At 42.3% G+C, this 60,948-nt stretch overlaps 2 protein-coding genes across 5 annotated transcripts; both read left to right on the top strand.

Moving 5' to 3' along the window:
- Positions 1-16,889: 16,889 nt before the first annotated feature.
- Positions 16,890-31,107, top strand: LOC147856827 (secretory carrier-associated membrane protein-like). Of its 4 annotated transcripts, none has more exons than XM_087328498.1 (13): positions 16,890-17,044; positions 18,314-18,364; positions 21,014-21,118; positions 21,190-21,252; positions 22,021-22,054; positions 22,132-22,254; positions 23,842-23,910; positions 24,119-24,185; positions 24,297-24,342; positions 24,431-24,498; positions 24,813-24,861; positions 24,941-25,006; positions 30,606-31,107. In XM_087328498.1, the coding sequence occupies exons 1-13, from the start codon at positions 16,955-16,957 to the stop codon at positions 30,678-30,680; spliced, it is 906 nt and encodes a 301-aa protein (XP_087184624.1). In that variant the 5' UTR covers positions 16,890-16,954; the 3' UTR covers positions 30,681-31,107. The 4 variants fall into 4 exon arrangements, with proteins under 4 accessions (XP_087184624.1, XP_087184625.1, XP_087184623.1 ...); XM_087328497.1 differs by having other exon boundaries at positions 16,892-17,044; positions 24,119-24,212; XM_087328499.1 differs by lacking the exon at positions 23,842-23,910 and having other exon boundaries at positions 16,891-17,044; positions 24,119-24,212.
- A 1,911-nt stretch (positions 31,108-33,018) lies between these two features.
- Positions 33,019-36,417, top strand: LOC147856826 (pentatricopeptide repeat-containing protein At3g09040, mitochondrial-like). The gene has a single exon (XM_087328757.1). The coding sequence runs from the start codon at positions 33,030-33,032 to the stop codon at positions 35,676-35,678; it is 2,649 nt and encodes an 882-aa protein (XP_087184883.1). The 5' UTR covers positions 33,019-33,029; the 3' UTR covers positions 35,679-36,417.
- Positions 36,418-60,948: the final 24,531 nt, after the last annotated feature.

Here is a 60,948-nt window from a genome sequence, read left to right as displayed (position 1 = left end):
CGTCCTCCGGCCTCCGCTCGAGTTGCCGAATCCACGCCGCCAACAACTCCTCCTGGCTCATTTCGTCCTTCCAATCTACTGCCGCCCATGAAGAAACCATCCGTTCCACCGGCATGATCGGCTTCTGTCCGTACATCAGCTCTACCGGCATAAACCCTGTCACCGAACTGTGCGTAGTTTGGTCCGCCCATAGTGCGTAAGGAAGGAGTCGCGGCCAATTCCCGACCTGTCCTCCGCATGCACGCACCAACGCCTTTACGATAGGCCTGTGCCCCCGTTCTACCTTTCTGTTCGCCTCCGGATTGTACGTTGTAGTGAGGGAGAGTTTGACGCCTAGCCGGTCGAACAACTCCTCAACTTCCCGCGCATCCAGCTCTCCCCGGTCCGCCACGATCCTCCCGACGCACCCGTACCGACACACTACTTCTTCGATCAGGAACCGGCATACCGCCGCGGTTGTCTTGCCTTGCAGTGCACGGCCTTCCACCTGGTTCGTTAAGTCTTCTCGTGCAAGCACCAGGTATCGCATCTGTCCTACCCCCATCGGCATCGTCACCAAGTCTACCATCCACTTGAAATGTACCGTAGGCGGGTAAGTCGGGTATAGCTCATCCCGGTGTCGGATACGGAGTGCATCTGACAGCTTTCGCAAGTTGTTGTCGTGAAAATCCGTCACTATGTGCGGATCGTGAGATGGAACCGCTGGGGTTCTGGACTAGAAGGATTTAGTGCAACACGTACAACACAAGCAAGTTTTAAGCATAAGACAAGTGGGAGAGACAAATCATTCCTTTATTGCAAAAGAAAATCGATTCTTTATAATTTCAGAATCGTGTTATAATGGGTTGGGTATGGAAATGAGAGATTAATTTTTCAAAGAAAGGAGCCAACAACCATGCAAGGAGTGGTCCGATATGAATACGAGAGATAATTTTTGACAAGAAAGATCAGGTAAACAAAGCTAGGAGTTTGATATCAATATGTGAGATAAATTGTTTCTCGAATCCGAGAGGGAAGACGAAAGAAGGGCCCAAGAAAAAACTAGGAGGGAAAAAATGGGACATATATCCAACTCCTCGTTGATCCTCCTCCCCAATGTTACTTTGCATGCCCACTTTTAGTTGGATGACCTCTATTTTTAGTTGCATGCTTCCATTTTTAGATGCATGCCTTTTACTTTTAGTTGCATGGCCTTGGCTTTTGGTTGCATGCGATTGTCCGTATAATTCGGCCAAATGACACAATCATCCATAAAGTTTAGCCCGTGCGTATCCGTACGTGCATTGCAACCAAACCGTACACGCGTCCGCGCGCAAAAGTCCTGACCGCGTAGTAGTGTACGCATCCACGCATGCGCGCGTCCCGACCGCGCCGTAGTGTACGCATCCGCGCGCGCACGCGTCCAACATGCACCATGTACGCATCCGCGTGCAAAAGTCTCAACCGCACCGTGTATGTGTCCGCGTGCGCACACACGCGTCCGCACATACACGTCCGTCTGAAACGTCCACGCGTACGCCGAAAACTTGCACACGCACGTACATCCAAAGACATCCATGCGCGCGTACGTCCAAAAACATCCACGCGGCCATGCACACACGCATACACTCGAAGCATTTCGTGCATACATGCATATGCTAGAAGCGTGCACACCACATAGTGTAGCCCAAGTCACCTTGAACACTCTATGATCCACACATTGATAGAATGAATATGTTTTGGTTTCCCTTATATATTCTGGGTCCAATGTTGTCCTATCTATGTGGGACATCCCACAGTTTTGTCTTGTCTTTTCTTTTCTTCAAACTTCACACTCACATAACTTGGTACTTGTTTATCCGTTTTATGCGTAATAAAGTACGCTATGAAACTCTTCAAACTTCATACTCACATAGCTTAATACTTGTTTATCCGTTTCATGCGTAGTAAAATACGCTATGAAACTCTTGAAGACGCCTATCTATATGAATACATTAAGCTAATCTTAAATAATTATTTTACTAGTTTTCATATTATGTGTGAAAAACCACACAACATCGTTACGAACCGATGCACATCCTGGTACAGCCCCGGCCATCGGTACTTCTCCTTTAGCTTCTCGAATGTGGCCCACGTTCCGCGGTGTCCAGCCCAGGGGCTCTCGTGAAATGCCGCCAGTAGTCCCCCCTGTTCTTCTTTCTTTGCCACTACTTGGAGTGGGATGTCGCTTCTCTTCTTAGGGTGCCTCCATATGCACCTGTCCCGCAGGAAGAATCGGTACGCCTTCTTCCGTATCCGGCTCGCCTCCTCTCTCGCCCATGTTGCGTCCGGCGCCATCGTCCGTAGGAACCTCCCGATTTGGAGCCACTCCCCGTCGTACTTGCTTTCATTAAATTCGTTAAGCGTCGGAGTGTTCCCTTCCCTCGTCGTTATGTTAGCCAACCCGAAGAAGTCCTCGCCGACTTCTTCGTCATCCAAAACCATGTCGTCTTCGTTGTTGAACCTTGCCCTCGAAAGCATGTCGGCCATGGCGTTGTCCTTTCCGGAGATGTGTCGTATCTTCGGGTTCAGGGACTTAATGTACGTTATCCATTGGAGCATTGCTAGGTCCGGCGTCGCGCATCCGGAAACCATGCCGAGTATCGGCAGGCAGTCTGTCTCGATGATCACCTCTGTCCCGATCAAATAATCCTTGTCGGCCTTGATTGCCGAAACGACGCCCCAAAGTTCGCGCTTAACTTGGGCGTATCATCGTTGCCGCTTGCTCAATACCTTCGCCCCGAACCGGATCGAGAATCGTACGTCGTCCTTGTCCTCTTGACTGATTACCCATCCAATCCTGGTCGGGCTGGTGTCCACTGTCACACAGATGGGAACATCCTTGCCGTAAACTGCTTTACGGAGAGCCAATGCTACCGTAATTGCCTCCTTTAGTCTCCGTACGGACTCCGTGTGCTCCGTTCTCCACTCAAAGCTACACCCCTTTATCAATAGTCCATAGAGGGGTTTCGCGACATGTGCGTAGTGCGGGATCCAGATGTGGTAGAACGCGCATGCTCCCAAAAATCTGCGGACCTCCGTGACCGAATTGCAGTCATGCTTCATCGCGGAGATGGCTTCTACCTTGGCCGGAGACGGTTTCCAACCGTATGGTCCGCACAGGTGCCCGACGACCATGATCTCTGATTGCCCGAAGGCTGACTTTTCCCCGGAGAAGGTGAGCCTCGCGCCTTCTAGTCTCTGCAGCACCTTCTCGTAGTCATCGATGTGGGACGCCACGAAATTCCGACATCCGTCCGACCCAATTGCCTCGTCCTTTTTCTCCACCGGGCATCCCTTGATCGGGATGTCGTCTAAGAATGGCATGGTGATGTCCGGGATTCAATCCCCGAGCACCTTGTTCATCGCGTTCACCATGTGAGCCACTGAGTTCGTCCCTCCTTGTGGCAAGGTACACATCCACACTAGGCCGAGAGGAGTCCGCATCGTCGTAATGTCTCTGCTCTCCACGGCTAGTTGGAACTGATCGTACCCCGAGTACAGATCACCGACAGAATAGATCGACCTTCCAGCAAAGGCCTCCGCGAACTCGTCTATGGTCGGTCCGATTCCTGCATTACGAATGGTCACCTTGTTGACCGGTTGCAGGTCCTGAATGAAGTGTAGCGTGCCGTTCTTCTTCGGCACCGTAAACCACCGATTCAAATACGGGGCACTCGACGATTCGAGGATGCCCATCTCCACCTTTTGCTTCAGGAGCTCCATCAACTTCGGGATGTGAGCTCTCGGCACCGGAATCAGCTTGAGGTTCCATGGTACATGCGGTTCCGTGAAGATCACCATCGGTTCGACAATTGTCGGGTCTACGCACCCGATCTGCTCCGGTGAGAATGCAAAAGCCTTCCCGTGCCTCCCGAGCATTCTCCGAAACCGGTCCTCCTCCGCCGGCAGTAGAAAGCCGCCCCCACCGATCTTGAGCTCCCGTAGCGTTATGTCGGTGAACCGGTGCCCTATGTCGGCCGAATTCCGTAAACTTGGGTCTGATGCGACCCCTTTTATCTGCTTCTCGCTGCCCTCCGGCAAGGGTGCCGCGACTGGCCTCACCTTCCGGTCCATAGTCTTGTACTTTGTATCCACGTGGGCCATCCGATCCGACCTGATCCTTTCCCTGAAGTCCGCGATGACTTCGTACATTCCTTTTGCAGTTCGCCCAAGGTTTCGTCAAAAGAGACCGCCTCCACGGCGCCGCTGATGTCTTCGTCGGGGAAGAGGACTCCGCAACCCCTGAGCCGCTCCTCCGCTCGCTTCCTCTCCCGGCCGCCGATGTCGGTCATAGTACAACCTCTGTTGTCGGAGAACCAAAATTTCCTACCTATGGTACAGGTCTTCTTCCGTACTGTACATTTGTGGGGTTCTTCCCGGGTGTCCGGACTATCGTGGCCCCACGCCTTGATAGCCCTCTCTAAAAATCCTCTCGGGTTTCTCCACCGAGGGCCTCACAGTTACACTCATGGTTTGGTCGCACCGTTAGGAACTAGACCGAGTGATGCCCGTCCTGGCTCTTGACTCTTGCATACGCTGAACCGTTGTCCAACACCTTGGTCTCCATCCGTGCCGCCGTGATATATGGCTCTCCTAGTATAACCGGATGCGAGGACGTCTCTTGCACGAAGAAGTGTTGGTCGATCTCGACATCGCCGATTTTCACTCGTACGTTCGGACATGCCCCATGTAGTTCTTCCGTGGCGCGCGTCGCTGCCCATATCTTCCAGCCGTGCTTGGTGTTGATCGGCCATTTACCCTTCTTGTAGAAATCCATGGACATCAGGTTGATTTCGGATCCATGGTCTACCAACGCCACCACCGGTTCCAGAACGTTGCCGATCCGTACAAGGGTTTCCGTCGTTGCCCTGGCCTAATGTGGCTTCGTGTGGTGGCTTCCCACCAGCTCATCTTCTAGGGCTTCGTCTTCCAGGTGCGTGGTCCGCACCTCCACCGGCTTCTCCGGTTTTGGCTCCATCGAGAGCCTTTTCCGCTTCACCAAGTCTACAATAGAGTCGTTGAACTCCCTCTTGGTGATTTCCAACACCTCCCGCAATGACAGCTCCACTTTGCTGTCGAGGATACGTTCCTCCAGGACCTTTCGCAGGTCTGTGGTTCTTTCGATCTCGGTGCTCAACTGAAACCCTGCATGCTTCTTCTCGTCCGGCGCACCTGGGTTGCCGGCACCGGTCGGTTTCGGTCCGAACCGGGTCTCATACCTTTGCGGGGGCCCGACCCCTCTAGCCTTTCCTCCCCGTTTGTCCTCCACCAGAACCTCGTAGTTCTGGCAAGCGGCTTCTACGAAGCCCGTTTTCTCTTCGACCCGATCGTCCCAACCGGTGACCTCCTAGACCTGCTGTTCCGCACGGTCCGCCTCTTCCTTCTTCAGCCGAACTCCGGAGAGGCCTTCTAGCACTAGCGGCTAGAATCCGGAGTCGTTCGCCTTCCGGGTCTCATCACCCCCGACCCGAATTCCTGCCGACACCGAGTAGTTGACGGCTTCGACGTGCCGTGCCGCGCCCTCTTCCATCAACCTCTTCATTCCGCCGCGCCCCGTATTCAGTTCTAGGGCTCTCCGGGTCTCACTCACGTGCACCCGCCCGTTCCAGAGGTACACCACGTTGGTCCTGAGCGTGTCGGCGAAATCCGCGCAATCCTTTCGAATGTGACCGATCGCGTCACACCACATGCATCGTTTCCCAGCTGGCGGCCTCCGATCACGAGGTTGTTTGTTGTTGTCTCTCTGGGCCTGTGCGATCTATAGGTCGCACACCATCTACGTCAGCTCTTCCAGAGCCGCTCCTCCGGATGGTCCTCTGACCACGTCGTTCGATGCCGCCCCCGAGTCTGGCCAGATTCTGGTCTCTTCCTTCCTACCGGCTGGCACTGATACCGGCTCCTCGAGCCTCCTCCCCGGGACCGGCACTGACCCCGACGAGCTTCCATCGCTCCAATCGCGTCGTTTGTCGATATGGCTGCAGACCCATTTTACCACGGCCCAGTCAGTCGTGAGCCCTTCATCCGTTTCCAATAGGGGACCCACCTTTTCCCTGTCGAGCGCGTCCACCGACTTGACAAACAGTAGTACTCGACTAGTTTCGAGCACCGTCCGGTCCAGCGTCGACAGCCGCGCGAACCGTTATTCGAACTCTTGGAGGAGCACTGACGTGTTCCTCCCCTTCCCGGGGCTTTCCACCCACGCCATGATGTCTCGCCTCGACAGCCGAAGCGAGTCGTCAAACCCGTACTTCTCGAGGAGCTGCAGCTCAAACTCCTCCCTAGTCTGGCATCCGGCCAGCACCTCGAGCACCTCCGCGTGGATGCCCAGCGTCACCACCCGAGGGAATCCGGACAGCCGCCTGTCCACCGGGATATCCCTCATGATCATTTCAGCCCGGTAAGCCTCCAAATAACTTGTGGCGTCTTTCCCTCCAAAGCGGCCTATAGAGCCGACGATCGATTCAATGGCTCTGTCGAGGGTACCCGTCCCTTCACAAGCGCTCACCAGCTGGTCGACGGCTACCGCCATTGCCTCTGCTAGCTCTGATCCCCTCATCTTTGGACTCCTCTGCCGCCCCGTTCACGTCGGGTTCACCAAATATGCGTGGAGAAAGGGGCGGGACCACGGGGGTCTTGAACCGAGGAGCGAGCGAGAGGGAGAGAGAGAGAGAGAGAGAGAGAGAGAGAAAGAGAGAGAGAGATTTGTAGATACGCGGAGCGAGAAGGCGAGATATGGAACATATCACTTGATTTCAGTAACAAGAGATTACAAGAACAAGAGAATACAAGAACAAGAGAATACGACTCTAACAGTTACAACCGACAAGGCGGCGATGGACCCGACACGGGGATCCTACTCACACACACAGATAACACACGCTTGACTCCCAGAAACAAAACAAAGGGGGAGAGCCTCTACTGGAAGCGCACGGGTTGTCCACGAAGCAGAGGCGGTGAACTCCCAACCCACAGAGACCGACGACCGGAGGAGAAGAGAGAGCTCGGCACTCAGATTTGCAGCAGCACTTCGTCCTCCCTAGCACGCGATACCCTTTCTCCCCTCTCTCTTCTCCTTTTTATCCCCATCCTCCTGTCAATTCGCTTTATTCCCTGTCCCCCCCCCCCCTGACAGAGATACGCACAATCCCCTAATAAATGTGTGTTGCTTAGTATTTACATCCACCGATCCGTGTACAAAATATCAAGTCACGCGTCCATCCGTGTAAGAGCCGGTTTATGCACTTTCTCTCCGATTCCGCCTATGGCCGGTTTTCTTCACGACAACAAGCAAGGTGGGAAGACATCAAGAGGAGCCGGAGGGAAGGACCGGCAAACACTGACACCACGATCCGACCTCAAGTTGAGCTTGAGGGGGAGTGTTGAGCGGACAAGGTCAACCGGATCCGGATAGATTGAATAAACTAGAACTGAAACGAAGAACCGAATTGGATTGTAACCGGTAGGCAGTTAGAAGTCTACAATCTTAGCCTAGTACGTGGGCAGATTCCTTGGAGTTAGTGTTAGTCGCTCGTATGAGCATTGAAGTACTTGTCAATACTTTTGTCAGTTCTTTTAAGGACTTGTATAAAAGGTGTTCTGTAGGACATTTGTATGTATAGAGTGTATTATTTTGGATTGAGTTTTTACTATTCTGCTCTCTCTGTCTCTCTCGTGTATTCAAGCTTTCCATTAAACCTCCGTTATGTGTTTTGCTGTTATCCGGACTAGCTGGTTTTGTCTTAGCTTCCGCACATTATCTTTTACAGGTCCATTGTCCCTTATGTTTGCATATTGCGACAAAAAAACTCATGCATTACAATATGAAAAGGAAAAGAGGTATATTATATGGCCTTGCTATGGAAAATCTAATCTATATGCAAATGAGGTTGAGACTAATGTCAAGAACCTCTACCATATTAAAGATGTGAAAACAATTTGGGAGCAATTGAAGGATGTTATTCTCAAGGTAGGATTTCAATATTTTCATGCATGGTGTACGTGGACATTGAATGTTTGGTTTGATGAAGAATGCAAGGCTCATCTCAAAATGTTCAAGCTTGCAAAAGACAAAAATGAGAAAGAGCTAACATTGTATCAATATTGAAGAAGGGTGAGGTGAAAGAAGATGCTAATGATATTGATTTATTCTCGTACAATTTTGATACTGTACAACACTTACTTGATGTATTGGACACATTTTGTCAAATTAGTGGGCTAATTGTTAATGTGGACATAACAAAAATGATGGCAATAAAGGCAATACAACCAAGACACTGCTAACATTTACATACAAGGGAGAACCAACACAAGTGGTGTAAAGCTTTAAATATCTTGGTATTAATGTCCCGTCAACGAATAGGTGGAATGTATTCTATGAGTCTCGACTTCAAGAAGGTTGGAATAGTTATTATATGTTCAAGAATCAATGCAACCAAAGTGATACTCAAGGATGGGAACTTGGAAGTGAGGTTGATGTTATAGTGAAAGCATAGGGTGGCACTATCTCGCATAGTGCATTGAGTGAAATAGAGAAAATACAAAAAATGTTCATATGTAGCCAATTAGGGGTAAAATCCTCAACATCCTATCCCATCATTCTACCAGCCCAAACAAGTGTATCACAAAAGGCAAGAATATGCTTGATCGTAGATTGTCCAAACATCGTGGAACATGGGATGCAAAGTACAAAAAACTATTAAGAGCAAAATCCTCTCATATGATTGGGGGATTGACATTATGAAATGGTTTAAGAGATGGGGAATAAATATCTTTTCGTGCTCTCATGTGGTTCTATGACGAATTTGATAATTGATGATAGATTATTAGAGGCACTAAGTATGAGTGACATTATGTTAAGATGTCAATATTGGAATTTCACATTGCAAATATTAACCCCCAATAGAAAGAAAAAATGCTCAAACATATCCAAGCACATCTCGCTACATCCATGAGACTTGGCTCTCAAGGAGCCTTAACACTTACTCGAACTCCCTCACACGAGTTAGGCATTGACGTAGCATCATGGCACTGATCCAAACATGAAGATATGCAAGGTATGTAACAAAAACCTGGTGGACGATGAATATCACTTATTTATCGCATGCTCAATGTATAAGATAATTCGTGAGAAATATGATGATTTATTAAACCACCATGATAATGTGAGTGTCATATTCAATTTTCAATTGTGAAGGGTGAGCACATATTTACGTGCATTATTTTCACATGAAGAGCTTTTACTACCGAGTAGTAACCCCCCTTCTTAGGAAGGAGTCACATACAAGATGGTGTATTGTTTTGGTCCCATAGGTCAAATTTGGCCTCATCCATGGACTATAAAGTTTCTATTCTATTCATTGATTGTGTGTTTTCACCAAAGAGAGAGAGAGAGAGAGTCCATATGGATGTAGCTTAGTTGGTAAGGTTGCCCAATGGAGATCAAGTGGTCATGGGTTCAACCCCTACATTCCATAGTGGCATCTAGTGAAATATAGATATATATGAAGTATATAATAGAGAGGTGAGAAAATTGGGTTTCGAACCCAAGACACGATGCTTGTAGTGTTATCGATTTACCACTAGGGTAAGCTAATTACGATAAAGAGACAAAGAGAGAAAATAACAAATTGTAACGATACACCTAGATATTGAGAAGGCATATGATCATGTAAGTTGGTCTTTCATTACTCAACTTATGTCTCATATGGGTTTTGGGGAAAGGATGTCTCGCATCTCATTGTTGGTGGGATTAGGTGCATTGTCACACATTATGTTAAATGGTGGAGTTACTAAGGCGATATCATTGGCAATATCACTTAGACAAGGATGCCCATTGAGTCTATTATTATTTGCAATTGCTACACACCCGACTCGCATCTCATTGTTTGTGAGATTAGGTGCATTGTCACACATTATGTTAAATGGTGGAGTTACTAAGGCGATATCATTGGAAATATCACTTAGACAAGGATGCCCATTGGGTCTATTATTATTTGCAATTGCCACACACCTGATTTTGGTGAAGATGCACGAGTTAGCAACATGTGGGGAAATAGTTGGACTAGCTCTACCGTCAAGGAAACAATTGATAGCTCAAGCATTGGCCGATGATTCGTTTTTATTTCTCAAAGCGGAGCCTGATAATATAGCAAAACCCATGGAGTGTGGAAAATGTTCGCATTGGCATCAGGATTACATATACATATGCGGAAGTTGATGCTCATTAGATGCACGAAGAGTGATCTAGTTGATCTTGGATGGTGTGGCCAAATATTGGATCAAGGGAATGTGTGTCGGCACCTAGGTTACCCTATTAGTGTTGATATCTCACTGTCTCAAAGTTTGAACTGGATATCGGGGACCATTTTAAACAAATTTATGTATTGGAAGTCTCAAGCATGGTCGTTTAGTACTCGTCTCAAAGTGGTACAAGCTATAATGGTTCCAATAATTTCTTATTTTTTGCCATTATTACCTTGGACAAAGAAATAACTTGATCCATTAGCTCATTCACTTAAATATACATTGTGGAAGAAAGAATAAAAATTTGGTATGAGTTGGGTATCATTGTTACCTAGTGAGATAGGTGGGACAAGGTGTGAAAAGAGCAAAGGGAGTCAATCACTGTGTGAAACGAGAAAAGGGAGCCAAGCACCACATACAACCGAATAAAGGCAGTCGAGTATCATAACAGGTATTGTAAAGGCTATAAAAAACCAAATGATCAAAAGCCAAAAAGGGAGAGGAGAGAGATAGTCACTAGGCCATGAATAGAGGGATAGAGAGTGAGTGTGTTATCAAATCGGTACTTGTATATGTGTGTGTGTGTACTTTAATCGAATATACTTTCTTGCGAGCAACTCAAGTGTTGTTTCTTTTAAGTCTGGTATATAAGTGTTATTTGTGTAGGAGTCGTGTTTCCGGATCAGTTGTAGCCGATCTCGTGGAATACTTTCCCTTGTTCTGTCAGTTGTACCCCATCCAAGTGGGAAGGTCTAAATAACGGTTTGTACGTGTCACAGGTACATGGAATTCCGTAAACCATGTAACGATTCAGATAACAATTTCGGCAGGTTGCCGTGACCCAACTCTTCTTTGCACCACAATGCCTTGATCCGATTACTCAGGAGGACTAATCCACGATGTTTCCTCCAGGAGGGAGTAACAATCATGGAACAATATTTGTACCCCATAAAGGTTAGGGGGAGTTGCATTACTAAATTTGGAGGATCATATGGCTTGAAGATTCAATAAGTTGAAAGGTATGTGTATAAATACCCAACCTTGGGCAGAAATAATTAGTTATTTTGTGGAAAAGGTTGGTATATACCATGGGAAAACCAGAATTACAACATCGTAATTGCATGTTGTTAATAGTACCTGGGCATTTAAATGTTCATAATTTATTATGGCTCAACAATTAGTGCTTTCTTGGTAGCGATGTTTGAAATTGTTTAATTGGAGGCCCCTTGAGTGTAGAAATGATATTAATCCCTTGGTAACAGAGGTGTTGGCAGCTTCAAGGATATTACGTTGGGATGAAAAAGAAAGTCTAAATACATAGTTCAATTGAATGGCAAGGCTGGGCTTGGTAATTGTGGAAGATGGTATCTTAGAGTCATGTAGGAAAATGATGACCTTTCAAGCAATCAGAAATAAGTTTCATATACCATGTGGATATGGGTATATTTGGCAATCAATATTGGCATTGTCTAGATTAGTTTCCTAATTCTTGAGTTGATGGTTGAGGACCCATGGAAAGATTGGTCATTTGGTATTGGACAATCAATTTTTGTGGTGCACACTAACGATGTATACCATAAGTTGGTTGAATATAGAGCTTGGTTAGTAAATGAGGTTTTGGATACATGGTACATTATTTGACATGTAAAGTGGCGGTGTAAAGTCTTAGTGTAGGATGACATTCTCACCTTCCATTCCGTGCAAAGGTCTTTCTTTGGCGTGTGATAGTTGGTGGGTTGCCTTTGGCGATGGCCTTAAAACGAAGACATATTTCGAATGTGACATGTTTTTTTTGCACGGTGGTTGATGAAGATGCCAGACATAGGTTCATTACAGGTCTGGTTGCTAAAGACATTTGGGTGGTTCTATCACAAATTTGGGAATTGATAACAGGAAATATTTTCTCACCTTTTAAGTGGGTTTTTATTGATAACGATAAAGACATGCCAACACCATCATATAACGTCGAGTTTGACTACCTTAGGTATTGGGGGATGTGGTTTAATTGGACCATGAAAAATGGGTTCTTGTTTGATGGATTTCATGGGGTAACACAACAACTCTGTAGGCGGAAAGGGAAGTTGATTTGGCAATTTTCACAATTATGTTGAGTTTCGATCAGGCAATACCATTGGATTATAGTTTAATGTAAGAATACGTTTGTTTATTGATGATTGTCATAGATCCTTGAATGATGTATGGGTATCCAAAGTCATTCTCGTGCTTATGGGATAACTGAAAATGGCACAGGACAAAAGGTCATGTGGCGTTATAGAAGCAACTAACTTGTTGCAAAAGCTTCCCGATGAGCCTTGTTTATCATCATGGATGGTTATTTTAAGATCTTGCCAACTTGATGGGAATGTTGATGTGGCAAAAGAAGCAATTGAATTTATCATCAAGTTGGCGCCAAAATAAAAATAAAAATGCTACTGGCTTTTTGTGGAGTTTGACTATGCATCTTGCTGATTTGGAGAATGGGGAAAAAAGAAAGAATATAGTCTCCTGAACAACACTGATTTCAAGTTATGCTGAAAATGAGGGTGGGAAGGATGCTCTTATGCCACTCATGCTACATTGGGAAGGTATATCTCTAAATGTTGTGGTCAATATTCGAGCAGTAGAAAAAGACAATAAGTGCACAATAATTACTGCAAACAGGGTCAATTGGTAGTCTCTTCAATACTTGGTTGACAATGATATACCTTCAAAAACAAGCATCATCAGGTGCAAGAGAAGGATCACTATTTTGGCACAGTTGGAGCTTTCGGTGAGGTGCATGAAGATGGATCAATCAACAAGGAATTTCAAGAACTTACTGAAGCAAAAACTATTACAAATGAATCAATACTTTTTCTTACAAAGAGATGCAAAAAAAGAAGGAAACTTGGCTTGTGCTAAGCAATAACCTTATTATAAAAATGGTTTGTTAACAGACATCATTATTGCAAATAAGATGATAGACAAGATAACCATACAGTTGCAAGTGGATATGACTTGAATGTCTTTGTGAGCAATGCTCTTATAGACATGTATTGCAAGTGCAAAGACACTGACAATGCAAGGAGATTATGAAGAAACGTGAGATGTCAGCTAAGATTGAAAGAACGGGGTTGCTGAATGAACATTGTTCTTGGATATGACGAACATGAATAAGATTGGCTAGAAAGATTGGCTATAGTCATTCGACATGGCTATACAATATTTGTTGTAATATTGGATTATCTTGTATATTGCCCATTTTAATTTTAATACCAATGGAGGATAGTTTTTTATGAAAATAAATATAAATAAATAAAATTCACAATTATGTTGTATGGGGATGTTATCCCAAGAGGAGATAGAGGTATAAGATCTAGTTTTGCAACACTTGAGAGGGTTTCCCTTGCACTATCACTATTTATGAAGTAGTGAAGATAGCAAGGGTTGTATTATCACCTTATTTTAATAACAAATATTGATTTACGAAAAAAGAAAAGAAAAGAAAAGAAAGAGAGGTTAACGAGCTCAAAATGTGGCACTCTACAAGAGCGATATTATAACTTAGTCTCTACCGTACATTTGTATTTTAATCTTTATGTTCAACCCAAGGATTTGTACAAATTTCCGTTTCTATAGCCTTGGTTTTCATATTGGCACCATCATTTCATATTATAGTCATATTTTCGATCTCATAAGTCATTTTGAACTTTTAGCACATGTCCACATGCTAGCATTCTCATTTCATTTCTCTCAAAATGCATATGTTTTTACATCGTCTTTTCTTTTACCCTTTCTCTAGCTCATCTTTTTGTTGTTATCCTCTTTGTACTATCTCTCTATCCTATAAAAGTAATACAAATGATGATACAAACTATCCATATTACAACAACGAAGATCTTTTGGAAAAGTACACAATCTAAGGTGTCATCAATAGATTCGAGCTCCTTATTTAGGAGTTGAGAAGTATGTAGGGGGCACTTGCCGCTCGGCTATGACCTCGTTTCTTGAGCTAGAGGGGAATTTCACAAAATGGGTCGGCAAGAGCAACTGACACAACTCGTATCACTCTCGTAATTCAGAGAAGAGAAAATGGGATTCAAACCCTCAACTTTTGCTCTTAACGATCATTATTCTACGAACCACTCTCCGAAACTAAATAGTTATTTCCTTGGAAAGTTCTAATGCGGGGTTTGGATCTACTCGAGGTGCTAAGAGCCGCATGCATACCGCGTATTCTATTTACCAATTTCTCCGGAAGTTCATGTCTAGGAACTTTGACTTGATAGTGTAGTGTAATGAGGTAAGGATTCTCGCTTTCCAAGAGAGAGTTGGTCAAACCCAACCCTAATTGCTTGGATAGTAACCGATGCACATTGTTGAGTGATAAGTTGGTTTTCCATGATTGCTTTGAAGAGGTTTGCTTTCCAGAAAAAAATAGTTGTATACAATGATTCTCAAACCATGTAGTATTGAAAGCTCTATCAAATATGCATAAGAAGACCTTGTTTGAGTCATTGGGTCATCCGCTAGTTCATACTGAGTTCTTGTTCAAGAACCTTGTGACAAAGCTATATTCTCACTATAGAACAATAGAGCCCTAGCGATACTAAAGACAACAAAGTGGTAGATGACTTTAAACTGCAATATAGTATTATTCGGAACAATAGTAGAGCTAAGGGAGTATCTTGAAAAGTAGCTAAGCTTCAAGGCCCCTAAAGAAGAGGTATATACATTGGGTGCCGCAAGAAAAGAAAAGAAAAGAAGGGGATCCTATTCCTTCATGTTGAGCACTCCTTTTTCTTGAAGAAGAGGAAAGAGTGGTTGTTCCCCATTGTAGGAGTGAAGAAAGCTAGTAATTTTCACACACGAAGGGAAATCATAGTAGATCACCACAATGTCATAGTGACATCTTTGTGTGGGTTTGTAATAGATAAGGTGTACAATAATTTCGATTACTTTAAAGAAGACATAAATCTTAAGATGAAACAACGATGCTTTCAACTTACATGTAGATGACAAAGCTATTGGAGAAGAGAAAACCATGCATTGACATAAATTAGAAATCACTATTAAAATATTTTCGTGGTCTTATCTACCATTGTCTTAGGGATCCTTCACATCGACTAGAGTTCATTATACTTTGGTCAACTATTATTTCGAGAACCAATCCAAGCAACCTATATATGTTTGCTATTAATTGTTGTAATTTATTTGATCTTAAAATTTGTTGCCAAACATAAGTGCAATACCTACGCCGAAATTTCACGCTAACTTGCATCCTGGACATATCATCATGTGGTGAGACATTAAAAGAAGAGTCAAATATTGAATCATTCGGCCCTTTCTTGTGCAATTTGTCAACTTGGCATAATGGAGGCCTTGGACATAGAATTTGAAAGTTAAGGTTGCTTATTCTGTCTTTTAAGACATCATTAGGGCATTGGAAAGGGTAGTACTTGATATACTTCAGATATGATGGTTAAAGACCTAAAAAAAACTCTAGGAGAACAAGGTGCCCAAAAAGCTCCATAGTGAAAGCTGCAAAATTAATTATCCTATGTACCTATTGTTATACTCCGTGAAGACCATCAAACAAGAACCCATTTCTCATATTCCAATCATACTATCTCTCCCTCCCTCCTTTCCCCTCCTCCTCCTCCTCCTCCTCTCTCTCTCTCTCTCTCTCTCTCTCTATATATATATATATATTTATTTATTTATATTTATATTTATATCTTTATATATGTATGTATGTACAAAAGGCAATGATGTTTATATAGTCACTTTGTTTTGTTTTTTTCCAAGGGACTATGTATGCTTTTAGATAGTTCCACTACCACAAGTATCGATAAAAAGGAGATTTGCAGAAGCTCTGTTGTGAAAATTGTCAAACTAATTTTCCTACGTAAATGTCATCATACTCCACGAAGGCAATCAAACAAGAACCCTTTTCTCATATTCCAATTGTACAATCTCTCTCTCTTTGTTTGAAAAGGCAATGACCCACTAACGAAGTTTATACAACCACATTGATGTTTTTCCTTTGTTTTTTTTTTCTTCGAGGAGCCATGCATGCTTTTGGACAAATCCACTAGTGTGGGGTATTGATAAAAAGAAGGAGATATTGAGATTTCCGTTACGCCCGATGCCCCCATACTTTTTTTGTACTTGTGTGGTTTTGTCATGACCTTTTCTTTTTCGTGGGGCACACTTTATGTAATGGCCCACACACAAAATCTCTCTCTCTCTCTCTCGGATCTCCCCCCCCCCCCAAAGTTCTTCATTATAATTTGTAATGCCATTTAAATAAGGGAAAACTACCAGGATACCCCTGGAAGTTCGTCTATTTACCAGAATGCCCCTGAAAGTTCCAAATTTACCAAACTACCCCTATGTCCAAAAAATTACACTCTATAAAGTAATTATACACTCAAATCTACAAGCCCTATTTACGAAAGATGGAAGAAATGGACCCGAACAAGCCCTATTTACCAAAGATTTGAGTGTATAATGACTTTATAAAGTGTAATTATTTGGACATAGGGGTAGTTTGGTAAATTTGGAACTTCTAGGGGCATTCTGGTAAATAGACGAACTTCCAGGGGGGGTGTCCTGGTACTTTTCCCTTTAAATAAATACCTTTGAAATTCCAGAGTAAAAACCTTTCCCATCATTTTGGCTTCTTCGTCTTTGTCTACGTCTCGCATCCATGGTTCTGCACGATCGTATCAGTCGATGCGACGACGACGATTACCACCATGACGGAGATGAAGAAGACGAATACCTGAATCCATTCTCAGTAAGTACCTTTCCTTCTTCACACTCTTTCGCTTTTCCAGCAGCACTTCATTTTCTTTCACGCTAAGGAAAAAGGTAAGCTGAAATTCAGACACCTTCTGTTCTGATCTTCCCTAAACGATGCACCGCATTTTAATCATAAATTTTTTCGATGTTTCACGTGAATCGGCGGAACGTTTTGGATATGCATTTGAATTACCACAAGTTTCTGAAAATTGAACTATCACGAGTTTTTCTGAAAAATTGATTTTATCCCTGGTATTTATGAAAGGAAATATGCATTTGAGAGGAAATGCGCACTTTTCACAAGTGTTTCTGAAAGGATATATGCATTTGAGACGGAAATTTTGAATTACCACAAGTTTCTGAAAATTGAACTATCACGAGTTCTTCTGAAAAATTGATTTATCCCAAGTATTTCTAAAAAGAAAGATTTTTTTGAAATCAAATGTGCTCTTGCGTTATGACCAGTTTGACAAGCAAGTTCTGCACTTTCCAAATATTAATTCTTGACAATGTTCATCTTTATTTTTTCAAAGATGCATATCAGCACTGCATTTTTTGTGAATTACAATTTTACATCTTGAGTTTGATTACAAAATTATGCAGTTACAGGCGTCAATACTTAGCAATTCTAGCCAATATTGCATTTTACTTGAAGTATATCAGATTACTATCTATTTTGATATTTTGAAAGATGAAAGTCAGTACTGCATTTCACTCAGCTTATACGGCAATTCTGGCAGCAACAGACCTTTACATATTTTGATATTTTCAAAGGGCATGCCAGTATTATCGCATTGCACTACAATTAGATCGAAAGTTTGACAATAATTATATAAAATTTCTGCTGGAGATCACTAATTAGATCAAAAGTTTGACAATAATTGTGGTATGTTTTAAATCTCATACTATTTCATGCATGAAAAGGTAACTCATCCAATTAACAAAATGCAACTTACCATAACAATGCATTTCATTAACTATCCAAATTTGGAGAACTAAGTCTAAGATGAAGTGTGCATTTTCAGATGTTCCTTGACAATGTAAAGGCTAGTTTCAGTGCTGACATTCTTATTGCATAATAATGTGTGAGTTGAGCTGTCTCAGCACTTTTTTCAACTATATCTCTTTTGCTTTAGTCTACTTTGAGAGAGAATTTGCTCCTTTCTATGGCCAAATTGAGTCCATTTTTTGTGTTTTAAAATTATTTTCAAATCACAGTTGAATATGTTAGTTGAAAGAATCTTCTTTATATCTTACTTGGCAGGATCCAGTTGTGCAAGCACAACTCTTTGGGCAACCATATTTCTTCAGTCCGGTATTAGTCTTTCCTTTATCACAATATCTGATCATTGGGGCTGATAAACCATTTGCTTCATATATTTCGTTGGAAAGATGAATAATCCGTCCGGGTGTGAACGTAGTCCTTCTTGTGGTACCTGGTTTCCCCTTTGATTTTACATTCTTGTCTTTTGGAAAGAGCGGCTAAATCAAGTCTCCAATTAGGTGAATGTAATATGACGGCTCTATCCATTGTTGCGGAAATGGAAGGGAAGAGAAAGCTTGTTCATCTATGTTAGGTTTTCCCAAAAGGTTGTTTGTGCACTTTTGCAGATCTGACATATTTAAAAGTTGCTACTTTACATACTATATGATTCAATTACAACCTCTTCCCAACGATGAGGCACTCAATCACCAATGCTATTTATTGTGAAGATAACAAAACACTTTGAGTTTTGTATGCATTCAGTATCTTGGAATCAAACATCATATGACTTTAAGTTGAAAAATTACACATAAAACAAAATGGGTCAAAATCAGTAGCTGAGAGCGAACCACAATTGTAAGAAAGATCTCGTATTTGGTCTTATAGGATATTTTACCCTCTTAAAGGAAGTTAATATAACTTTCTTTCTTCTTTCCTTTTGAGGGTTTTTCCTACAGAATTTCACTGAAGACAATGCTAGTGCTCCACAAGAACCACACATGATTGAGGCTAATAGAGTGACTAGGGGCAGGAGAGAGTAAGAAAAGGAAATTAATGACTGCAAAAGGAGACTTGTCCTTTTTCAGAAACATAACTTAGCTTGTAAGAATCTTAGGCTTCTGGGAATCAAGCAAGTTGTCCTTGCATTCATCTTAATGCATGGGTTGATGTAGTATGGCTTACACAAGGATATATGATCCTTCCAGGGCTTTTGGTGCTTTATGTGAACTAACACAAGTGAGGAGAATAGAGTGCTAAAGGAAAGATCTACAGAATAAGAGAACGAGGCACACTAAGCGATCTAATGATTCTATCTATTAGATGTAGCTCATATACAATCTATATGGTGATGCAATATTAGTGGAATTGTTCTAGAATTCATGTAGTTTCGTTTATGGTTTGATGTAAGAAGGAAAACTAAACTTCTACACGTTTCTATAAATTGCTGCATGGAATGAAGATCAAATGGAAGAATTGGATTTAAGATCAGAATATAATTAAAACAAACACAACGATTCTACAGAGAGAAAAGCATAGTCTAATTGGTAGTTGGAGAAAAGCTCGTCATGTGACCAATGAAAATGGATACCCATACATGAACTACTGCAGTAATAGAACTGCTTCAAGAAAGAATGCATGATTCATACTTTTTGTTTTAGATTTATATGCATATGTAAGAGATATCAAACTATCTTTTATAATAAAGAAATAGATTCCCTATTGAAGTGTATTTAATGATATGGATAAGCCTATTCCAACTCATCAACCTATCCAATCCATTTCGTGACTCACGCAAAAGTGAGAAACTCATTAGCAAATCTATCCATAAATATGATAGGTTTTTCGTTTTTCTATTGAAAAATGAGTTGAAAACATTCTAGTTTTTTTGTAAATTCTTTCGTAGCTGAGAACAGCTGAAAGTAATTTTGTACTCTTTCTCTTAAGAGTAATTGAATGAAGAGGAGTTGTACGAGGTGGGAATCTCACGTACAGTTCTGTATAATGACATTGAAACTGACTCATCTGTCAACTATTCCACAACTACTCCAAAAAAACCTAACTCTGCCCTACGTAAAGTCGCCGGAGTTCGATTATCCTCCAAGTTCGAGGTAACGGCATATATACCAGGTGTCATCTAGAGGCCTAGGGCAACTCTCTTTCACGGAGGTGGTGGGAATTCAACTTCCCCTGGGGTTAGCACTAATTTGGCAAGAACCTCACGAATCTTATCGGAGATATTTCTATAGAAGAACCCCATTCCTTTGGCTCGTGCCTAAAAAGTGATGAGTTATGAGATTCAACTTGTCAGGACGCTATGATTACCATAGAACTCCAATTCCGAAACGAAAACATTTTGTTACTCTTTGTTTTTTAAAGTGCGGGCCAATGCTCGAGTGGTTAATGGGGATGGACTGTAAATCTGCTGGCGACGCCTATGCTGGTTCGAATCCAGCTCGACCCAAATATGATTCTTTCACCATCCCTATAGGAAATATAAATAAAGGTTTCAATTTCTAGGCTTTTTTTTGTGTTTGGCTTTTCTGCATGGGAAACTATTCCTACAAAAGAATTGTTGAATACGCTATATTCTATGACTGGTCCTATTAGGACAGAAGTTCCTCCTTTCCCATAGAGTGTAACTGATCCAGGGAGGATTCTTATTTCAGTACTATTTCAGCTCTTTTCAATTCGGATGGGTTCACTTGTTTTACTAAGAATACTAGAGGCTATTTGGGTACCTTCTTCAGTAATAGTATTGTTTGTTACTGAAATGGTCATGGATTCAATTGTGGATTACTATGATGAACACCAAATATTTCAAGCGATTGCATATACTATTCATTCACATTAATATACATTTAGGAGAACCCTAAAAAAACATAAAAATTCTTGGCATATTCTGTGTGTGTGTCAAATATCATGAATGATTTTGTATTAACTTTTGGAACTTATATGACATATTGTTGTTCAATGGTATAGTGCACACAGATGCACGCAAGTAGTTTGATGTCTACACCAAGACCCAATGCTCTTTCGTCTGAACCATCATCAGATACTGATACAAAAATAAATAGAAGAACAATGGTGATTCTTTAATCTATACTCCTTTGTTTCTACTATGTTTCCGTGATGTTAACAATACTTCTCATCACCAGGACTTATCTAGAAAAGAAAGAGAACTTGATGCTAAAGAAGCTGAACTGAGACAAAGGGAGAAGGTGATTTGTTGAACTTTACAAATTTCTTTCAATTGGCAATTTAGTTCTCCATTGTGTAATTGTCTATTGCATTGATCGTGGATATTGGGCAATAATCAATTGTCTATTGACTTTCTAAATGTGAAATCTCTTTTAGCTTGTCATGGTTTCCTATCTATCTTCTGTGGAGGATATTGCAAGAAATTATAGAGCTAACATATTTTTCTGAGACCTTGGAAAATTTCCCGAAATCATCCAAAACTCAAATGGATGAAATACAGATCTACTTTCTTCTCCCTCTTCCTTTCAGAAAAGTTAAAGCACTACACTTGTTACCATTGAATTGCAATCTCTCTAAAGAGGAGATAACATGCAAAAAATAATATGTTTCTAACTTTTCACATGAGAATGGATAGGAAGGTTTAATAGCTTCTCCATACCTAACAGTGTCACCGTCAAGTATGTTGATGCTGCTTTTTATTTTGAGTAACTGGCACATTTTGAGTACTATTGGAGGTTAGATGTATAAATCACTATGGAGACAATGTCATGTTCTTAGATAAATGTCTTCTATTCACAGTCCTTTATTCAAAGCTAGACTTTGAAGGCAGTGGAATATTCACACTCTCAATGAAGGCATATGTGAATAGGAGGATTTGATACTTTTATGCAAAATGACTTATACCTAATCATAATCATTACTTAATGATAGAGGATTAGTATTCCTCGTCTTGTAGTGTCTACAATTGAGCTGCCAAATCCCAATGACCGTGTTGGTGTACATTTCAGGAATTAAAGAACAGAGAAAATGCCACTCTGAAAGGTAAACTGTTTCAACGTTGAAAGAGTCTCAATTGTTTGATGAAAGTACTTCAGAATAATAGCCATCAAAAAGCGCAGATAGAATTTCAATGGAGAGAAATAATCAAGCACCAATTTTTCCGATTATTCATTTTCCTGATTCAAAGGAGATTCCTATTCATCTTCTTCGTCTACAGTATTTTGTATTCAGCAGTTGGTTAGGTAAAACTTTGTTGGTTCTTTTTTTACATTGGGTACCAACTTTAACATGAACAATGTGTTATAAAAGCCTACGTTTTCACTCCGTATAAAAAGCTGTGTGAGGGAACCCTCATGTTCTTTCTTGTTTATTGTATGAAATTCTTGGTCCTTGGTGCCAATAACATATTTTCCTTGCATGGATCAGATGCAACTTCTATTTTTAATTCTGACACAGCAGAAGAACCAAAATAACAGTGTAGAAACGAATCTTAGACATCAGTCCTAGCCATTTTTTGAGGAATAATTTCAGATGCACAACTTGCTCAATGATGCCAGGCTGGTAATATGGGTGACCCTATTTGCAAATACCAGATGTGTGTTGCTATGGAGGATCAAAGATTAGGAAAGACTTTAATAAATTAACATTAATGGCAATGTGATTAAACTTAAAACAAAATGCAGTTATATTACACCAAGAGACACAAAACTACAATATGCAAGAATGAGATATATAAAATGAAATGGATATAGGTGGGGGGGCTTTATATAGAGTATGTAATGGAAACTCGTTGGCACTCATAGGGATGCCTACACTTTTATACTTGGATCTACCAATTGAGGGGATGTTTATGTGTTGAGACTAAACCCAACAATCTATATGATCAAATAACTTACAACTCACATAATGTGATTTCTGATTATATTTTAGGTTTGATATGTTTGAGAATAACTTGCCGTTGGATAAGGTGGGATTCAGAAATTTATTATTAGATGTATTTTCAAAGAAGCAAGTTCTTGATGATATGTTATGTTTTAAAATTAAAACTTGGTAATGTCATATTTTAATATTAATAACATTGTGATTCACTTAATTATGCCATCTGTTGTCTTTGAAGTGATTTGAGTACACAACTCACATGCATGAGATTTGAAAAGGACATTTAGGGTTTAGGGTTTAAAGCAAAGGACAATTATGTTTGGAAAATTGAAAGCGCTATATTTTTAGTGGGTTAGCAATTTCTGCGTGTACTTGTTAAAAGAAATTTTACATACTTTCTTGGAAACTTGTTAACATGACAATCAGTGTGATGACCACCTGCGATCAGAGTAGAAAGAAGTATTGAATGAAGTATCTTGAACTTCTTCAAGAAAATCTCCACATACTCAAAGATTGATGGCGCTCAAACTTTGAGACCCAATACTACCTTGTCACTAGCACAATTAGGCTGCAGGATTTAACAGGTACACGTTATAATGATTCCATTTCTGCTAGAAATCAGAATTGATGGAGATATTCTTACTTGACTCAGGAGAAAGGCATCACTGGTTATGCTAGAGAAGCTCAGAGGCATAGAACCAATTTCGAATCTACCACTCTTTTGCTTTCTATATTTATTTATGTTTGTGAATCTTGTAGTGAGTTTTTCATTACTATTTGCCAAAGTATCCATTGAATTCTGTATGGACAACCATGACAAATCCTTGGTGTGCAATTACAGAAATGGTTTCATTTCTATTTAGTTGTAGGACCTGTTCTGGACACCACATGATCTATGATGATGAAATTACCCTAACAAAATTTATATATCTATATTTTTGGGCTTGCAGGCATTATAATATGCTTACTTTGGAACTTGGTTTCTGTTACTGCTGCTTGGGTGGTGGTGAAGAAAGATGGTAATCATGTAGTCCTACATGTAAATTGTATAGCAAAATTGAGTAGAAAAAGATGAAGATTAATGTATGAAGAAGGAAAGCTATTTAGATGATAATGTATATGCCTACTGATACTTGAGCAGTTATATTTTTGTGTTATCAAATGTTTATTTAGGAGTTAATATCTAGTTTACACAAACTGACTTTAGCGTGTTTATTATATATATAGGAGTGATTATATGGATTTTCGCTGTCATATATGCTTTTTTGGGCATCCCTGGCTCCTATATCTTATGGTATAGGCCACTTTATCGGGCTATGAGGTGCATTCAAATTCTTTGCTGCAGTAATCTGTCCTTAATGCATCTGTGATGCTTGCTTAGGTGGTATTATGCTTTATTTTCCAGGAATGAAAGTGATCTAAAATTTGGGTGCTTTTTCCTGTTCTACTTGGTATGTTAGTGTATTACTCGTTCTTTTACTAGTTTGAATATTTGAGACATTCATAGTATGGAACTGAATCAATGGTCACTGTTGGCAGCTGCACTTGTGTTTCACAATCTGTGCTGCGGTAGCACCACCACTTTTCTTCAAAGGGTTTTCTTTAACGTAAGTTTCAGAGTTGTATGAAGATCTGTCGTTTCTTTTTACTGATAGAACAACATTATGATATATAATGATTGACCTGGTTCTCCTGGGAGTTTATTTGTGCCTGTTATACTTAATTGCTTCTCATATTGGAGTTCATTAGTTCTAAGCTATATAGATGACTTTAAATACAAACTTTGAAAATAATAAAATGAATCAATATTAACATTTGCTTGTTTGGGCGACGTCCCACTGCATCCTTGTAACTTTTGTACTAATTTGTTTGATGATTGTGGGAGTTCATAATTTCTTGCGTTTTGTTCTTTTGCTTGCAGGGGCATTCTATCTGCAATAGACATGTTTTCTGATTCTGCAATGATCGGGGTAGTTTTATTAGAGTCCTACTTTTAAAATATGTATTTATAAATGGGAACAATTATTTTGATTATGTCTCATCTAGCAGATATTCTACATGGTTGGCTTTGGATGTTTCAGTCTAGAAGCCGTGCTCAGCTTGTGGGTTTTAGAGGTAAAAAGAAAATTCATACAAAGAGGTTCTCCATGTTATTTCATCTAGCTACATACATAACATAGTTAGTGTCTGAATTTTCAATCTGCCTATAATTTTTTAATAAATGTTTTATAGCAATACAAAATTTTGCATTTCATTAAGAAGAGAAAAGAAAGAAAGAAAACTTATCATCATCTGGAAAAGAGAAAATAATCTAAGACCCAACAAGAAAGAAAGAAAGATATATTAACGTCTTTTAAGAGGCCAAAATGGTCTATAAGACCAAATAAGAGATTACATCTTAAGTGTTGTCTCGTCTTTGAGAACAAATCAAAATAAAATAAATATTACACGGTAAATATAAAAGTAAATAACATGAAAAGAAAAGAAATGAGGGAATCTGGTTTTTGGCACATGTGAGATCCTCAGGTTAGGTATATTGTAGCTTTTGTCTTCGAAAGATCTCTAGCATAGGTCGATCCAGAATGGAAATGTCTCCGAAGCGAGGGAAGCACCTACGATGGCGGGAGATAATGGCTTTTATCTGTCGATGACAAGGGTGTCGAGGTCATGGTCCATGGGGCCGAGGCCTACGTGCACGGCAAATTGCCATTGCCCGATCAATTGTAACCCCTATGTTATGTCCTGCTCGGGAGCCCATTTGTGTATCCTGGGGTTGACTTCTAGCATTAGGAGTGATGGGGCTAAAGAAAGTTGTGATTGTTCTTTGTGGATGAGCTTGTGTGGCTGTATTCTTCAACAACTTTTCCCGATGTCTCTTGAGCTCTAGCAAGAAAAGTCCTAGGCATCGTTTGTCCTCATATTATTCCATTACCTTGCGTAGTGGGCCAAAGCCTTGTTTAAAGAGGCAATGGTATCTCCCTCTGATTTCATAAAAGACACTACAATGACAAACATAGTGTTCTTCAGATTCCACTCCTTGATGACACAATTGGCAAATTCTCTCTTCTAGAGGTAGTCGTGTATATCTGCCTACCTCAATCTGTAGCTGATGTGATGAAGTTCGCAGCTGCCCTATCACACTACGCAACGCATAGGATAGATGTATGTCCATATAAGGTGGCCTGATGACAAATCCATCCTCCGATGTATGTAAGAAGTGTGTCTTATAGTGGGTCATCTTTGTACCAAGTGGTATTTTGGGGCTGATCCATGTTATCTTGTTTTCCAAGTTAATAATATCAGTCCGGATCACTCTATTCTTTTCCACTTTGGTCATATTTAGATGGGGACAGTCCAAGCTATATTGGAACGGAGGTAGGGCATTTATACTCATGCCATGTGACTCGAACCATTGCTGCATTTCAGCATACCAACAATGAGTCTCTCCATTTTCAGCCAGTTGTTTTGATGACAAAGTGCCAACCTTGGGTACCTTCGTTTAGGGAGCTCCCAAAGACGTTGGATAAATGTCACTGATCGGAACAACGCCTCGGTTATTATAGGTGCTGCTCCCATCTCTGCTCGGATTATATGGAGGGGCACCGATGCTTTGCTCCTTATCATGCAAGCAATCATTGACACTAAAGGTCTCTCTAAATCTTTCCAATGATTTGCCTTGTTAGGACTTAGTCCCCATGTCTCTACTCCATAGAGAAGAGTTGGTGTGACAAGTGGATCAAATAACCATAGCTTAGTCCGTGGCTCTTGGAACTGCAGATGTGCACATTGTCTCTCAAGAGCAGCAAGGGCTGCATATGCACGAGAAAGTCGGGCACAAGCGGCCTCCTGTAAGGAGAACCTAGGTCCTGTAAATGTTACTCCTAGGTATGTGTAGGAGCGTGTTTATTCCACCTTTTCCTCTCCCAAGAATTCTGGTTCTGATCTTGTTACCCATGCTTGGGTGGTGTTAAACACCATCACTTTAGTCTTATTCATGTTGATTGACAAACCTTTGTCCGTACAAAATAGTTTTAAGGCATTTAGATGTCTTTGTAGTCCCTCCGGAGAGTCAGAAATCAGCACAATATCACAGCATATAGTAATATTTGTATAGCTATACCTGCTAGGTGTGCTCCAGAAGCCCCAAATCTCTCTATGTACTATGATACCTCATCTATATAGAGACTGAGGAGTGTGGGGAATAGTGGGCATCCTTGCTTCACGCCAATTGTGCTAGCCACCACCGCTGACAAGCCCTTAGAAGACCGTACTTTTCTTGACACAGATTCATAGAGTGCATAGATTCCCCATTTCATATCTATAGGAACACCAAGGGCTTCTAGCCACTGCATAAGCTGAGCACGTGGCACAGTGTCAAAGGCTTTTCGGAAATCCACAAAGCAGCAATAAATCCTCTTATTGTGGGCTCAACCCTCCTCAATAAGGGCCCGGAGGGTGAATATGTGATCCAAAGTTGTGAACCCCTTCCGAAAGCCTGCTTGTCCAATTGAACGGCAGCCATTTTGCTCTGCCCATATACTCAATTCTGATTCTAGAATCGAGCCATATAGTTTAGCCAAGTAATGGCCAATCATGATTGTCCTATAGTTGCTTGGCATCATGGGGTCTCCACTCTTGAGGATTGGCACAATGGTATGTTGAGTCCATCTAGTAGGAAAACCTTCACACATGGCTCTATTAAAGATGTGTGCTAGCAATGGGAGCAAGGTGTCACGGGCATAGATAAAGTGCTCACCCACCAATCCATCATGATCTTGGGCCTTCCCAAATTGTAGCCGATCAATGGCGGTTCTTACATTTTATGGTGTAAAGAGGGTTGATTCATGTGGGCATGAGGCATTTGGGTGGGGAAGAGGGGGTTGCCCTGGGATATCATATAGAACCTTTGCATATTCCTGCCACACCTCAGGTGAGGTCAGTTGTGTGGTGGGTTGCCTCTCATTAAACATTTTCCAGGCTCGTTTACTCTCTTGTCCTAGAAACAAGCGATACAAATGATCTTCAAATTTAGCCAAATACAATCTCTTCTTCTTCCTCACGAGGCGTTGGAAGGTTGCTCTCGCTTGGTTGTGTGTATAAATGCCCTGAGTTACATCACGCTGCAAGCATTTCCTTGTATCACGACAATCCTCATCATACCAACTATTTTGTATTACTCTACCGAGTTTGGGGGGATTGGCCGTTGTGTGAGGGAAGGCATTTGTGGTTGCTTTATGCAATGATTTGGATGAACCTTGGGTAAGTTCTTCAAGGGGTGCGAATGGATCCAAATCTAGCATGCCATCGTATACACCACAACTATACACATCAATTGTCTCGCGAGTGAATAGATACTTAGCCAGCCCACTCTCCTTAGCATATACATCCTTTGTGCATCCATCCATTACCTCAAAGCGTAGATATGCATGATCAGCTGCCAAGCCAATAGGTCTTCCCGATATAGTGAACACTTTTATTTCAGGTATAAGAGATGGAGATCCCATTAGATAATCGATTGTGCTGGCACCCCCTTTTGGGTTCCAACATGTCAAAGCATCTGATCCAGGCCATTGTGACAAGCCATTATATATCACAAATCCATGCGCGCTTCCCAAGGCTAGAAAGTGTTTTCCATATTCAGTTATAGCACTCATATCTTGAGCTTGTTGCTTTAGACCAACCTCTTCCGCCATAACTTCTCCATAAACAGCCTCATTGGTGTTAAACATAGTTGTTTGTTCATCCTTGGTTCTTGCATTAAAATCTCCTAATAGTATTATGTCCCCCATAGTAGCAAATCTTATGATATCATCATATAGTGGTAGATATGGTGATTCACCTAGAGGTGCAAACCTTGAGTAGGCAGGTGGAAAGTAGCAAATTGCAATATATAACTCCCTAAGATCCCCTCTTTTTATATATACAAACAAATTTGCCTCATATATAATGCCCAAGGATCTGTCTAAACTGATTCAAACACTGGATCCTTTATAAATATGGAAACCCTTAGAGAAAAGAGATCCACATGAGTGGCATTCATCTTGAGATATCTCACACATATGAGCGATACATTAGATGCATATCCTATATTTGATTTTGGTAAAAGCACACAATTATATTAATTGTATGTAAAATCCACTTGTTACAACACTTCTGAGTCTCCTCTACCTATCTATCCTATCCTATGTTGGGAGAGGGACGTTCTGTAATGCCACTAGAAAACCTGAATATGCATTTGAGGAAATGATCCCCACATGCTTTAACATCCAGAAATTCCACATAAGAATACCTTTCTACTTCGTCATATAGGCTTCCACTCCATGTCTACTGTCAAACATGAAAGCATTATGCATATTCCAATTGTGTTGTAGTTCCCATTATCGTAAAAATTGGAACAATATCTCCATCTTGTCATTTGGACTATTTTGAACATATTATGAAAAAACCTATTGTTGAGGTCTCAGACATTTGGCAAGTTTTAACCCTTGAAACCTGTGTATGTTGGTATTCGGGGACTGTAGGGCATTGTGCTTACCCATTTTGTGTTGAGGTATCTATCCCATTCTGAGCTCATTTAGTGGAAAGCCTGTCATCTGCCTTTGTACAAGTCCTGCTAGCTGGCTACTCTTCAAGAAAGACTATAAATCTACAAATCTCTCATAGAAACAGCCCCAAGCATCTCTGATCAAGTCCATGACTCAGGAGAATGGTCGGAATCCCTCCTTAAAGAGGCAATGGAAACATTCTTAGATCTCATAGGAAACTGTACTGTAGCTTCAGTAGTGTTCCACAGATTGTCCTGTATGACATAATGAGCATATCCTCTGCTTGGGAAACAGATGGACATCTATGTATCAAGGGTGTAGTGAAAATTAACAGGCTTTCATCATCTCCACTTTCCTTAATAGATAGAATCAATTGGACCAAATTAGGGAACATTTTATTGTCGGAGACTGACGACAGCCTTTCATTGTACGGATTTGCATCATAATTCTGCAATTGAATATCTATCGAAATTCCAGTTACTTCATTTAACCAAAACAGTGCCTCCATCTTCCAAACCGGCGGGTTCAAGTCCTGCCAATCCTGATGGTTGTTTTACCGAAACTGACTGATTCCACCTTATTGATTCAGTGATGACATCTCTATATAAGATCAACAAGATACACAAGAGTGTATCGATCTCTTATTTGGGTTGAGCTGGATTTGAAGTGATACATAAGACTCACTGAACTTGTTTGGGGAAAAACATTCATGGTTGAAGAGTCCCCATTTCACATTGAAGAGAGTGAGCTAAGTCGTATGAAATTAGTAGTGTGGATGGTGGACAGAGGCATGGGCTCTTGCATATATGGGTGAGTGTTGTTTTCTGTTAAAAGATGGTTTTCTGGATTTGTGCAGCATATGTACTGTAAGTGAGCCTCTATCTCTCTCCCAAGCTGTGATACATTGGCATTCCAGAAAAAAAACATTCACTGAGGAATTTATTTGAGGTGTAATGTGTATTGCGATCTTCTAAACCATCAGCATTGCAGAAAAAACACAATTCACTGAGGAATTTATTTGAGGCGTAATGTGTATTGCGATCTTCTAAACCATTTCTGCATATCATGCATCCACCTCGAACTGAAAATTTTGCCTGTCTTCTTCTTTTTCACTTGCTTCCCATGTTATTCTATTTTGAGAGAAAACTCATGTTTTATACACATTCCAGCAACTGTGTATATTCGTCCGTGGATTCAGAAAACCTTTAGAACCAAGAAAACAAGTTGGGATTGCTATGTTGTGAAAGCATCCATGCAATTTTATACAGAAAGAAAGAGACACGTGTTCCGTACATGTTCCAGCAATTATGCATATTTTTATGTGGATCCAAAAAGGTGTAAGAATTGAGAAAGGAAGTTGTGGTTGCAATGACATGAAAGCTTCTGAAGCACAAGCACTTGATGCAATGTAAATTATTGTAACTGAAAACTTAATGTTCTATGTGGCTCTAGGATTTGCCTTGGGCTAGAGTTAATTGTAAATTGTAAATGCTGCAAAATTGTAAATGCTGCATGAGGCATTAAAAATTGCGCAAGTCCCCCATTGAGGGGAGCAATGTACTCAATATAGATCTATTAAAAAAACAAGTTGAGATGTGAGAACTATTCCAATTTCTCTCAATGTGTTGTAATAAACAATCAAAATGCATAGTTTCTTGCTATATTCTCAAATGATGTGATAGCAAATATTCTTTGATTCAATGACCAAGTAAAATGTCTTTGAATACATCTCTTTATTAACTTTGAGTTGATCCTAGAATTTAACTCCACATAGCTTGGATTCTAATAAGTAATATGCATACAAAGCAAGGGGCCGTAAGTCATAGGTAGTGGCATGTAATAACAAGTCTTATCCATGTTATCAATAGCATGTAACACATGCACCTACTTGAATGTTTCAATGTGTTAATATTTATTACTAATATTGTCACCTATAATATCTGATATATAATCTTTAAAAGAGTGTAAACGTGGTATTTTGTAGTCTTCTTTTAGTTATATATCGTGGGTAAACAAAAATGTTATGTTTGGAAAGGTACAATCCATGTTTGGGTTACAGTGTTAGTGTGGCGTGTTACTAAAAAAATTATAGGAAAAGTGAACTAGGACAATTGAACTCAATTTGCACGTTTCATATTGACATTGCACTCATAAGAACTCATGAGAATTCTATCCACTCAACGGAGTATTTAGATGCTAAATTTCCAATGTATTGTACAAGAGATAAACCAATGAAACAAGTATTTGAGTGGCAATCTATTGGATACTTCATAAATGTTGATTGGGAATCTTAAATATGGAGACAAATTGTCTCAAGGTATAGCTCTACGTTACATAGATAACATATTGCTTTTCTTCTTTGTAAAAGAGTTGTATTGATGAGAATGCAATCTTCATTATACATGAACAAGGGTTTTACCCATAAGAGTTGTCCTAAGTATCCCATCATGTGTTTGTGCCACAACTTGATCTTCATCTCCTTCTACCCCTTGGATCCTCTAGAAAGGGAAAACCCACTTTAATCAAAGAGAAGGAGCCACTTTTTAACCAAATTCAGGGATTCTTTCAAGTCATATCAAGCAACAACAAACAATCTTTAAGGGATTATTTCATTCTTATCACTTTAAAACAACCCTTAGTATGTAATAATTTTATGACACATAAGTGATAATAGATTTTTTAGGAATGTTAAGTATTTGGACTATGAGATTTTCTAAAACCTTAGAATTAGAAACACGAGGTTCTTTTCCTTGAAGTAAATGTGAAAATAGAACATGACCACCATAAGGATGCTATGTCTACATATGAATTAGGAATACATGACAAAATTTATTTCCATATATGAGCTATTGCCTCTTCTATTGATCAAGATCGAATGTATTGCATTCATAGGCGTTGTTGATTATGAGTTTGAACGTTAGTTTTGACAAGAGTTGACTATTCATAATTAGAAGTTCTTCATTATGAATCATTGGTTCAATGGTCATCTATAAAATATTGCGTCAGTGAATGTCCATGAATCTAAGGTTGAATCCTCGCAATGCCAACTATTGACTAGCTCATCTATAACACTAATATCTAGGTCTCTTCCCAATGCTTGTATCTAACGACATCTTTTATCTTTTCAATATGAGTCTTTCACATACATACTATATGTACACAATACAACACACACACACTTCAATCTTTGCATCAGGACTAAAACCACCGAACCCAAGTTTCTCAACAGCTTCGACAATAATGGTAAAGTCGAGAGCACCAACCAAACATCGACAGGCAATGGAAAATTTGGATTCTCATCGATGAGCTCAAATAGAACTCATTGGGGCCAATTTTTTTTTTTTTTTTCATTAGACTCGCTCTATGGGATCACGAAAATATCTCGGATAATGTATGGTGGTTCTGGTTCCGATTATCGATGTCCATTGCACAGTTTCTTGAGGATTGGAACGCGACCTTTGGAGTCTTGGAATCATTCATATACATACATATACATATACATATACATATATATATATATATATATATATATATATGTATATATATCCACACCTCTCCTTGGTACCATATCATATCATAGATACTGCTGAGACATGATGACAGTACACCCTGTTTCTTTTCAGAATCATACCATGGAGGTTCAAAGAGAGCTGCCTCATAAGAAGCAGATGCAGAAGAAGAAAGAGGACAGCCTTCCTCACGACCCTAGCTCTTTGTTAGACTCATTAAAGCTTTGTGGGCAAAAGAAGGATCTACAGAAAGCCAGAGAACTGCATGGTAGACTTGTTCGCAATGAAATGCTCACCAAGGATATCTACCTTAGTAATGCTGTGATTAGCATGTATGCCAAATGTGGTTCGATTTCAGAAGCTCGAAAAGTGTTTGATGAGCTCCCCATCCGAAACGTGGTCACTTGGAATACTTTAATCACAGCATATATCCACCATGGATTAGCTCACAATGCGTTAGAATCCTTCAGACATATGAAAAGTGAAGGATTCTCCCCAAATGCTGTCACTTTTATTTGCATTTTGAAAGCTTGTGGTAGAGTAGGATCTCTTGATGTAGGGGAAGAGATACATGCTAATGTTAGCAAACAAGGGTTACTAGAAACAAATATTATTGTTGGAAATGCTTTGATAGACATGTATGCTAAATGTAATATGTTGGGAAAAGCGCAAAAAGTGTTTGATGAGATTCCACTACATGATGTTGTAACCTATAATACATTAATCACAGGATATTCTCAACATGAACTTGGTAATGAAGCTTTGGCATGTTTTAGAAAGATGCAAGATGAAGGCATATCTCCGGATATAGTTACTTTTGTATGCATTTTGAAAGCTTGTGGGCACATAGAATGTCTGGATATGGGAGAAGAGATATATGCTGAAGTCAAGAAACAAGGGTTATTGGAAAAAAATGTTGTTCTTGGAAATGCGCTGATGGATATGTATGCTAAGTGTGGAATGTTAGGTAAAGCTAGAAAAGTGTTTGATGAGCTTCCTAAGCGGAATGTTGTATCGTGGAATGTGTTGATGGTACGGTATACTCAATGTGGGCTTAGTGATGAAGCTTTGAATTGTTTCAAACAAATGAGAGATGAGGGCATCTCACCCAATGCCATAACATTTGCTTGTATTTTGAAAGCTTGTGGAAGCATAGGAGCGCTTGAGATAGGAGAAGAGATACATGCGGAGATCAGTGAAAGAAGATTATTGGGAAATGATATTGTGTTGGGTACTGCATTGGTGGACATGTATGCAAAATGTGCCCAGCTTGAAAAAGCACAAGATGTATTTGATAAGCTTTCAGCAAGAGATGTTGCATCATGGTGTGCACTTATAGCTGGATATGCCCAATATGGGTTTGCTAATGAAGCGCTGAATTGCTTTAACAAAATGAGAGGTGAGGGTTTTGTTCCAGATTCGGTCACCTTTATTTGTATTTTGAAAGCATGTAGCAGCATTAGATCCCTTGAGAGAGGAGAAGAGATACATGCTGAGGTTCGGAAGAAGGGGCTTTTGGAGCAAAATATTGTCCTTGGAAATGCATTGGTTGACATGTATGCCAAATGTGGTGCAATTCAAAAAGCACAAGAAGTATTTGATAAGCTTCCGAAACATGATATTGTATCTTGGAATTCATTGGTTGCAGGTTATGCTGAGCATGGTACAACTGATGAAACTTTTAATTGCTTCTTCAAGATGAAAAGTGCAGGTTTCTCTCCAGATGCAGTAACTTTTATTTGCATTTTAAAAGTTTGTGGTAGCATAGGGTGTCTTAAGATGGGCGAAGAAATACATACCGAGGTTCACAAGAAAGGATTACTAAAGAACAATACTGTTCTTGGCACTGCATTGATAGATATGTATACCAAGTGTAAAGTGTTTCACAAAGCACTAGAAGTCTTTAATGAACTCTCATGTCGGAATGTGTTATCATGGAATGCACTAATTTCAGGGTATGCCCAACATGGTCTTGGTGATGAAGCTCTGAAGTACTATAAACAGATGCAAGATGAAGGTTACTCTCCTGATGTAGTCACTTTTATTTGTGTTTTGAAGGCCTGTTGCAGCATAGGGTTTCTTGAGATAGGTGAAGAGATACATGCTAAGGTCAATATGGAAGGTTTATTGCAAAAAGATGTTGTGTTAGGCACTGCATTGGTAGACATGTATGCCAAGAGTGGTGTTATTAGAAAAGCACAGGAAGTATTTGATAGTCTTCCAAATAGAAATGTTGTAACTTGGAATTCACTGCTAACTGGATATGCCCAGTTAGGTCAGGCCCAAAAGGTTATAATCCTACTCCACAAAATGCTCGTTGAAAATATTGTACCAGATCTAGTTACTTTTCTTGTTCTTCTAAATGCGTGCAATCATGGGGGTTTAGTAGAGGAGGGGCAAATTTTCTTTAGTGATATGACCCTCATCTACGGGCTCTGTCCAACTTATGAACACTGCAGTTGTATGGTTGACCTTCTTAGTCATGCAGGGCATTTTGACAAAGCCATGAGAGTAATTGAGAATGTGGTGTCTTCAGACCGTCTTCACCTTTATTTGGCTCTTTTAGGTGCTTGTCATAAATGTGTGAATGTAGAGCTTGGAAAGTGGGCATTTGATCAATCAATACAGCTGGATGAGAAATGCTCTGCTGCATACATATGCATGAGAAATATATATGCAGCTGCTGGCATGCATGAAGAAATGCTAAGTTTGAAGTTGGAGAGTTCAAGATAGATCTAAGCATAATTTAAGCTGAGGTCTCAATGCCACATTAGATTATTATATATTTAAATGCTTGACCACCTTACATGGCAATCATTGGTCTGGCAGTTAGACTGAGATGAGGCGCAAGGCATTAACTCCAGGAAATCTGTTACTGGATATTATTCCTTTGGTTTAGGTGTTTTCAATTGGTGCAACACAAGAAACAAACAATAATGGAATTGTTGTCGACAATAAAGAACTTGTTCCACTACATTTGAAAGTACTATGCCTATGAAGAACCTTGTGATCTCATGGGAGGGTTTGCCAAACGTTTGCTGCATACAAATATATTGAGGTCATTATGTTTATGATGTGATCGAGGCTAGGATATGGAATTGTATTGCCAATGGATATGTTGTGAACTGCCATTAAACCTAGAATACTTATTGGTCTTACTAAGGGTACCAGAAAAGAAAAGATCAAACTAGGATTTAAGCTTAAAGCTAGGATCCACACATTTGTAAATAAATGCTTTTGTAAAGCATTGTAATGACAAATGAGGTAATAATTATAAGCATTAAGTATTCTTTTCTTAGGACATACATGAAGGTGAAAAGGCATACATGCATATTATTTGGACTAATGCGTGAGCACCAAATGATTGTATGATAACACCTCTTAGCATTGGGGTACCTATATGAACACTTCATTGGGAGATGTAAGTAAAAGCAAGAAAGCTTTCTAATAGTGTACTTTGAATTCAAATAGAAAAAAAGGGTTTTGTATTTTTACCTTTATGAAAACAAGGAGGGTCATAAAGAAGGCAAAGATGAAGGGGATGAAAACAAAGAAAGGAAAACACACGAGTCCAAGAAAGGCGAAAAGAGATCTCAAGGTATAAATGAAGAAGAAACGAAGGAAGGAAAGAATATTGAAGATAGAAGATGAGGAAGAAAAGAAACAAGACAAATACAATGAAGAAAAGAAGGAATCTAATGTGTCCTTCGAGGGAATTCAAGAGAATGAGTTTTTATTTTTAGAGGAAAGGATTCATATGCTTGCAACCTCATGTTATCTTTATATGTCTCCTCTAAAGACCCAAATTTCCAACCTCTTGTTTATAACCCTAGTTCTACTTTGTGTTTTTAACCCTAGATACAAACACCTACATGAGCTTTAACGAAGCTTTTAATTGGCCCCATAATAAGAACCATCTTCCTTGCTGTAGCTCCTCAAAATGATCCTTGGAGGCACAAAGCCAAGAGATCTACAACCTTAATTCATGTCTCAAATATAGATAATTCAGCATCTAGTTGGATAGAAGCTAGAGCAAACTTGTGGATAAGAAACTATATACTCCTCTCCATAGAACGCATATTATCCAACATACCATATCCATAATATCTTAGTTGGGACAAGTAAAAGTCACAATCTTACTAAAGAGATAATCTAAGGAGTAGAATATCATAGTTGAGACAAGCAAAAGTTACGATCTTACTAATGAGATCATCTAAGAAGTTTGAATATCTTAGTTGGGACTAGTAAAAGTTACAATCTTACTAATGAGATCATCTAAGAAGCTTAAATTGACATAGACGTTATGGATACTTTTATTCATGATTGTTGAAGTTCACCTCTCCATGTGTTGGTGTAACAAAGGAAAGCAAGGAAGAAGAGAGAGAAATATGGACACATAATAGGATATTTTGAATTATCAAAAGATTGCCTGAAGTTTCAAAGTTACAAAAATCTCGCATTTAATGGCGTCTTGTGATATTGTGGCGGTCACATGGACCACACCCAAATTAGGCCCCTACCAAGCCCCATAATTAGAAGAGCTAATTGAAGCGGGAGAACACCCTCCACGCTAAGAGTAGTCTATAAAATGTAACTTAGAACGTAATGGAATAGGAGCTATTCTTGAGAGCATTTCACATCTTGAGCATTTCACATCTTATTATGGGGCTTGGTAGGGGCCTAATTTGGGTGTGGTCCATGTGACCGCCACAATATATGACTGTTGGCCTTAAGTCATGATAACTTTAAAGGTGGGATATCTAGAGCCTTAACTCTTTTGTGACTATGTGCTATGGAATTGGAAGTATCTCGTTAACTAATTATCTAGTTAACTAAAGACATGCTAGTTACAAAATGCTTTGACTCCATTCAGTGACTAAATCAAACCTACATTCATTTTGCATGATCCTTGATTGGCTCAACCCAAATATCTTCTCTTGGATAGACTATCAACAATCGTCCATTGCTTGACAATAAGATATTGTTCAACTCTAAATGCATATCAACAATTGACTGTTGATTGTCCATAGTTCGATATAAGCAATTGCTAAACTCTTGGTGCATCTTGATAGTTGACTATCAATTTCCATCACTCGACAATAAGCTGTCTATTACGGATCAAACTAATGATTAGTAACGAATAATAAATTAAGGAGAAGACTAGATTAGGGTGCTTAATCACACCCACCTAAGTGATCAACAATCATTCACCACTTGGCTTATTTCATTGATAAGAGACTATGTACCATTAGTGGCAACATCCCAAGAACAATGCTATGCACCATGGTGGTGGTGGTGTCATTGGACCAACAAAGATGACTTAATTGATAATATTGGTATATAAAAAATGGCAATATGGTTGTATCTTTTATGCCGCTAATATTACACATTGGCGGAGCATTACTCTATTAATGTGAATAGAAATAAAATTCATAATCTTTAGAGATGATAGTTCACAATTCAAGAAGTGGCTATACTCTATGTCATTCAAGTAAAATGATATAGATGGATTACTAGGTGCCTTAGCCCCACGAATACTATTATGTCCCAAACATACGATTAGACTTATTACACAATTTGAATTCAAGTGAAAACAATTTGAATTCCTTTACAAGACCTAAGGATTGACATACTTTTTCTACAAACATCTTGATAAAGCAGTGGTAATAATTTACAACATAACCCAATGCATGAAAACTTATTATGCTTTCTCATTGTTTTGAGGGGGGTAACTCGCTTTATTCATATCCATTTGTTGATATGCCATCTCTTGAGAAAAAGGGAGCCAAAAATCTAATTGACAAGCACACACAATGAAATGAAATCATTTTCATTTACCCTTAAGTTCCTTTGATTAGATATGGGAATGAAAATACAAAAAAACCCCTGTTGCATTTAGGGCATACCAATCATACAAAATGATCGACAATGTCAAGAACCAAAAATAATAATTCTTCACCATCACGGTGGAATCCCTAAACCATCTAGTTTACAACAAACTTGGTTTCAAGTGAAAACATTTTCACCATACACCTAGAAGCAAAAGGAAAATCGGCATCTGTGAATGTTTGGAGCACGTTGTCGTGAAGGTTTTTGGCAACAACATGAGAATCGCGTGGAAGGGACAAAATCGAGAAGGTGCAATGTGCGCACGTGTGGAAGGGGTGATGGTCACACATGTACACGAGCATGTTGTAAATAGGACTGAAATGAGAATGGTAAAAGGAAGGCTAGATGTAAGGTTAAACATATGCACAATTCTCAAACACTTCTAAATATAAAAATAAGACTAAAGCCTAGTAACATTTGAGTGGATAGAAAGGGATCATGCAAGCAAGGTTTGCACCTTGCACTTCCAAAATAAGAAACAATTGACTTACCACTAAACCTACTATATTTTCTTGTCACATTTAGTATTCCATGTGACAAGGAAACAAATATATAAAACAGTGTGCACAAAACCATGGTTTAAGCCTAAGGGTTTGTGCATGTCATAGCAAACCATGTGCACAAAAACATGGTTTAGCCCATGGTTTTTGCATTGAGAGACCTATAAAAGCCGCTAGCCTCTAGTTGGGCATGTGTAAGGGAGCTATGTAGGAAATCAAGAATTAATATAAAAAATCCTAGTTATATCATTGGAAAGGTGTCTTGTCTCTCAAAATTGAAGTCAAGGGTTCAAACTCGGCATTGGAATCTCTATCTATCTTCAATACTTTCTCGCTTCCACTAGCAAAACATCGAGTCCTTCTGGTCCAGGACCCCAGCAGTCCCGCTTCATTTCATGAACACACGAGGATTTCCTCGACATCTTTCTTGGCGACCCTGACGTGAAAGGAGCAGTAGGAAGGATCAAGGCGAGGATCGACTGATACTTGGAGATGGCATCCTCAATCAATCAAGCGGGAGAGTTCGAAAGAATGATGATAATCTTCGAACAAATGATGAGATCTCGGAACAACGATGCAAGCGTGGAGAAGGTTGTCGACCGCGTGGTGAAGGTTGTGGGTCAATTTAATGCAAGGAACATTACAGAGTTCCTTGATGCATACAAAAGGGAGATGAACTAGAGGGACGTGTCTGAAGCAAGTCAAATCTCAAGTTTCAAGCGAGTTGTCGCCAACAACATCCAAAGGCAGGTCATCGAGCTCCAAGAAGGGAAGAAAACATGGTCTACTTTGAGAAAGCAATATTAGTGGAGTTCGCGATCGAGGATTTGTCAAGGATGACTCGACATGTCTTGATGAAGTGGATCGAGAAGAAAAATAAGAACATGAGCGCCTCGAGGGTGTATGACGAGTTTGACGAGATGTTTAGTCGTTTCCCTGCCACAGACCAAGCGCTGCTTGAGGAGGACAAGACTTTATACTTCTTGAAAGTTGTGGATGTGAATGATAGATGAGAATTGGGGACTCTCCTCAAAGATGACACCCAATCTCCAAGAAGGGAAGAAAACATGGTCTACTTTGAGAAAGCAATATTAGTGGAGTTCGCGATCGAGGATTTGTCAAGGATGACTCGACATGTCTTGATGAAGTGGATCGAGAAGAAAAATAAGAACATGAGCGCCTCGAGGGTGTATGACGAGATGTTTAGTCGTTTCCCTGCCACAGACCAAGCGCTGCTTGAGGAGGACAAGACTTTATACTTCTTGAAAGTTGTGGATGTGAATGATAGATGAGAATTGGGGACTCTCCTCAAAGATGACACCCAATCTCCAAGAAGGGAAGAAAACATGGTCTACTTTGAGAAAGAAATATTAGTGGAGTTCGCGATCGAGGATTTGTCAAGGATGACTCGACATGTCTTGATGAAGTGGATCGAGAAGAAAAATAAGAACATGAGCGCCTTGAGGGTGTATGACGAGTTTGACGAGATGTTTAGTCGTTTCCCTGCCACAGACCAAGCGCTGCTTGAGGAGGACAAGACTTTATACTTCTTGAAAGTTGTGGATGTGAATGATAGATGAGAATTGGGGACTCTCCTCAAAGATGACACCCAATCGAACGGGCTTGTGATAGACTGGGTTGCGGTGAAGCGAGCGTGCAACAAGCTTGACAAGCGTCGTCAATGGCTTGAGCATGGAAAAAACGAGCATGGTCGCCTAAACAAAACAACCTGGACGAAAAGAAGATCGATGATGACATCATTGAAGAATTAATGAATAAGTTCGAGATGGTCACACTAATGAACATGAATCATTGGGGGACAAAAGTAAAAGAACCCTTCAGATGTGTGTGGTGTGATAGCTTGGACCACACGAGAAGGGATTGTACGAGCCCTAGTGAGGCCATCTGAGAAAATATTGTATACATGCATGGCAACATGATTTGCTCGAGTGAAACTAGAAGACCCTTGCGGGTGAATTTCGGAAGAGGGGGAATGAAGAAAGCTATGGAAGATGCCGAGGTGACTCATGTGGATGTGATGCACTATGCGGCATCGGCCGTAATAAGAGTCGGGAAAGATAAAAATGAACCTGCTAGAACGGGAACAAAGTTTTGGTCTACAGTTCTTGAGTATGAGAAGAAGGGGAAAGTCACTTCAAACGAGGTAGAGCCTGCAGACCAAAGTGTGCAAAGTATAACCGGATGGTCGGATTCGGTGTATGACAACACCATACTCGCAGAAGTGATGTGTGACAACCACGAGGTGTGCGTGGATGAAAAGAGAAAAAGAATGGAAGGGCAAGAAAACCCATAAAAAAGACATGAAACAAGGAGCGCAAAAAAGGTAGACGATGTGGAAGCAAGTTGAGCTTTATGAATGGAGGATGGAGATTCAAGCCGGAAAGGGCAGTCGAGCAAACACGTCGAAGAAACGGTTCGGCCCATGAGGGTTGATGTTGAAGACCCTGCTCGGAAGACAAGAACTATGCCTACCTATAAGCTAAGGTCGGACATAGAACAAACGACATATCCGAAGAAGATTTTCGAGGAACATGTTCTTGATAGCCACATGACCTTGTCATTGAGGGAATTGCTCGGCATTATGAAGGAGTTCCATGATACGATCATGGAGCTCACAAAGAGAAAAAGGCAATAGTTAGACAAGGAAGAAGAGAAGCCACAAAAAGCAAAAGAAAATGCCATAATGATGGCAATGGATGAAGTCTATGAAGATATGGTGGACAACCACTATACTTGGCCTCATTAGGTACGAGCGACGATGGAGACGCCAATAAAGTTGGGAGAGAGAAAAGAAATAGTCGTAGCTTTAATAGACCATCATTGGGTCCGAGATCAATCTTATGTCGAATGAGGTCTACAAAAAGGGAAGATGACCCATAAATACAAATCATCGATGGAAGATCTGCACGACAACGAAAGCTACCGAATGTCATAGACATCTATGACATTTGCAACCCCACAGTGGAAGGTAGGGATTGGTTTCCATTAGGCAACCCTACCAACTAAGCTACATCCATCTACGTATATAAAATCCAACTTCATGTATGGTAGATTGAACGTTGAAAATTCCTACCTTGCATGCATCCTCATGCATTCTCTATTCCTAGCTTGCATGCATCTTCATGCATTCTCTATTTCTAGCTAGCATAAATACTTCTACCTTCTTGTATAAATACTCAGGTGCACCTTGGTTCTAATCAAGGTGAACAAGTTGTCACGGACGAGTATAAGAGAGTAGAACCAAGATGAGACTAAGAACTAGGAGAGAGAAAAAGAACAAGAACTTGACTTATGATTTCGTAACTGGTGAGGCATATTCTCAATAATCACATTTTTATTGCGGCCCCATCAACTCCAGATGTTCGTAACCTACATGCTGCATGATGAATACTTGTGCAATGAAATCGCCCAGGCCACCGTGTCAGACCCATTCACTACCGACATCCTGGCGTGCATCAATGACCCATGCTAGGGAATGCAAAGCTTGGATCTCAGTCACTTTACAACTCGGTATTGGCTACTCTATCGTAATCACCTCCTTTACGTACCAACTATAGCATGTCGCACTTGAGTCCTATAAAATTGCCACGATGATCCTCTTGTTGGCCACTTTGGGGTTGCGAAAACAATGGAGTTGCTATCTCAGGGGTTTTGGTGGCCCCAACCTTGGAAATTTGTCAATGAATTTATCAAGATGCGTGACGTCTGTGCCTACTCCAAAGAGGCTCACCATCGTCCATACGACCTTCTCCACCTGCTTCTACTTCCCAGTCGACCTTGGGTCTCTCTCTCAATGGACTTTATAACCGACCTCCCTCGTGTCGGTAGCCATGACACGGTGCTAGTGATCGTCGATCGGTTTTTGAAGATGGCTCACTTTGTCCCATGCTCAAAAACCATTTCGGGGGAGGAGACGACGGATTTTTGTTTGAAAAATGTCGTTCGTCTACACGGTTTACCCGAGGATTTCACCTTTGATTGAGGCCCTCAATTTATCTCCCACATATGGCGACAACTTCTGCAAACATTCAGGACTTCTGTGATCTTGTTAATTGCGCACAGAAAGAGTCAACCAAATCCTCGAACAATACCTCCGGTGTATAGTAAGCTACCAACAAGAGGATTGGGTGGACTTCCTTGCCATGGTAGATTTTTCCTACAATAATATTATCCATGCCTCAACTAAGGTTTCCCCATTCTTTGTAAACTATGAGTTCCACCCTCGTTTCAACATTTCCATTCCTGCGATTTCCATCAATCCGTCGGCAGATATGCGTGCCCGTACTTTACAAGATGTCCATCGTGACCTCTCCCTTGAGCTCCATATCGCTGACAAACAGTATAAGGATCATGCTAACCGTCATCGCTTGGCCGCGTTGACCTTTGCAGTCGGTGACATGGTTTGGTTGCTATGTCATCACATCGCCACCACCCATCCCTGCGCGAAGCTAGACTACAAAAAGCTAGGCCCCTTCTGTATCATCGAGCGAATCAAGCTAGTCACATTTAATATTTGGTCTTATGGAAAGGTTACCCCATTTTGGATACCACGTAGGAACCGGTTACACATTTACAAAATGCTCCCGAGGCCATTCAAGCTTGAGCTTTTCATCAACAGTACCCACAGAAGCCTGCCACAGATCTTCGAAGGCGGCCTTAGGGGGTGGATAATGTCATAGACATCTATGACATTTGCATACCCACAATGGAAGGTAGGGATTGAACCCAAGACCTCTTGGTCTCCATTGGGCAACCCTACCAACGAAGCTACATCCATCAATGAATCCTGGTATAAAATCCAACTTCATGTATGGTAGATTGAGCATTGGAAATACTAGCTTGCATGCTCTTCATGCATTCTCTATTCCTAGCTAGCATACATACCTCTACCTTCTTGTATAAATACTCAGGTGCACCTTGATTCTAATCAAGGTGAACAACACTAGTTATGGAATCATAAGTCAAGTTTTTGTTTTTTGTCTCTCTCCTAGTTCTTAGTCTCGTCTTGGTTCTACTCTATTATACTCATCCGTGACACCAAAGACCTGTATGGTACATGTCCTCATATCCCCATCACGATTGGTGATGTCAAGATAGATCAACATTTTTTTATTCAAGATATGACATCCCATCCTATCATTCTTGGGCAACCATACATAACATCGTCCCCGATGGAAACCAAAGTGTTTGACAATGGTGCGGCATTTGCTTGAGTAAGGAGTCTTGACGGGAAGAAGGCCGTACAATTCCTGACTGTATGTGCCAACAACAAAAGGAACTGGGATAGTCTTGGAGAAGATGCTTCGCATTTTTAGGTCGGGCTATTTGCGAGTGGGGCGTGAATAGTCCAAACAAGCGTATGCCCCAAGAAGGAAGAAAATTTCGCGAATTTGCGAAAGAAGTATTATACGTAATCCCTAATGGAGTGTGCAAAATCAACACATTTGATAAAGAAGAGAAGTCTCGGATGCAAAGCTTCAAGGAAGCTTTAAGGGAAGAACAAATAATGGAAAGCGATGAAAGCATTAAATGGATTATGGAGGAAGCCTCATTTAACAACACCATTGGTGAAATGGAGAATGTTGTGGACTTGAGCCCTCATAGCCAACAATCAATTCAGATAAACTCCATTGAAATGTAAGTTGCCATCGACAAGTATAATCGAAGTATCATGGCCGAGATAGTCGAAGTTAATACAAAATACAAAACTATGGACAAGAAAGTAAAGCCTGTTGTTATTCCACTACCTGAGAATAGCTGGCAAATAATGAAGGTAGTTGCATGAGATCCAAGCCTAAGGGATCTAAGAGGAATCAGACATACCTTCACTAAAGAGACAAAAAAGAAGCCTGGTGTCGGGAAAGATGAATTTCTCTTGCTAGAAGAAGAAGTCACATTTCGGGAAATGCTCGAAGACATGGGAAAACATTTATTCTATCCAAACGAAATAGAATGTGTAGATCCAAGGATAATAGAACCGATGGTGATATTCACAATATCACATGTGCCATGGAACATGAAGCCGATACTTGTCCCAAGAGCACACATTCCAAAATTAATCAAGCTCTTGAAAGAGAAGGTCGAGATGGGAATTCTGGAACCGTCGAATGCTCCTTACTCAAATAGGTGGTTCACGGTACCAAAGAAGAATGGAACCTTAAGGTTCATCCAAGTTCTTCAACCAATGAATAAGGTGACGATCCACAATGCTGGAAATGGTCCAAGTATCAATGAGTTCGTAGAAGCATTTGCGGGAAGGTCAATTTATTCTATTGGTGATCTCTACTCAGGCTACGATTAGTTTCAACTAGCAGTCGACAACAGAGACATCATAACAATGAGGAACACGATAGGATTGGTACGAATGTGCACCTTACGTTGTCGTGATGTGGCGTGCTCGAGTGTGGGAAAAACTAGCGAAAGGGGGGTCAAAATGTGCATGTGCAAATTGTGTGCACACGAAGGCAATTAGTTGTGCACATACAAAAGAAAAGGGAAAAGGAAGGGTGAAAAGGAGGTATAGGGTTTCGTGTAAAAAGTAAGAAAGAGGAGAGGTGAAAAGTAGGGAGGAGAGAGAGTATGGTTTTCTAGATGTTTACTTATTATATAAATAATAGGAAGTGAAAGGGAGCATGGAGATGGAAGAAGACTTCGACTTCGAGGAGATGATGGCAAACGTCGTGATGGAAGCCGGACGGAAGATGGCGAAGCGAGATGCGGCTCAACAAGCCATCGAGAGGGTGGTTGATCGAGTCGGCCGGTTCAACGGGGACGAGGTCCCAAAATTTTTGAGGGCCTACAATGCTGAGATGATGGAGTGGGGGCAAGGGTTAAAGCAAATGTGTGCAACATGGAAGTAAAGCAAAGCAAAATGACGAAAGTCCATGTGTGCGACAAAGAGGTCAAGCAAAGCATGAAGAAAAAAGCAAATGTGTGCGACAAAGAGACCAAGCAAACCTCAAAAAGCAAAGATGTGGGCCAAGTGGATACGAAAGATGTGGGCCAAGCAAACCTCAAAAAGCAAAGATGTGGGCCAAGCAACAAGGCTAGAATATTTTTGCCGAGTGGTGGCCGTATCGACGCACAAAGAGGTGAAGGAGCTTCGAGAAGCTCATGACTCGTGGGAATCCTTTGGGGAAGCTCTATTAGAGGCATACGGCTACGCAAGACCGAAGGGAAGAGGTCGGTGCGAGTTCGACCATTGGGTAGCATCGGCGAAGGCCCATCAAAGCGCAATGCAAGCATTCCTAGAGTTCGAGCATCGTTATGCTCAACTCTTGGAGCGATTGGTGGGGGTGGATAAGGTGCTATTGTTTGTAAAATCAATCGGTCGGAAGGAAAGGGAGGCCATAGGGGTCCAACTTGAGGATGACGACAGTGCGAACGAGAATTGGGCCCAAGTGAGAACAGTGTGTTGACGACATGATAAGGAGGGAGCGGGAATCTCGTCTGCAACAAGATGGCCTAGGAGGGATGATCGAAGAGGAACGAAATGTGACGACATGCTACCGCCTAAGGAAGAGAGCTTGAGGCGGAAGGGTTTGATGGTGCAGGACATGGAAGCCTTGGTAAGAGAGGCATATGAGAGCTTGAAGTTGCAAGTCGAGGCCGAAGGGAAGATTCCAACGGAGTCGAAACTGAGAGAAATGGTGGATGAGGAGAAAGTCGCGTCTCGGCGATTTCGGGTGAATTTTGTGGGCGATACGAAAGACGAAGTGCAGTATAACGGTACTACAAGAGAGGGTGTGGAACAAGCCACCCTCTTGTCTTGCAAAGGAAGGTCGGCCAAGGATAAGATCGAGGACTCGAGAGTGACAAACACCATTATTGACAGGAACTAAATGCTCCCCTATACGCAATGCTCAGCCACAACCAAGCTTAGATTCATACACAAAAAACGGGCAATGAAAGCACGACACAAAGAGGAGAAGAGTACACGGGATGTTTACGTGGAAAACCCAAGGAGGGAAAAACCACGGCAGCCCACAGGCTGCAAACTATCACTATGCTAGAATGTACAACAGTGAGTTCACGGAGACAACGACCTCGTGCTCACGATCCTCGCCACAGGCAGCGGTTACAACAGAGGCAACAACCTCTTGCTCTCTCTCTCTCTCTGTACACTGTTACGCACTCACTCTATTCTTGCACGCACAAGAATAACAACAACAACGACGACGACGACCTTTAAAGGTTTGCCCTAAGTAGAATTTATACTAATATGACTTTTCAGCTATTTACAAATATAGCCACGATGGACTCTCAGAAACATATTTACAAATATGTCTCTTCATCCGGAGAGCATTCTTCACCGGGTCTGTACCATCCGGTTCTCCGTAGCCGGGTCTGCACCATCCGGCTCTCCGTAGCCGGGTACTCCTCATCCGGTTTCGGCCTCGGTCTATTGGCCTCGGCCGAGTTTGTTCATCAGCACTGTTCTTCTCCCTTCCCATCCGGAGGGACCTGTCTCCCAACAAACTCCCCCTTCACTCTGGCATGGGGTGTCTTACTAGACCGATCCTCTTTCGGCATGCATCCAGCTTGTCGGGTATCAACACTTTTGTCAGCATATCTGACCCGTTCTCGGCCGTGTGGATCTTCGTCAGTGCGAACTCCTGGTCATATACTCTTTCCCGGATCCAGTGATATCTGCGCTAGATATGCTTCGTCCGGGAATGGTAGGCCGCATTCTTAGCAAGGTGGATGGCACTTTGACTGTCGCAATAGAGCCGATATTCATCTTGCCGGACACCGAGCTCTCCGATGAAGTCCTTCATCCATAAGATTTCCTTGCCGGCTTCCACAGCTGCCATGTACTCCGCCGCCTCTGTGGTTGACAACGCAACCGTCTTCTGCACCCTCGACTGAAACAGCTCCCCCTGCATATGTCATTACATACTCGGATGTGGACCGGCTGGTATCCACATCAGCCGACATGTCTGAATCGGTAAAACCGTCAAGTTGAGGTTTTCCGGAGCCGAATCGGAGACACATATGCGAGGTGCCCTTCAAGTACCGGAGTATCCATTTGTTTGCGTTCCAGTGCTCCTTGCTGTCATGATATGGCAAGACTCGAACCCATGACTTTATGCTACATGGGTCGAGATCTTACCATTAGACTATGAATTGTATTTTGTAGGATATTATTTTCATTTATACTTTATCATAGAAAATTGATGTATATTCCAGATCTCTCTGGAACATTCTAGAAGCTTCAGGATTATTCCTAAAAACACTATAAAAGGAGGCACAAGGCATTGTTTTGAACCAAATTGGTTCAACGCCAGTCTTAAGCCTCTTAGCCGCTTGTACTTATCTTTTCACATAATATATTAGCTGCTGTCATCATCTCTCTCTCTCTCATTCTCGCTATCTCTCTCTCTCCTCTTCTCACTTCCTCTCTCGGGAATCTTACGCAGTCCCGTTCTCTTAGTACTAATAGTACTACTGTTCTTTAGTACTAATTCCATCTCTGTTTTAGTACTATTCCTGACAGTTTGAACCAATTCTTCCTCTAGCCTACTTGTCACTCTCCCTCATCCTCCTAACCTTTTCCCTATACTATGGCTACTGTTAGCGCCCAAGAATACCAATCCGTTTTCTCCGAGCTATAGTGCCTAAAAAGAAAGTTTGTTGCCCTGGAACAAGAAAACCAACGGCTGATAGGGGATTTGCAACAAATCGCTCTAGAAAAACAACAAACGCAACAACAACATGGGGAGTTAGCGTTACGGGTACAACAACTCGAAGTAGCGTTGCAACAACAAGGATCCAGTCCCCAAGGATTTCATAAAGATCCCAAGATTGGACTTCCTGTGAAATTTGATGGAACGCGTTCGCAATTCCGGGGATTCCTTAATCAGGTACGCTTAGTCATCCAGATGCATCCTTCCCGATATCCCACTGATGCATCTCGAGTCGGCCTAATAGGCACGCTGCTTGGCATGGTTCGCTCCGCTTCTAGAAAAACAATCGCCCTTGCTTAATAACTTTGAAGATTTTATTGGTGAGTTTAAAGCCTGCTTTGGAGACACCGACAGCATCAGGACGGCGATCAACAAGATCCGGCGATTGCGTCAAGGCGATCATCCAGCCTCTACCTACGCGGCGGATTTCCGCCTACTTGCTTCAGATATACCCTGGGATGATCAAGCACTAATGGAGCAGTTTCGCTATGGCTTGCGAAACGATGTCAAAGATCTACTTCTAACTTTCCCCGAAGAACCAAAGTCTCTTACGGAGGCAATTAGTCGAGCAGTTCGATGTGACAACCGCCTTTTTGAACGGCGTTCAGAACGTCAATTACAGATACCACGCTCTAGGCCAGAGCCCACTTACGCCGCAATCGCGGCTAAACCGTTTGCACGAGACATACCTCAAGCAAATACTTCGACACCGATGGAGATCGATACCATGCGTCAACGCGGCCCGTTATCGGAAGAAGAAAAGCAACGACGACGTGCCAATCGATTATGTCTTTATTGCGGTGGACCGGGACATATCGCCATCAATTGTCCCCATAGGCCAAGAAGACAGGTAAATCAAATCGTCGCCTGTATTAAACCCGAGTCAATTCTTCCCTTCGGAGTGTCTGATAGTATTAATAGTACTAATAGAGTGTCAGATAGTATTCATAGTACTAATAGCCCAAGTATCTCAAATAAATTTGAAATCCTTAGTCAATTAGATGAAGAGTTAAACGATTGAGTCCAGCCAAAATAGGAGCCATTTGGTTGGACAACAACCCTAGATCTGTACAGCCCATTAGTGGTTCCATTCCTTCCAAGCAAGTTAGCAATGTGTTCCTAGCCCAAGTCATTGTTAGTACTAAAAGTACTCCCCCAGTACCCGTCCTAGCACTTTTAGATTCCGGAGCTAATTCCTGTTTCATGGATCGAAATTTTGCCCAAGCTTCTCAGATATCCTTAAGAAAACTTCCTTGTCCCGCATCTGTAGTGGTCATTGATGGTCGTCCCATTGCTTCCGGGAATATTGTAGAAGAATCAGAACCCATTCAAGTTGTCCTAGGTAGTTTTGTGTGTATAATATCATTTAATATAATTTGTAGTCCAGAGCATCCCATTGTCCTAGGATTACCTTGGCTTGAATTACATAATCCAGCCATAGATTGGAGAACAAGAGAAGTCCGATATCGACCACCCCAAGAATCAACTCACCGAGTTTCGACCATTTCACTCCATCAACTACGCGAAGAAGAACCCAAGGAGGCAATGTTCCTATTTTCCATATCAGTACATCCTTCTAGCACTATTAAGAAGGACTCCTCAATACAACTTCCGGCAAAATATCATCCTTATGCCGATGTATTTGACAAGGTAAAAGCCGGTACCCTTCCTCATCACCGTCCCTATGACTGTCCCATCGATTTACAACCAGGAACCGAACCACCATGGGGACCAATTTACAACTTGTCACCCACCGAGTAGAAGTCCTTCGAGCCTACATAGAGGAGAACTTGGCAAGCGGGTTCATCCGTCATTCGAAATCTTCGGCCGGTGCACCCATCTTCTTTGTCAAGAAGAAAGATGGCTCACTTCGTCTTGTCATTGATTACCGCGGATTAAATAAAGTCACCATCCGGAATAGGTATGCACTTCCTCTTATATCAAGTCTTTTAGAGCGAGTTAATGGTGCCAAATTTTTTACTAAAATCGACCTACGAGGAGCGTATAATCTCGTGCGGATTCGACCGGGAGATGAGTGGAAGACCGCTTTTCGCACGCGGTATGGGCATTTCGAGTATATTGTTATGCCGTTTGGCCTAACCAATGCACCCGCAGTCTTCCAACACATGGCAAATGATATATTCAGAGACCTCTTGGATATCTGTTTGATCATTTATCTGGATGATCTGTTGATTTATTCGAAGACCCAGGAAGAGCACAATTCTCATGTACTATTAGTACTAAAGCGACTCCGCGAGAATGGTCTTTATGCCAAGCTAGAAAAATGTAGCTTTGACTGCAAGCAAGTGGAATTTCTAGGCTACGTCATCTCCTCAAAGGGCATCGCCATGGATCCAGCTAAAATCCAAACTGTACTAGAGTGGCAAATTCCACGGTCGGTACGAGATGTACAATGTTTTCTAGGTTTTGCTAACTTCTACCGTAAGTTTATACAGGATTACTCGAAGATTATTTTACCTCTCACACAACTTACGAAGAAGGGCCAAACATTTCTTTGGTCCATCGAAGCAGATATGGCTTTTCGGCATCTTAAGAAAGCCTTTACATCAGCACCGATTCTAGCTCATGTGGATACAAGCAAACCATTCATCATGGAGGCCGACGCATCAGATTTCGCCCTCGGTAGCATCCTTTCTCAACAAGGCGATAAAGAAGAGTTGCATCCGGTGGCTTTCCATTCGCGCAAATTTAATGTCGCAGAAATCAACTACGAAATACATGACAAGGAGTTATTAGCCATCGTGGATTCATTTGTACAATGGCGGCATTTCTTAGAGGGCTCTCCACATCAGGTCATTGTCTTTAGCGATCATAAAAATCTTGCTTATTTTCAGAACGCTCGCGTACTAAATTGACGGCAAGCTCGGTGGGCGCAATTCCTCACGCGTTTCGACTTCGAAATCACATATCGACCGGGGAAGCAGCAAGGAAAAGCAGATGCACTATCACGGCGTTCATATCTTGCACCTCGTCCTGGCGACGCAACATTTGATAATCAAAAGCAACTAATCTTGGGACCAACACGATTGCACACGACGCGGATTTTTCACACCCCGATGGATTCACGGATTACCGATGACATACGTGCAACCTTGAAGACGGATAGTTTTGCTCAAGACATCCTGGCGCACATTGATACTTCTCGGGCATCCTGTTCTCAGTCTCAACAACCAGGTATTGACTACCGACAATTCGAATATCATGATGGTTTGTTATTCTTTAAAAAGCGCGTATATGTCCCCGATTGCTCTTGTCGCCTTCAAATCGTCCAACATTGTCACGACACCCATACGGCGGGACATTTTGGTAGTACCAAGACGTTGGAGTTAGTGCAACGATCTTTTTGGTGGCCCCACATGCGCCGTTTTGTCGACGACTACGTTCGGACCTGTGATGCTTGCTGCTGAGCAAAGATGCCACAACACCATCCATATGGCTTGTTGGAACCTTTATCAATTCCAAGTAAGCCATGGCAGTCTATTTGTCTTGATTTTATCACAGATCTGCTGGTCTCGAAGGGGTTCGATGCTATCCTAACCGTCGTCGATCGATATACGAAGATGGCACATTTTGTGCCATGTACTAAAGCCATCACTAGCGAGGAAACCGCCGCTCTTGTTATGCGTGAGGTATTTCGGCATCATGGCCTCCCAGACAGTATTATCAGTGACCGAGGCCCGCAATTTGTCTCCAAATTTTGGCAGCATCTATTCAGGATGCTCAAGGTCTCCTGCAACCTCTCCTCTGGCTACCATCCTTAGACCGACGGACAGGCGGAACGAACAAACCAAACGTTGGAGCAATATCTCCGGTGTTTCCTGAGTTATCAACAGGACGATTGGGCCGAGATTCTCCACTTTGCGGAGTTTGCGTATAATAATGCTATTCACTCCTCGACTCGAGTCTCCCCATTTTTCGCTTATACCAGTTTCCATCCTCGCTGGTCGGTGATCGACACTCCGGAGCTACCTACCAACCCTCGTGCCGAGGACCATTTGGAGAGGCTACGCAAGATCTAGATGGATCTCTCTACTCACCTTCGTCATGCTCAACACACACAGAAGACTTATGCAGATCGTCATCGGATTCCCTCCTCTTTTGCCATCGGAGATTGAGTATGGCTCTTACGTCGTCACATCAAGACTACTCGACCGTGCGACAAGTTGGATTATCGACGACTCGGTCCTTTCCGTATTATGGGGAAGATTAATGATGTCACCTTCCGCCTTGATCTCCCTCCGCAGCTTCAGATACATCCGGTTTTCCATTGTTCTCTTCTTGAACCTTATAAAGCAAACACCATTCCCGATCGTGTGACACCGCCGCCGCCCCTGCTGGAGTTGGACGTCGGCCCGGAGTATGAAGTTGTTGCCATCCTCGATTCCAAACTTGTTCGCAACAAACTTTATTACTTGGTCGATTGGCTCGGTTATAGTCCGAGCGAACGTACTTGGGAACCCCGTCGAGAATGTTGCCAATGCACAAGATCTTCTTGCTGATTTCCACCGAAAGTATCCGGACAAACCCGGTCCGCAATTAACGCCGACTCGTTCCACTCGTCGTCTTTAAGGGGGAGATAGTGTCATGATATGGCAAGACTCGAACCCATGACTTTATGCTACATGGGTCGAGATCTTACCATTAGACTATGAATTGTATTTTGTAGGATATTATTTTCATTTATACTTTATCATAGAAAATTGATGTATATTCCAAATCTCTTTGGAACATTCTAGAAGCTTCAGGATTATTCCTAAAAACACTATAAAAGGAGGCACAAGGCATTTTTTTGAACCAAATTGGTTCAATGCCAGTCTTAAGCCTCTTAGCCGCTTGTACTTATCTTTTCACATCATATATTAGCTGCTGTCATCATCTCTCTCTCTCTCATTCTCGTTATCTCTCTCTCTCCTCTTCTCACTTCCTCTCTCGGGAATCTTACGCAGTCCCGTTCTCTTAGTACTAATAGTACTACTGTTCTTTAGTACTAATTCCATCTCTGTTTTAGTACTATTCCTGACACTTGTCGGGATTGCTCATGAACCGGCTCACCACTCCAACTGCGTATCCTATATCCGATCGGGTACACACCATTGCGTACATTAAGCTCCCAACGGCAGACGCATATGGAATCTTCCTCATATCCGCCTTCTCTGCTTTTGTCTTCGGGCTTTGCTTACCGGATAACCTGTAGTTTGCCGGAAGTGTCGATCCGACCGGTTTCGCATCTGACATGTTGAACCGGTGAAGCACCTTTGTCACGTACTTCTCCTGTGCCAGCCATAATTGCTTCGCTGACCGGTTCCGGATAATATGCATCCCCAACATCTGTCTTGCCGGACCCAAGTCTTTCATTGAGAAGGTCCGGTTGAGAGCCTTCTTCAGCATCCGTATTTTGACTTGGTCCCGTCCGACGATCAACATGTCGTCCATGTACAGAAGGAGTATCAGGAGGTCGCCTCCTTCAAACTTCTTCACAAACACGTAGTGATCGGCCTGTGTCTTGTGGTACCCTTGATCGGTCATGAAGGAGTCGAACTTCCGGTACCATTGCCGGGGGGCCTGCTTTAACCCGTAGAGGCTCTTCTTCAACCGGCAAACCAGGTGCTCCTTCCCTTTCTCCACGAATCCTTCCGGTTGCTGCATGTAGATCTCTTCTTCGAGGTCACCGTGAAGGAATGCCGTCTTCACGTCTAACTGCTCTACCTCGTGGTCCATGCTTGCCGCTATACTCAGCACCGTCCGGATGGAGGTCATCTTTACTACCGGGGCAAATATCTCGTCGAAGTCCACGCCCTTCTTCTGCTGGAACCCCTTCACCATGATCCTGGCTTTGTATCTCGGGGGGTTGCCGACATCTCCCGGTTTCAACTTGTACACCCACTTGTTTCGGAGTGCCCGCTTTCCTTTCGGCAACTCCACCAATTCGTACGTATGGTTCTCATGCAGGGAATCCATCTCATCCTGCATGGCACTTAACCATTTTCGGCTGTGGGTGTCTTCCTTCGCTTCTTCGAAGCTTTCCGGCTCCCCCTCATCGGTCAGCAGAACATGATCTACATCCGGAAATCTCCGGGGGGGCCTTCTCTCTCTGAGAGGATATCTCCGTCTCTGGGCTTCGGTGACCGGCTCATCCATCTGCTCTTCATCCGAATCCGATTCGGGGTCTTGGCCGGTTCCGGTTTTAGCTTCCTCTACTTCTTCTTCAGCCCGTTCGGTATCCTCACCGTAACCGTCTGGTCCCTCGAGTGCTAACCGGTCTCTTGCCGGTTGGGTCTGCTCATCGTAGAGTTGATCCTTACCGGTCGACTCGGAGTCCATTATCTTCTTCTCCGACTCCCAGTCGGCGAGCGTCTTGTTCTCCATGAAGATAATATCTCGACTCCGGAATACCTTCTTGTCGACCAGGTCCCACACTCGGTAGCCGAACTCATCGTCACCATAACCGAGGAATATGCATGGCCGGGTCTTTGGATCTAACTTTCCTCTCCGGTCCTTAGCTACATGCACGTCTTCGGCACGGTAAATTCAAGCTGGATTCCCTTCGAGCGGCAGTACTCCTCGAATTGCCCCCGATATTCTCCTCCGTTATCTGCTCGAACCGCCTTCAGCTTCCGGCCGGTTTCTCTTTCCACTCTCGCGTGGAGCTCTTTGAAGACGGATAACACCTGATCCTTCGCCTTCAACGGTGTGGCCCACAACTTCCGGCTGTGGTCATCTATGAACGTCACGAAGTATTGCGCTCCGGCATGTGACTTCGTGTCTACTTGACACACATCCGTATGCACCAACTCCAGTGGTGAATTACGTCTCATCGGTGGCCTTGGTCGGAAGGAGGTCCGGTTCTGCTTACCGGCCAGACAATCAGTGCACTTCTCTAGGTGCACGTTCTTCACTGGAATGAGGTTGTCGTCTGCAAGCCTCTTCATCCCCTTCTCGCTCATATGACACAGCCTCTTGTGCCACAGCTCACCGGCAGTGTTGGATGCCACGTTCACTTCTTCCGGGCATAACCGGGCATTCATCAGGTACAGTGTGTTTACCTTCCGGGCCCGAGCCACAATCAGGCTCCCTTAGCTGAACTTCATGACACCGTTCCGGATGCTACCCGTGTAGCCCTCATCATCTAGCTGACCGGCTGATATTAGGTTCAGTCGAACCTCCGGAACGTGTCGGACATCCCTCAGTAGCAACTTGCATCCGGTTGGTGTCGAGAGCCACACGTCTCCTATGCCGACAATTCGGCATGTACCTTCATTCCCCATCCGGACACAGCCGTGATCACCGGCTGAGTAGGATGACAAGCATTTCCGGTCCGGGGTAAAATGGAATGACGCTCCGGAGTCTACCACCCAGGTCATCTCGTCGCCGGCAAGGTTTATCTCACTCTCCTCGGTGATGAGCATCAACTCCTCTTCACTTGCCGCGATTGCCGTCGTTCCCTTCCGGTCCGGTCCCCTACGGTCTTTACCGTTCCGGTCCGGTGTCCGCTTCGAATCGGTGCCGTCGATTTCCTTGTCTTTACGGAAATGCCGACAATTCTTCTGGAAGTGTCCTGGCTTGCCGCAATAGAAGCAAGTAGGCCTCCCCCTTGACTTTGATCGTGTCCCCGACTTCTCCCGGTTCTGGGGACTACGGTTTCTATGTCTTCCGCGTTCCGATTCGGTAAGGAGCGCTTTGGAGTCGGAGCTCGTATCCTTATCTTTTCGACGCGCCTCCTCATCTAGCAGGCTCGACTTCGCTCTTGCTAGGGATAACCGTTTTCCTTTGGGCCCGGCGTTGCCCAAAGTGACAACCAACGTCTCCCAGCTATCCGGGAGGGAACCGAGCAGGAGTAGCGCTAGTACTTCGTCGGCGAGAGGTACTTCCAATGATGTTTCCTGGTGTATCAGCCCCTGGAAGGCATTCATGTGCTCCGCCATGCTGGAGCCATCTTGGTACCGGAGTCTTACTAGCTTCCGGAATACTGAAACCTGATTAACAACATTCTTGTTTTGAAACATTATGCCGAACTTCTCCCAGAGCTCATGAGCCTTGCTCTCTTCATTGAAGTTGTTGTACAGGCTCATGTCGATGAAGCACCGTATGTACGCCGTTGTCTTCATGTGCATCACCTCCCATATCGCGGTGTCGATTTTGTCCGGTCTCTTGTCTCCGAACTAAACCGACAGAGGTCTTTAACCACGAGCATGTCCCTCATCTTCGACTTCCACACCGAATAGTTGGAGCCGGTGAGCTTGAACATGCCTTCCAATGAATCGTCCATTTTCTGTGTTGTTTTGCTCTGATACCACTTGACAGGAACTAGACGCTCCCCTATACGCAATGCTCAGCCACAACCAAGCTTAGATTCATACACAGAAAACGGGCGATGAAAGCACGACACAAAGAGGAGAAGAGTACACAGGATGTTTACGTGGAAAACCCAAGGAGGGAAAAACCACGGCAGCCCACAGGCTGCAAACTATCACTATGCTAGAATGTACAACAGTGAGTTTACGGAGGCAACGACCTCGTGCTCACGATCCTCGCCACAGGCGGCGGTTACAACAGAGGCAACGACCTCTTGCTCTCTCTCTCTCTGTACACTATTATGCACTCACTCTATTCTTGCACGCACAAGAATAACAACAACGACGACGACGAAGACCTTTAAAGGTTTGCCCTAAGTCATATTTATACTAATATGACTTTTCGGCTATTTACAAATATAGCCACGATGGACTCTCAGAAACATATTTACAAATATGTCTCTTCATCCGGAGAGCATTCTTCACCGGGTCTGTACCATCCGGCTCTCTGTAGCCGGGTACTCCTCATCCGGTTCTTCACCAGGTCTGTACCATCCGGTTCTCCGTAGCCGGGTCTGCACCATCCGGCTCTCCGTATCCGGGTACTCCTCATCCGGTTTCGGCCTCGGTCTATCGGCCTCGGCCGAGTTTGTTCATCAGCACTGTTCTTCTCCCTTCCCATCCGGAGGGACCTGTCTCCCAACAATTATGAGGTGGACGAGTGTTTCGAAACACGTGATGTGTTCGAGACATCAAGTGGTGAAGAAGCAAGCCTAAGCCAAGCTTTCATGTTCGAGGATGACAAAGAGTGTGACGCCTATGCGGTTGGAGAGATAACCACGAATAGCGACATCGAGACAAAGGTGGCTATGGGTGAGTCCGTGGTGTATGGTGGTGTCAAGTCATCCTCTCAACTAGTTCTAGAGACTTGGGTAATTCTTCTTGGGATCCAATGCGAGACCCAAGAAACGAAAGGTGGTGGTGAGGGAGTGAAGGTCGAAGCTAGCGTGTATGACAAAGATGTCGAACAAAGCACAACAAAGGACAATGAGGGTCAAGCGGTTCGGGTGGATTCGAAGGGTGTTCCTCGGGAGGTGATCACAACTTCTAATGTGATGGAGCACACTAATGTGAAGGTCGGAGGCACAAAGGTCAACTCAAGCTTGAGGGTTAATCACAATGGTGGACAAAATGGGAAGCATGCGATGTGGTCGTCTAAGGACCTAAAGGTGAGCATGTACATTAAGAAAATGCTACATGGAGTAATCAACATCGAGGTTCAAATGTGGCTTCGTGAAGTCAAGCATGAAAGGGGAAAGAAAGAAGCATGGTGGAAGTGCCTTGACCAAGGGGATGGTCGGAACGAAGGTGGCACATGTGCGGTGCACGAAGGGTTATACTCGGGGGAAGTGGTCAAGCCCATGACATTTGGTCGTGGTGGAAAGTACGGGCGACGGATATGGTTGATCGGATGGGGACGATGGTTTATGTGGAAAGAATGGACGTGTTCGAAATGGAGGACCAAGAATGGCGCGAGCGAGGCACAAGGAACAAAGGACTCAAGGTTAGACTACCTTCAACCTCGCCAATCACGCTCTTTTCATGGCACATGCCAGAGGATGTGCGGTTTGGTGGGGGTGGATGTCGTGATGTGGCGTGCTCGAGTGTGGGAAAAACCGGCGAAAGGGGGCTCAAAATGTGCATGTGCAAATTGTGTGCACACGAAGGCAATTAGTTGTGCACATACAAAAGAAAAGGGAAAAGGAAGGGTGAAAAGGAGGTATAGGGTTTCGTGTAAAAAGTAAGAAAGAGGAGAGGTGAAAAGTAGGGAGGAGAGAGAGTATGGTTTTCTAGATGTTTACTTATTATATAAATAATAGGAAGTGAAAGGGCTAGTGGATAGATGTATATACTATCCCCTAACTTGAGGTACATGGTTCGAATCCAAGTAGACGGTGCAACGTGATTTAAGGAATTTTATTCCTTTTGTATTGAAGGGACGACATGGGGAACTCTTTCCTTTTTTAGCTATAAAAAAAAGGTCGAGAGGGGCTCATTAGGGTTGCCTATCTTGTGTACGAGAGGTATACCACTTAGTCGAGAGTTCTTACCGCTTTAGGGTTAGGGTTTCGTTTAGGGTTTTCTTCTTCATCTTCTTTACTTGCTTATCGGGTTAGGGTTTTGTTATACCGTTTGGTGCGGCCTATGCGGCCTTGGTTGTAATCTTTTGTGAACTCTTAATATAGCTTGTTGATCTTCTTGCCTTGTGGGTGTATCTTGATTCTATTCTATTCTATGTTTATGTGCTATTCTTCCTCTTCTCCTCTTGAGCTAAGCTCCTATCTCGTGTCTTATTCCTTCTCTTTTACTCCTTAGTCCAAGACCCTCGTGGTCCCACCTTGGATCCTACACGTACTCGCGGAATATCGCGACAACGTCAAGCTGCAACCAACTCTGTAGCACACATGGTAAATGCAATGAATAAAGTACTAAGAGATTGCATTCCCGAGATAAAGATGCCATTTTTGGATGACATACCAATCAAGGGTTCTTTGGAAGAAGAAAAAGATGAATCAAAGGATGAGGCCGACTGTCGACGATTTGTGATAGAACACATTAAAGTTTGTGAGAAGGTATTGCAGAAACTAGAAGACGCAAACCTCACACTTTCGGGAGAGAAGTCCGCATTTGGGCAACCAGAAGTATTGGTAATAGGACACTTGTGTGGAGCATATGGCTGGAAATCGTCTACAACCAAAGTGGATGCTATCCAAGAGATGAAGGAAGAATGTATATCCGAGACAGAGGTGCGAAGATTCTTGGGAGCGTGTGTCTTTGATCATATCTGGATTTCGCACTATGGTCATGTCACTGAGCCATTATATGGATTGCTAAAGAAAAGGAAGAAGTTCGAATGGCAAGAGGAGCATACAAATGCAATTTGACGATTGAGAAACTACTTCTTAAAGCTCCAACACTACGAAAGGCCGACTATACCAAAGGAAAGCCGATTTATGTGACTGTGGATACGAGCCCAACCAGAATTGGATAGGTCATCAACCAGGAAGGAGAAGATAACACACGGTACACCATCCGGTTTGGAGCAAAGGTCCTTAGTGAACGACAACTAGGATACGCACAAGTCAAGCGGGAACTCTAGGGTATCATGTCTATGGTGAAGGTAGACAAGGACTACTTGATCGGGTCAGAAGTGATAATTGAGATGGATTGTCTCCCAATCCTTGGGATGATCTCAAGATGTGCGACACTAGATCTAGCTATGCTAAGGTGGATCGCTTATATCAAGTCTTTGAACCCAGAGATCCACCACATGGCAGGAAAGAACAATGCCATGGCTGACATGCTATCCGAAAAGCTGAAGCAGAAGTATTGGTGGCCAAGCATGTACAAAGATGTCCTACATTTTGTGTCCACATGCGGAAAGAACAATGCCATGGTTGACATGCTATCCAAAAAGCTGAAGCAGAAGTATTGGTGGCCAAGCATGTACAAAGATGTCCTACATTTTGTGTCCACATGCGAAAGTTGCCAAGTACATTTGAATCAGGAAGAAAACTTACCAGTACTTTCTAAA

Source organism: Azolla caroliniana, unplaced genomic scaffold (genome assembly GCF_043228905.1).
Source record: "Azolla caroliniana isolate FFs.n. ecotype wild unplaced genomic scaffold, voAzoCaro1.0.p SCAF_12, whole genome shotgun sequence".
NCBI classification, from domain to species: Eukaryota; Viridiplantae; Streptophyta; class Polypodiopsida; order Salviniales; family Salviniaceae; genus Azolla; species Azolla caroliniana.
The sequence above is the reverse complement of the archived record's forward strand: the minus strand, read 5'-3'. Positions and strand labels throughout refer to the sequence as shown.

Bases quoted from the DNA above. Each gene is read 5' to 3' on its own strand.
- LOC147856827 (XM_087328497.1), top strand. From the start codon at position 16,955: ATGGTTCTGCACGATCGTATCAGTCGATGCGACGACGACGATTACCAC. The intron at 21,119-21,189 runs GTGATTCTTTAA...TCTCATCACCAG, and splicing joins AAATAAATAGAAGAACAATG to GACTTATCTAGAAAAGAAAG. The intron at 24,499-24,812 runs GTAAGTTTCAGA...TTTTGCTTGCAG, and splicing joins TTCAAAGGGTTTTCTTTAAC to GGGCATTCTATCTGCAATAG.
- LOC147856826 (XM_087328757.1), top strand. From the start codon at position 33,030: ATGATGACAGTACACCCTGTTTCTTTTCAGAATCATACCATGGAGGTT.